This window comes from Polypterus senegalus, chromosome 2 (genome assembly GCF_016835505.1).
Source record: "Polypterus senegalus isolate Bchr_013 chromosome 2, ASM1683550v1, whole genome shotgun sequence".
Lineage (NCBI taxonomy): Eukaryota > Metazoa > Chordata > Cladistia > Polypteriformes > Polypteridae > Polypterus > Polypterus senegalus.
The window spans coordinates 302536211-302608299 of NC_053155.1; positions in this window are offsets into that span (position 1 = coordinate 302536211).

Below are 72089 nucleotides of genomic sequence, written 5' to 3' on the forward strand. Positions count from 1 at the left end.
TTCAGTTTCTGCCACAGCTTTGACATTTAAGAGAGGGCGAGCAGTTTCACTGTGGACTGTGGACTCAGGACTGGCCTCGGCCTGCTCATCCACCTTAGATGGCTCACAGGTAGCAGCGTCAGCATTCAGACTTTCAATGTCATCCACCTCAGTTGGTGTCGTTTCAATGACAGGCTGCATAACCTCGGTCTTAGCTTGGCCCTTTTCTTCAGTCTGATTTTTATTCATATTAGAGGACTTCAACTCGGCCTCGGCCGATCCATCCACTTCAGGCATTTTTATCTCAGCTTTCTTTATTTCACTCCTTTCAACTGTGGAGCTACAACTGGGTATCGGATTATCAGAACTTCTTACAGTCGAGCTAAGAGTACCAGTGGATACCTCACAGATAACAATCTGCTGATCTTCAGCATCGGAGTCGGAGTCTTCAGACTCATCCTCTACATCTGACTCGCTCACTGCATTTATGTTTCCACCCATCGCATGACTACCATCAGCTCTTTTACAGTCAACTGCTTTGTGCCCTGCACGGCCACATTTAAAACATTTCATTGAATCAGAAGATATAAACACAATATAATCACATCCATCTACTTTGAATTTCAAAGCAACATCTAACTCACTGTAACCTCTGTTGAGGAGCATAAAAACCTGTCTCCTAAATGAGACCACATGTTTTAATTCTGGCTGTTTACACCCCAAAGGAATCATAGTAATGTCAGAAATAATCTCGCCATACCTGCGCAATTCATTACGTAGCAGTTCATTCTTCAAGAAAGGAGGAACATTAGAGATTATAATCCTCTTTGCAGGGAGTTGAAAGCGGCAAAACAGAAATGAGGGTTCCATTAATGACTAGGCCTTCCTGAACCAGTTGGTGAACTAAGGCCTCTTCATTTAGAAATATCACGACAGCCTTATTCATTCTTGAAGCAGAAATAATGTTTTTACATCCAATTATTTTTCCAATTTCAGTAACACACTTCTCTACTGAAACTACTGGATCAACAATCAGCTTGATGCCATTTCTTCTGCTAAGTTTTTCAAAGCCATGTGGCAAAAGGCCTGGCTGTATCCCTCGGGACACAGCCATCCTAGCCACTTCTTTTAAAAAAAACACTAAATAAACTTGAAATAATGACTATATATAAATAACACAGCTAAGAATTAAGAGAAATGACTAGAAAAAAGAAATAAAAGAAAAAAATGGAAAAAAGAAAAAGCTAAACTCAACTCACTCTCCTGCTAGCACAAAGGCCACTTCCACTCCAGACCAAAGCAATCGACACACAGAGAAACAGCAAGACAAGATAGATAGATAGATAGATAGATAGATAGATAGATAGATAGATAGATAGATAGATAGATAGATAGATAGATAGATATGAGAGACACTATATAATAATATAGATAGATAGATAGATAGATAGATAGATAGATAGATAGATAGATAGATAGATAGATAGATAGATAGATAGATATGAGAGATAGATAGATAGATAGATAGATAGATAGATAGATAGATAGATAGATAGATAGATAGATAGATAGATAGATAGATATGAGAGACACTATATAATCAATAGATAGATAGATAGATAGATATGAGAGACACTATATAATAGATAGATAGATAGATAGATAGATAGATAGATAGATAGATAGATAGATAGATAGATAGATAGATAGATAGATAGATAGATAGATAGATAGAGAGAGAGAGAGAGAGAGCTTCATTTCGGGGAAATTTGGCTTTTTACAGAACCTCTTTAAATAAATAAAAACATAAATAGGTAGATATTTGAGTAAGTAAGTAAGTAAATTACTGTTGAAAGAAGAAGAACAAGTACTAAGTGTGTAGTGTTCCTTTAGTAGTCTGTACTTTGCACTAATCCAGTAAAGAAAAACATTTTTCCACCACCTGTTGTCACTCATGTTATTGAATAAATTAATACAATAACAGTATAACTCTTTTTTTAAATATTAATACTTCTAGGACAGAACACTCCCCTGATGCTGTTAGGACAGGCGTTGCTCAACCCGATACAAATCCTGTGTAGGAAAGAAAGCAAATACTGACCATGAGCAGAAGACATCTTAATGTTAGAACATTTTAACAATCTAGGCAAGAACAGGGCATTCAGCCCAACAAATCTCACAAGGTCCTATCTACAGTACTTAATTCTTCCAAAACAACATCAAGTCGATCAAGTCCCTAACTGTCTGCCACACTACTTTGTATCTTATTCCAAGTGTCTGTGGTTCTATGTGTTAAAAAAAACTTCCTGTTTGTCCAAAATGATCCTTAACTAGTTTCCTACTGTGTTCTTGATGAACTCATTTTAAAGTCACAGTCTTGATCTACTAGGCTAATTCTCTTCATAATATTAAACACTTTAATCATGTCTCCTATTAATCTTTTTTTGAACTGAAGGCTCAGCTCTTTTAATCTTTCTTCATAACTCATCGCTCTGGACTTTTTCTTGTGCTGCTATGTCCTTTTTGCAGCCTGAAGACCAAAACTGCACCCAGTACTCCAGATGAGGCCTCACCGTGTGTTATAAAGCTTGAGCAGAACCTCCTGTGACTTGTACTCCAAACATCTGGACTCTATATAACCTGACATTCTGTTAGCCTTCTTAATGGCTTCAGGACACGGTCTGGCAGTTGATAGTGTCAAGTCTACTACAACTCCTAAATTCTTCCCAAAAGGTGTACCTTTGATTTTCAGACCTCCCATTGTGTATATAAACCTCACATCTTTACTTCCTACATGTAATTAACATTTACTGACATTACATTTCATTTGCCACACATCTGCCCAAGCCTTTATGCTGCCCAAGACCCTCTTTGATGATTTAACAGATTCCAGATTATCTGCCAATCCACCTAGCTTGGTATCATCTGCAAACTTAACTAGCTGGTTACTTACATTCTTATCCAAAACGCAGCACATGATGGACTCAATAGCTGTCGTGAGTGTTCAATGAAAGCTTGTTGAACAAAGGGAATGGGGACCACCAGGAGTAATAAACCACAAATAAAACATGCAGAAATCAAATGCCTGGCTTCATCATTGGTCCTACCTAATAAGATTTGCACAACATTCCCAAACCTGCATTATTTCATTTAAAGTTGTAGTGGACAAGATCCTTTTCTGGAAGCACAGGGTGTAGAGCAGGAACCAGTCATGGAAAGAGGGTTTTTAGGGATGTGAGGACACTGGGAGATTATGCACACTCCACAAAGACCATGAATGGCCATGGGATTTGAACTGAGAATGTTGAATTCATGAGGTAGTATGCCGTAAGCACTTTTAAGCCATGTAGCTCATGATATTTTTATTATTGTTTCCACAGACATATTGATAATTTGCTTGCTGATTTCACCATAGTGCCAAGATACTAGCAATAAAACTATAAAAGATAAATACCTAAACAAGTAATACTCTAAAATTGAGGTGTAACGGATATACGAAAGGAGTGTTTTGATGCAAAGGCTAGAGTTTCAGCTTCAGTTTTATCAAATGCAGGAAAAAGAAACACTTCTGAGATACTATCATTTCTGCAGGATTTTTGTTACAACTGACACAGCCCCAAGGGGCAAAAATTGACTTTTGCATGCTTCAGACATGTTAGCTAATATTATATTTCAGTAACAGTTGATATGAATCAATAAAATGAAAGAATGCCTTTTGATTGTGTTCAATGAACACGAACTAAGCTTTCCTTTCCTATCTTATCATTAATCAATTGTTACATGTTATGTTAATTAAGCATTTACTCATACAAGGAATGCTTATTTTGTAGCTATTGTTCAAATCATGTCCAATTTGTATACTGTCGAGTGAAAATGCTTAATAAAATACATATTTACTGAAAGCCAGCTGCGCAGTGCATCACAAATTAGAAAAATTATTTAGCTAATGATAAATCCTAATATTAAATGAAAAGACTGAATTAAGGCTAAGCCCATGAAGGTATGAAAGAATAAGAAACCTCGCAGACACAAGATGTCTATGGATGCCACAAACCACAATGACTGTCAGGTTAAAGCAGTGGCATTTCTGCATTAAGGGCCAGTGGGGCTGTGCCTCACCAGATGTTGTGCAAAGTAATACATAAGCTTCCCACAGTAATTTAACTTACAATTAAAATTTTTAAAACAACGCCCAATATTTCCTTTCAGTTTTGCATCACATAATTCCTTATATTAAAAATAATTGTGTGAAATTACCTCTTTTACTGCAAGCCTTTGTCCTTGTTCGAGAGGTTGACTTACCTTGTCAGTGACATTCATGTCTCTGGTGACTGTCCTTATGAAGTCAGTACACGGATTGGGAGAGCATGGTGGGGTCATAAGGTCTCTGGAAAGAGGTGTGTGGTGCTCCCAATGTCTATGCAAAAGGCAGAAGGTCCAAGTCTTTAGAGTCCTGGTGCTCCCTGTTTTGCTATATGGTTGTGAGACATGGACGCTATCCAGTGACCTGAGATGAAGACTGGACTCCTTCAGTACTGTGTCTCTCCAGAAAATCCTTGGGTACTGCTGGTTTGACATTGAGTCGAATGAGAAGTTGCTCTTGGAATCCCGAATGAGATACATTACCTGCATTGTGAGGGAGCGTCAGTTATGGCACTATGGCCATGTGGCACGATTCCCTGAGGGTGATCCGGCTAGCTGGATACTCATTGCTGAGGACCCAAGTGGCTGGAGCAGGCCAAGGGGGCGCCCACGTAACACCTGGCTGCGGCAGATAGAAGGTCATTTCCTGAGGGTGAGACTGGACCGAGTGTCTGCATGGGGCATGGCCAACTGGGATCTGAGCTGTTTCACCATGTGGTGGGTACGACAACACGCTGTATCAGTCCATGCTCCCCAACTTGACTTTTTGCAGCCTAACTCTATTGGCCTTGCAGTGTTCTAGGTTAACTCATGAGTGCGCATGTGAAACAAGAACGTTACAGTTTAGTGATATGGCTTGGCGGCTAGAGTCTCTTATTCTTGGCATTAAAAAAAGATTGCATATATATATATATATATATTTTTTTTTTATTTATTTTTTTCTTAATTGCATGTTTGAATTTCTAGTTTCCAGTCAAAGCAGTGCAATCAAGCTAAATATGGTATGAAAACTCAAATATTATTTGCTCACTCAAAGGTAGTCACAGTAATATGAAGAAAAAAAAATTTTTTCAAAAGTTTTGCCTCCTGAAAATGTTTTGGTGATTATGATTAATGGCTTCAAGCTAAGCACAAATACAATTTCAAATTGACTGTAACGCAAATGCATTTGAGAATAATTGGTTAATGATGCTTCTTTTTCTTCTTCTTCCCCTTCATCTTTTTCCATTTCTATGTGGGATCGAATTACTTGTTCATCCTTCTCCATACAGTTCAGTCCTGCACCTCCTCCCCAGTCAGACCCTTTTCCTTCAAATCTTTTTTTACTTTATCCATCCACATTCTTTTTGGCCTTTTCTTCCGATGTACTACCATATCCACCACTCTTATGTCCATATAATCATTGTCTCTCCTTGTCACATGTCCATTCTACATCAACCTGCTTACTTGTATTTTCTTAGATATTTTTGTTGTATCTCTGTCTCATTTCTTATTCTGTCCTTTGTTTGTAACTCCACACTTCCATCTCAACATTCTCATTACTTACACATCCAACTTCTTCTCCTGAGCTGCTCCCTTTACTGCCCATGTTTCATCTCCATACGCCATTGCTGGTCTTACCTCTGTCTTAAAACCTTTACCTTTACCTTTCACCGTCTTTGATCACACAATGCCCCCGATAACTTCTTCCAATTGTTCCATCCAAATTGCAGTTTATGGCTTATCTCTATATCTAATTTTCCCTCTTGATCTACCACTGATCCTATGTGATATCCCGTGTAGTGGGAAAGTGGCCCGCAGCCTACAATCTGGAAATCTGATAGTTCATGAACCGAACAGGATCAGCGAAGAGAAGAGACACAGACAAAAATTGAAGGGTGAAAGGTGCAAGTTTATTTGCAAGAATGCTGTACAATAAAAAGACAGTAGTGTCAGGTGGACTTTGATTCACAGTTCTTCAGCACTGACACTCCTTGAAAAATTAATAAAATAAAAAAAGGAAAAATATGGTGTATTTACAAAAACAATGCACTCCTACAAAAACCACACACACACACTCCAACAATGAAGGTAGTCCTCATTTATCTCAGGCTCAAGAGGCTCCTCCAACAGGAAAAAATAAAGAGAAAGAAAAAATGCGCAATAGAAATACAGTGGACCAGCTCTTCATCCTGGAGGGTGCATGGGAGTTTGCCCAACCGGTCTACATTTGTTTTGTGGACTTGGAAAAGGCATTCGACCGTGTCCCTCGGGGAATCCTGTGGGGGGTGCTCCGGGAGTATGGGGTACCGGACCCCCTGATAAGAGCTGTTCGGTCTCTGTACTACCGTGTCAGAGCTTGGTCCGCATTTCCAGTGAGAGTTGGACTCCGCCAGGGCTGCCCTTTGTCACCGATTCTGTTCATAACTTTTATGGACAGATTTCTAGGCGCAGCCAGGGTGTTGAAGGGGTCCGGTTTGGTGGACTCAGGATTGGGTCACTGCTTTTTGCAGATGATGTTGTCCTGTTTGCTTCATCAGGCCGTGATCTTCAGCTCTCTCTGGATCGGTTCGCAGCTGAGTGTGAAGCGGCTGGGATGAGAATCAGCACCTCCAAATCCGAGAGCATGGTCCTCAGCCGGAAAAGGGTGGAGTGCCCTCTCAGGGTTGGGGGAGAGATCCTGCCCCAAGTGGAGAAGTTCAAGTATCTCGGGGTCTTGTTCACGAGTGAGGGAAGAATGGAGCGTGAGATCGACAGGCGAATCGATGCGGCGTCCGCAGTGATGCGGGCTCTGCATCGGTCTGTCGTGGTGAAAAAGGAGCTGAGCCGTAAGGCAAAGCTCTCAATTTACCAGTCGATCTACGCACCTACCCTCACCTATGGTCATGAGCTATGGGTAGTGACGAAGAACGAGATCGCAAATACAAGCGGCTGAAATGAGTTTCCTCCGCAGGGTGTCTGGGCTTTCCCTTAAAGACAGGGTGAGAAGCTCAGTCATCCGGGAGGGGCTCAGTGTAGAGCCGCTGCTCCTCCGCATCGAGAGGAGTCAGATGAAGTGGCTCGGGCATCTGATCAGGATGCCTCCTGGACGCCTCCTTGGTGAGGTGTTCCGGGCACGTCCAACCGGGATGAGGCCCCGGGAAAGACCCAGGACACGCTGGAGGGACTATGTCTCCCGGCTGGCCTGGGAACACCTTGGGATTCTCCCGGAAGAGCTGGAAGAAGTGGCCGGGGAAAGGGAAGTCTGGGCATCTCTGCTTAAGCTGCTGCCCCCGCGACCCAACCTCAGATAAGCAGAAGAGGATGGATGGATGGATTTACAATAGAAAAAAAAATCATGTGTGTGCATATACAAAAAGAAAACAACATTTGGACCAATCTTGAAATCAAAAATATCTCAACACCAAATAAACATACATACCTCCACCAAAAGTATCACTCGGAGATATTTAAATATATGTACAAAAAGAATATATATAAAGCCATCAGAATCACAACTGCTCCTTCGATTTGCTCAGCAGTGCTTAATCCTACCTCATTTTTAGGTCCACTGATGACCCCTGTTGGCCGGCAACTCCTTAAATATAACCAGCAAGATTATCCAGCCAATCTGGCACCCCAAGCACCTATCCAGGTAGACGCTAGCACGTTCTCGCCACAACGCACCCTGAGTAACTTTCTATTTAAAATCGAACCCCTGTCGGTTGTGTGCGTGTAAGGCCCCCTGGATGGCCAACAGCTATGCTGAGCTCAAGCACACCAGTTGCCGACTCACCAGTAAGTAAATTAATTTATTTACAATATGGAATCCCAATCTCAGACTCGACCTTGATTACAAAAGCAAATGCCGGCATGCAAAACTGAACACGTGCAGAGGAGTCCATACTGGCCATTATACTGACTTCACGTGTGCCCAGACTCATCGCGCCTCACAGCACTCACCTGCTAGACGGCCCCTTGTTCAACACACAAACAGTAAGCGCACTTCCTTTATGCTGACATACTTTTAACCTTATAAATAACGCTGCTCGGTTTAAGGTTTCTTTAACTTAAATTTGGTAATGAACGGGGTTGCACATTACCATATCCTAAATATTAAAATTTATCCACACTTTTCAATGGCTATCCCTGCAGGTTAACTTCTGAATGCTTATCACCATTAAACCTCAGACATTCTTTCTTCTTATTCCTATTTATCTTCAATCCTCTGTCTTCCAAAGCTCTTCTCCATTCTTCCAACTTTCTCTCCACTTCCTCTTTTCTGGTGCTACACAACACAATGTCATCAGCAAAAAGCCTGCACCAGGGGGTTTGGAAGAAGGTTCAAAGTACCAGGACTCTTTCTAGAGTTGGCCTTCTAGTCAAACAGAGTAACCAGGCACTAAGGGTCTTGGTCAGGGCAGTGAACAAGAGTGCAATGTTCAGTCTAACAGAGCTTCAGCAGGCCTTTGCTGAGATTGGAGGACCTGTGGGAAGTATGGCCATCTCAGCAGGACACCATTAATCAGACTAGATAGAAGTCACTGCAGTAAAGGGTATATGGCAGCATTGAGAAGATTCTGAGAGTATGAGGAACAAGATTTACTGATCTGTTGTGACAAAAACTGAACTCTCTGGGCAGAACTCCAAGCACTATGTCTTTCAAAGTTGAGGCACTGCTCATCATGTGCCTAATACTAATCAATATGGTGAGGCATGGTGGTGTCAGCATCATGCTGTGGGGGTGCTTCTCAGTGGCTGGTCAAATTGGAGGAAAGGGTGAATGCAGCCAAATACTGGGAGGTCCCTAAAGAAAACCTTTTCTGGAGCGCACACGATCTCAGACTGGATTGATGGTTCACCTTATGGCATGACATTGGCCTGAAACATACACCCAAGAAAATGCTGGAGTGGCTTCAGGAAATGTTTCTTACCATCCTTGAGTGGTCTGGCCATAATATAGACTTGAACCCCATAGACTGTCTGTGTAGAGACCTCTTGATACAGTTACAAATGCTTCTCATCTAATCTAACGGAGCTTGGCAGGATCTACCACAATGCATGGAATAATCTTCCAAACTCCAGGGGTGGAAAAACTGAAATGACTTACCTAAGAAGTCTTGAAGATTGCAGCCAAAGGGGCTTCTACAAAGTATTAAAATCAGGGGTCTAAATACTTACATGAATAATCTTTCTAAACTTTCACTATAGCACGCGCCCCTATTAAATCCTTTTAATCTAAATTTTCTGCTTGTTATTTTTCAATGAAGATCATAGCCAAGCGATTCAGTCTCTTTTGAGTCATACTTGTTCTTATAAAAAATTAAACAAAGAAATCCCTTTTTGTTGAAGACCCATGAAAATAAATTTGTTTTAACCATATAGAATGCCTGCTAAACAACATAGCTTATCTTGTCCAGTACAAAAGATGTGAGGGTCTGTCAAGTTTGCTGCCAAATGTGACAGGAAAAGGTCAAATGAAATTAAAATGAGGAACTATATCCTTTGAGTTACAGAGCCTGTAATTATCAAGCATTTCAAAGTAGGAAAAAGGCCCTAATTGGCTCAAAAATGTCAGAGTAGCAGCAACAGTGTTTATCAGTTATCCTAATTTAGGAAACTACTCCTAAATTAACTAGGATTTAGGAGAGCTCATGAGCTGTGCTTACTCACCAGGGGTGTCAAACTCCGATCCTGGTGGGCAAGAGTGGCTTCAAGTTTTCATTCTTCATTCAGTGACCAGTTTTCACTGCTAATTAAATTCTTTTTCCCTTCATTTTAATAACCCTGTTTTGAAGGATTCAGTGCTCTAAATTGATTGTTTTCTTCATTAACACTAGGATCCCTGAAGCCTACAATTAATCTCGTAATCCCGGCCTACCTTATATCCCTTCACACCTCTCCATCAGCGACTTTTTTTTTGTAAATGTGTCGATCAGCACAAGCAGCAAGCAGCCTGCTGTCCCATTCTCTGCCTTGATGGAGCTTAACTCGGGCAAAAAGTTCTCCCAGCTCAAGCCAAGGCTCCTTATCTGTGTGTGAAGTGAGGTTCCTGGAGTTATATAGGGTAAATTATACAGTATGTCATTTTTTGGAATACATGCATATCATGTGTGTTCTGTGTATACAAAGATCTGGGTAAGTGTAGGATGACAAGAAATGTGAGAAATACAAGAAATGCTGAACACATACCTAAAGCAGAAACTTTCTCCATGTTATACTAATAATGTTGTTAAGTATATAATGTGTGAAGAATTAGTCCAAATATCAAATAAACACGTAAAAAAACCCAAATTTTATTTATTTTAGTTTCTGATTTAGTTTCTGCATTCTCGCATTTCTTTTCATCCCACATTTATCCAGATCTCAGGAAATGCATGTACAGTCAACCCTCGTTTATCGCGGTTAATCCGTTCCAGACTCTGCCGCGATAAATGAATTTCCGCGAAGTAGAAACCATATGTTTGTATGGTTATTTTTATATATTTTAAGCCCTTATAAACTCTCCCACACTGTTAACATTATTAGAGCCCTCTAGACATGAAATAACACCCTTTAGTCAAACGTTTAAACTGTGCTTCATTACAAGACAGAGATGGCAGTTCTTTCTCACAATTTAAAAGAATGCAAACATATCTTATCTTCAAAGGAGCACCGTGAAGAGCAGATAATGTCAGAGAGAGCTCTCGCTAAGAAAAGCAAACAATCAAAAAATCAATACGTACTTTTAAGTATACAGAAGCACCGCGATAAAGCGGCATTTTGTAGAGGAGCGTCCTATCTTCTAGGCAAACAGCAACTGTGTAAACAGCCCCCTCTGCTCACACCCCCTCCGTCAGGCAGAGAGAGTGAGAGAAGCAAACAAAACAAGCGCCACGCGGGAAGCATATCTTTTAGCATTGAGGAGTTTTAGTTAATATGTAATACATGCTCTGATTGGGTAGCTTCTAAGCCATCCGCCAATAGCGTCCCTTGTATGAAATCAACTGGGCAATCAAACTGAGGAAGCATGTAACCTAAATTAAAAGACCCATTGTCCAGAAAGCGCGAACCAATGAAAAATCCGTGATATATATTTAGATGTGCTTACATTTAAAATCCGCGATAGAGTGAAGCCGCGAAAGTCGAAGCGATATAGCGAGGGATTACTGTATTCAAAATAATGATATATTGTATTATTTACCCTATGCAACTCCAGGTACATCACACGCAGATATGGAGCCTTGGCTTGAGCTGGGAGAATTTTTTGTTCGAACTGAGCTCTGTCATGGGTGTAGCAGGCTGTTTTCTGCTTGTGCTGATCAACAGATTTACAAAACAAAAGATGCTGATGGAGAGGTGCGAAGGAATTTAAGGTGGGCCAGGATTCTAAGTTTTTTCGTAGGCTTCACGGATTCTAGTGTTAAATGACAGCCAAACAGAAATGAGACAAACAGATGACCAACTAAATTGAGGTTTTAAACTCCAACTGATTTCACTCCAATCACTTTCTTAATGAGAAGCCGATTCTTGCTGTTAATTAAACCCGTTATTTAATTCCACAGCATGTTGCTGCTCTCAATCTGCCACAGCAGACATTTCCAAAACTGTTGATTTTCTCTTTTTCCCAAGAACACTGTCAAAATGTATTAGTGACCTGAAAGATCAACCTTACTGAGACATTCACCTTTCTTTATTTTTAGATATTGTGTGACGGGCACAGGTGAGCTGGTGATGTGGCAGCTTGTTTTGTGTCTCACTATTATTTGGCTGCTAATTAAGCAAAAAGCAACAACAAAGGGGCCTGAGAAATTAAATAAAATTAAGGCAAAAGAAGTTAATTAGCAACACAAACAGGTCACTAATTAAGAAGATGGTTAGAATGAAAGCCTGCAGCCACTGCGGCACTTCAGGACTGGAGTTCGACACCCATGCACTAGGAGTTTCTGTTGAGATTAGTGCGCACATTCTGGGTAAGGTGGAATGATTTGGAAAAGCTTGACAACAATGAACTTATAAAAAGATATCGATCTGACAGAGATGGAATAATATTCATAACAAATACGGATACTGATTTCCTGGAAAATACACCTAATTTCACCAGTATTTAGGAGAGCTTGTGAGCTGCCCTGACTCACTAGTATCTGCCAGAAGATGGCGCTTTGACGGAGATTGGCAAACATACCCCAGGATAGTTGGATTGCTTTGGAAAATGCTCAACAACAATGAACTTGTAAACAGAGATGGAATAAATTTTGTAACAAATTTTGTATATTATGTGGTCAATCCATCTACGTGGAGAAGTCTTGTACTGTCAAATGAAAGAAAAGTGTTTGTACTCGTATGCTTTTTGGCCACAGGTAAAATTGAGCTTTGTAACAACAATGATTTGAGTATGTCACATCTAACTATTTCTTGAATTTTGCACCAAACCTTGAATGTCCTTACAATACATAAGATAAAACAAACATTTATAAATTTACCCACCACTCCATGTGAGGTAAGGATAAAGCAATACTGAATTCATGCAAATCGGAATGCACATATAGATTATTGCCCCAAATGTGGACAATAAAAAGCAATATCAGAGTAACAATACACATGTGGTCATGGATTCAAACTCTGTTGTAGCAGCCATCTTATTACCCTAACGATAGACATGGATAGGTGGGTGATTGACAGCAACATGTCACACAGGTACACTGAGCTCTTCCTTCCATGAATCCATAGAATATTCATGAAGATTCACAAATTTAGTTGGAAATACCCGTGACATTAGATAAATAGATTCTCACAGAATATGGGAGGATAACGGAGAGAACAGTGGCAAGTGAGTCTGGAACATGATCAGGAACAGTGGAAGAATGAATGCCAATTCAGAAACAACACCATGGCTAGTTTCAGTATAACTTACTTTTACGAAGCATTTCATACGACCATGACAGAGAAGGTAATTCCTCTGAACGCAGTGCTGTGGATTATTCATTGTTAAATAAACGTGTTTATTATGTTTCTCAACTCTAATTGTCTTCCTTTTTCCATCTCAGTGTTAGCTGTTGTATTATTCTTGATGTTGTTGCAAAGTGGCAACAATTACTGTATATGTAGATTAACACAATATTCTAACTAATGTTCTTCTTCTTATTCTTCTTCTCTTACTATTTTGAATATTATTTTTATTATTATTTTTTTGATGAAACCTTAGCGTTAGTATTTGAAGACTAGAACACATCATCATTAGCGCTAGTTTGGAGTGCTGTAAAACTGTTACGTCATTCAGTCATGTTCAAGCTTTATAACACACTGGTGAGGTCTCATCTGGAGTACTGTGTGCAGTTTTGGTCTACAGGCTACAAAAAAGACATAGCAGCGCTAGAGAAAGTCCAGAGAAGAGCGACTAGGCTGATTCCAGGGCTACAAGGGATGAATTATGAGGAAACATTAAAAGAGCTGAGTAAAAGAAGATTAAGACGAGACATGAATGAAGTATTTAAAATGATGAAAGGAATAAGTCCATTGGATCGAGACTGCGACTTTAAAATGAGTTCATCAAGAACACTGAGACACAGTTGGAGACTTAAGGGTAACTATTAGGAAGTTTTTCTTAACACAGAGAACCACAGACACTTTGAATAAGTGACCAAGTAGTGTGGTAGAAAGTAGGACTTTAGGGGCTTTCAAATCTCGACCTCATGTTATTTCAGAAGAATTAAGTGGATAGGACCGGCAAGCTTTGTTGCTGAATGGCCTGTTCTCGCCCAGATTGTTCTAATGATGTAATGTTATAATGTTCAGTCTTACTCCTAGGTGGGAGTTAGTGAAGAATGTTTCTTAACTACTTCTCATGTTCTACTCTGAGGTAGGACAGATTCTTATTCTTACCCTAGTCCGACTTTTAGTGCAAGTCCTAGGAGTAATTCTGTGATGCCTGATACAGACACTGCTTTCCTGGCATATATTAGTATATACCTTTTTTTTAAAACATTGGGTTTTCATGTTACCACAGTGGCAGATAAGCAGCTCACTTCAATCTCATCAGGGACCAGCTTATCAAAACAGACAGCCCATTGACAAAGAAGGAGGGAACAAAAAAAAAACAAGTTAACAGCATTCTTTTAAAGAACTTAATTTTATATTTACATTCTTAGTCCCTGCGGTGGACTGGCACCCTGCCCAGGGTTTGTTTCCTGCCTTGCGCCCTGTGTTGGCTGGGATTGGCTCCAGCAGACCCTGTGACCTTGTAGTTAGGATATAGTGGGTTGGATAATGCATGGATGGATGGATGGATTCTTAGTCCATGTTTTTTATGGTAATAGTGCTGATTCTAGCAGCATTAGACACAGGCTGGGGATGCCTGGATTAGGTGAATTAAGCTTGAGGCCCAGGACTCAAAGAGGAACATCAAATTTATCTGAAAATGAGCTTTTGAAAGTTTCTTTTCCCAGGAAATACATAAACCAACCCCATGCAGAGCGCACTGTCACCGCTGTATCAAGGTCTGTGGCGTGAGGCTTACACTTCTCAGCTATTTAAGATCCTGCATACTTATGCAATTAGCTATTTTGTGTTTTACTCCTGTAGTTAATTTAGACCACTTGTAGAGATCTGTTTTCACTCTGACATTAAAGGGTCTTTTTGAATGGCTAATGAAATCCATTAACAATAAAGCAATACAATAACATTAACAATAAGATGTGAAACTTCCAAAGGGGTGAATACTTTTTATAGTTACTATATATCCTTGACTGACATCATTTTTGTTTCAAATGACTGGCAAAAGAGAATAAGAGAGTGAGCGGTTAAACCAATTTGTAGTAGAATACCATTGTCAGGCTCTCGGGTCCTTAACAGATAAAACTGGCAGACTGCAAGTCCTAGATAGAGGGACTGAGGTCAGTTAAACAGTAAGAGATACCAACACAGAAATGTAATTTGAAAAAAAGCGCAATTTATTGTGCAGTAAATAGCGCAAACAATCACAAAAGTTGTGCATTGCAAAAAGGCAAAGAAATAAAAAAAATCCTGTAAAAATTGCACCCATCCAATTGTTCCCTCAGGGTCCTTCTCTCAAATATAGATTCATTTTATTGACCTACTCCTGTTCTGAAGCAACACCATATGTCCTCCTGCTCACCTAGCTACCTTTTAAACATCCTAGATAAGCTTTTGTAAGTTCTCCTAGCAATCAGCTGACAAGGGACCTGGACACCTATCCCCCTGTCATGCGTCTCATGCACCTTTAAACCTGGGAGCTATCCATGTGCGCAGGCTCACCTGGGGCCTCATGCATAACGCCGTGTGTAGAATTCGCACTACAACATGACGTAAGCACAAAAGCCGAAATGTGCTTACGCACAGAAAAATCCCGATGCAGGACATAAATCCCGGTCAACGTGAAAAGTAACGCTTGTGCGCGCGCTTACTGTCCCGACCCGTCTCCTCCTAGAATTTGAATATGCAAATCAATATAAATAGCCATTAAGATCAGTGTTCTGTGAAAAGACAATGGAAAAAGCAAGAGGGAAAGGAAAAGGAAGCTGATCGACTGACATAGTGTGTCGGAGAATCTCGAAAGCTCAAGTTCACAAAGTTGCACAGTGCCCAAAATAAAAAAGTCGCCATGATGAGTGTCATATGAAAGCTTATTAGGGTAGAGAGAAAAAAAAGGCACACAGTAGGAAAAAAGCATGAAATGTCAACTTCAATTTCGAAATTTCCACTTTAATTATGTAGTTTATTTTGTCATTAAAGTAGAACATCATAAACTTCATCTTAAATTCATTTAATTAACCAGTTTCTCAAATCACATCGTAATTAAAGTAGCACGTTAAATGCTTTTGTTTGTATTTGATCTTTTGCCCTATGTGTGTGAATCACTACGTGCTTCCGCTTTCTCTTTCTCTGACAGGACACAGAATCCATTACATTCGTGATATTACAGCTCTCTGAATAATTAAAATACTGAGATGTATATGTGATATCTTTTTCATGATGAAAGGAGTTAAAGCACGTTATTAAATAGGAGAACACGGTGTGTGATTGTGTGCGACCTTCAATGAAATTATTGTAGCAGTACTGTCTCTTTCAAACCTACTAACCTCCAATTCCTGTCCTTACTTTTCTTTCTCCAAATACCCAATCACCACACAATCAGCTCTGTAATAGACGTTAAGCCATCTGTAAGCTTACAATGATGATTCTTGAAAACTTGTAAGGAACATTGAAATATCTTTGTAGTACATGTTTAATTATTCTATCCATCTATCCTTCCAGTGTCGCGTCAGCCCCAGAAAGAATACAGCACAAGGTAGGATCAATCCGTGAACTAGCTAGCGCTGCGGCACCATGTCCTCACATGTTTAATTATTAACAATACAGATTATTTAAATGTAGTTAAAGTTTTATCTATATAATATAATCAACATATTTTGCTGCATTTCATCTTAAAAATTATATTGTCATTATATGTAAATACGCGCTTTATAAAGTGGCGCAGGTTGTGCAATATTACAACTGTAATGCAAGTTTACAGTGAGGTGATTGTACTTATAAGTACAAACAGTTCTACAAGGAGCACTTGATGGACTGATTGACTGTTTAAAGTTCTTGGGATGAAACTGTTTCTGAACCGCGAGGTCTGTACAGGAAAGTCTCTGAAGCGTTTGGCCGTGGCTGAGGCAGTGTGCGCTTGATGCTGTATACCGATAATTCTCTTTCCGATCAGCTGCTGCTGTGATTCCCCATTCAGATACAGTGATATAAATACTCCGAGTAATATGGAAAAAAATGATCCGCTGTGGCAACTCTAACGGGAGCAGCTGAAAGAAGAAAAAAAAGGTGCAGTGAGAGTAACAACCCTAATGCAGTTATGGTATTTGGAATATTATGGCTATTCCCTGGACCATTATATTGTTACTGGTTAATTACAATCAGATGCATTAAACTAATAAACAATATGTGGTTAGTTTCAGTGTATTTATAAAGCTGCGTCAGGAATGTGGATGTAAGAAATAAAGAGTAACCACAAAGGAACAGTAGCACTGCTTTGATGCTGGGTGCCACCAGTCTGTAAAACCGAGCGAAAAACTTACGTACGACAGGGTATGAGGTACCGTGGAAAAGTGTATGGCTTTACACCAAATGTAGGTTTTATACATCGCGATTTGAACGTGGGAAAGTTCTTACGCAACATTTCTTTGCGTACGCACCATTTACGCATGAGGCCCCTGATCACCAGATGGCGTTAGCTCTTGCCTACACACACCTCCCGACACCCGCACTGGTCCTCCTCAGCGAACAACAAAAGCAACAAAACAAAACCCATCCAAAAACAAATACAGCCTTCCAAGACCCATTGCTGGCTGTGCCCTATCTTGCTGCCTTGAAGCCCCAGGCTGCAAGCAAGCGTCTCCCAAGGACATGGACAAGCAGCCGCCTACTCAACTCCCGGAAAGCCCGCCAAGGAGAAACGCCACCAACACCATCCAAAATCTCCCCAAGATGCACCATCCAGCGAGCGCTGACACCGCCCTACACCCCCTCACAAGCACTGGAAAGGACGCAGGTATGTGCCATTTCTCCAACTTTCATTTATAATACCGCAGATAAACCAGAAACTGCCCTGCCTGAAGCTGATAAGGCTTTCTATATACCTACATTGTGCTGAAGGGAGTTGCATCTTCACAAATATCTGCAATCCCTCTTCTATTCCATACTCAATTAGCCTGTCTAATTGATGGCTTTACATTAGGGTTGCCAGATTAGAAAATTAGAAATACGGGACACTCTTAAAATCTCTTCCTACTGTATATTACTATATATATAATTTTATACATGCCCCCTACACACCCAGACCAATATATTATAAAAAAGTAGTGACATACTGTAAGTTAAAAACATAAAGCAAGGATTTTAATGGGTTATGAGGAAAACAAAAAGTAAAACCATTTGAAAATTATTTAATACAAGCTAAAACAAATTCTGTAAAAGTGAAATCATTTAAAAATATTTATTTAATACAAACAACAGAGAAATATTATTATTATTTAATACAAGCAGTTAGAAAAAAAGTGGGCTGTGGCAAGTAGTAACAACACACTACGTTGATGCTGTATGTTGCAATGCTGATTCAGAACTGCACAGCAGCGCGGCTGGAGAGCAAAACGGTAAGAGTGTCGCTGTCCTCAGCCAACCAGAGCAACTGAACAAGTTGCAAACAGGCAGCAAACACGAGTTTCCTTGTTATATTTGGGTTATTTTCATCAAGAGAATCTGAGAAAAGAAAGTATGATTACTTATAAAGTTACAACTATGTACCGTAAAAAGGTAGTAAAAATATATTTTTATTACGAAATTTGAAAATGAAGTAAATACGGGATAGTTAGGTATCCCTGAAAGGTCAGTACGGGACAGGGGACAAAATGATCAAATCTGGGACATGTCCCATATATAAGGCACGTCTGCCAACCCTATTTTACACCTACTATATTATTCTCATCCGTATGTCTCAGTTATTTGTGTTACATGTACTAGGATTAAATTGTCACACTTTAAGTTAGCACCACATTACAAAGAAGCTTCTTTATAAATATTTTAATAACTGTGTGTGTTGTTCTATGACACACACTCTTGAGGAAGCAACTTGGGCTTAAAAGAAACATAATGCCTGAACAAACTTATCAGGACAGCCTGCTCCTTTACAGGGCCAACCCCGGACACACTGGAAGCTGTTGTAGAAAAGGGGATGTGGCAAAATTAAATGCCATTAGGAAAAATCCACTTCATCCCTTCCAGGAGGCGCTCTCATGGAGCTCTTTTAGCCACCAGCTCATTCCACCATGGTGTGCTGAGAAGCGCCTCAGGGGGTGTTTTGTGCCTTCTGCTATCAGGCAATACAGTTCTTCCTCCCAACATACTATTAAGAACATTTTGAAATTTCCACACAATAAACATTTATTTACTGATTGATTGATTGAGTGATTGATCGAGTGATTAATTGATTGATTGGCTGAATTATCTGTCCTGTTAGTCAGTATCCTTATTTTTAAATTTTTTATTAAAAATGTATGTGAATTTCCACATGGGATGAATAAAATTGATCTAATTTAATCTATTCTAATCTAAGACATTGTGAAACAATCAAATCTAATCTAATCTAATCTAATGTGGTATAACCTAATGTAATCTAATCTAGTGTAATCTAATCTAATCTAATTACCAATAATATCTTATCATTTAAGATAAGACTCTTCAAATATATTATCTTTTTAATGTTTAATATCATTTTTTTAAAGCTTTTATTGTTTAATTTCATGTTGAAAAGCCAATAGATGTTTTATGACCTCATTTATCTGCTTTGATTGGTTACCTACAGTAAATTGTATCTGATTAAACTGTGCACTGTTAAGCACAAACTCCACCTCAGCATAAGATGTGCACAATTAAAGGTCTGTCTGTCCATTAAATGCCAATCTGTAGCTTGAAATGCCAATCCACTGCAGCAGAATAATGCAACGAAAAGTAGGCATGCAATTATAAGATTAAACTAGCATCTTTAAAGTATTGCTTCCTTCTGCAGTTTCAGTTAGAAAATAAGAAACCATAGATGGTGCTGTCATTTTTGAACAAAACCAAACATCTTAACAGAAAAAAAAACTTGGCAAATTAAGGTCCTAAGGTGTCATTTTCCTAATCAGTTACAGGTACACAACAGACCAGTCCAGTAACTCACATTAACATTCTCAGTAACTCTCCAGTAAACATTCATTTCCCAAATAAATGATAATGATTCTCAACCTGAGGATGACCTCCCCGGGGATGTTATTCACATAGCATGTCCTTTTTGAAAAGAATTGCAATGACCATAGGAAACACTGGAAGACTTCCATCAGCTAAAATGTGCTGGTGGGTAGAAATATAATGGCTTTCTGTCTCATTATAAGTTATGATGACGGATAGAACAGTGATGTTCACAAAACATCAGCTGCACTGGGACACTGCATCATTCACAAACCACTGACAAGCCACAGGAATGGCTACAGATGAGCAGTCTCGCCATCATGTGCTTCATAAGTGTCCTGCCTTTAAAAAACACATTAAACCTGGCGGGAGGAAGGAGCCGCTTAGACAAGCATCTGCGGTCTTTAACACACAACAGCCATTGCTTATCATGTAATGTTACTTTCAAAATTAACTCATGTGGTTGATATTGAATCTTGTCCTGCCCTGTAGATGGTTTTTCAATTTTCCACCAAATATAATAATAGTTATTATATTAATAACATAAAAAGCAGTTGCATATCATTTTTATTTATTGTATGAATATTTGTAAAGAGCTGCTTTTGATAAACCTTTCTGTGGAAACTGTCATCATAAGGCTTATTCAGAGTACATAAAACTAACAAAAAAAAAATAAATGATCAACCCTTTGATTCAGATGTCTTCTTTCAAATACCATAATATATATATATATATATATATATATATATATATATATATATATATATATATATATATATATATATATATATATAAATATATGTATGCATAATAATAATAATAATTATTTATAATAATCTGTAACATTCAGTAATACTGATGGTTTCCTCATTGTGATTATGTAAAATTACTTCTGTTTATTATTTATTTTATTTATGTTCATTTATTTTATTTCTATTTATGTTATTCATGTTAATTGTATGTTTTTCTTTAATTCTATTATTGCAAAGCACTTTGGCCACAGTATTCCTATGTTGTTTTAAATGTGCTATATAAATTAAGTTGACATTGACATTGATATATTATAAAAAAAATCTTAGAAGGGAGACTAGGGAGGCGAGGCGTGATCTTCTCGGATCTTCTCGGAAGATGATTTGACGTCCCCCGAGAGACACTTTAACGTCACATGAGACAAGGCAGTGAGACAACATTTAAAACAAGCTCACTGAGATCTAATCTAGCAGTTGTTGTAATGCTACTGGCAGATACGCTTCATGTGCTCCCAGCTCTTAAAACAATGACAAGAACCAAGCAGAATCCGCAGCTCGCCAGCAGCAGCAAGCCAGCAGATGATCTGACTGCTATTCCTTAGAATGCGTTCAGCCAAATCACCCGACCCCCCACCCTTCACAATGCGAGCGGCAGAGACGCGAAGTGGCAAAAGGACAGCTGCTGTACAGGCTTTTAAATGATCACTCGCGGGGCGAAAGTAGTAGCATATGTTTAGCTGCCCCCCCTTCACAATGAGAGCAGCGTTATATGTCCTGCGAGAAAGAGATTTAACCATGCCCGTGGCCGGAAATAAAGGACAACTACAGTATTGTTTTTACAGAAGTTTCACAGCAAAAGTGAAAATAATGCGTATGTAACAATTCTCATGAAAATAACAATCTCCTAAAATTTTATATCCGGTAAACCAAACCTTGGGGTGGGCAAGCAAAGCGAGCAGGGGGTGGAGCACCCTAGCAATATATATATATATATACAGTAATCCCTCCTCGAAAAATCCGCGAAGTAGAAACCATATGTTTGTATGGTTATTTTTTATATATTTTAAGCCCTTATAAACTCTCCCACCCTGTTAACATTATTAGAGCCCTCTAGATATGAAATAACACCCTTTAGTCAAATGTTTAAACTGTGCTCCATTACAAGACAGAGATGACAGTTCTTTCTCATAATTAAAAGAAAGCAAACATATCATCTTCAAAGGAGCACCGTCATAAAGGAGCGCCGTCAGGAGCAGAGAATGCCAGAGAGAGCGCTCGCAAAGAAAAGCAAACAATCAAAAAATCAATACGTGCTTTTAAGTATACAGAAGCACCGCAATAAAGCGGCATTTTGTAGAGGAGCGTCCGTGTCGTCTGTGCAAACAGCCCCTCTGCTCACACCCCCTCCGTCAGGCAGAGAGAGTAAGAAAGATAGAGAGAAGCAAACAAGCACCGCGCGGGAAGCATATCTTATAGCATTGAGGAGTTTTAGTTAATATGTAATACATGCTCTGATTGGGTAGCTTCTAAGCCAACCGCCAATAGCGTCCGTTGTATGAAATCAACTGGGCAAACAAACTGAGGAAGCATGTACCGTAATTTAAAAGACCAATTGTCCATGAAAGCGTGAACCAGAAAAATCTGTGATATATATTTAGATGTGCTTACATTTAAAATCAGCGATAGAGTGAAGCCTTGAAAGTCGAGCCTTGATATAGCGAGGGATTACTGTATATATAAATATATATATATATACAGTACATAAGATTTTCGGATTGTTCTAGTGTCTTATCTTTTATGTCTGTTACTAGTTTTATCTTTATTGTTATCTAATTTTATCATTCTTTTTGTTTTTATTACTGTTGTTTCATTTTTTGGTAAGGTGACCCTGAGTGCTAAGAAAGTGAAGGTTGGGCTCATGCACTGATACAGCATATATGCCGCACCCACCACACGATGAACCACCTCGGGATCCCAAATTAGGACCTCAGTAAAGCCCTCAGCACCACACTAGTTCAAATGGAATGGACCAGTGTGAATTTTTTTTACAGTGGATGGAGTGCCAATTCTGCCACCAAACCCCCAGTTTTCCCTGCAAGCTAGAGGACCTGCTTGCAGGGCTGGATGCAGATTAACGTCATACCCAGAATGGAGCAATTGCAGGTTAAGTAAGTAGCTCAAGAGCCCAACAGAGTTTAATTACTTCTGGCATTTATGGGATTCGAACCAGCTGCCTTCCAATTGCCACCATTCTGCCTCACTAAGTTATAACAATATCATTATTGTTATTTTGTTGGCACCCAAATAATTTTTATGCCTTAGCCATCTTTTGGTTCGGTTATATATATATAGTCACACAATTACGCATGCCAGGCAGCTAACAGGCTCAAATGGTTTTAATTACATGCCATACCAAGCTGTGGCAGTGTACACTAACCCTTTTGTATTTTTCCTCTGCAGACCAACTGAAAGAAAGCCTGCCTGAGTGTAAAGATGTCACTTCCAGTTCCAGTCTTAATGACATCACTTCCTTCAGCCCTTCTATATAAATGCCATCTTGACTCTGATATCTCAGTTCTGTTGTGAACTCAAGTTTGTAAAGACCTGCATTTTTTGATGATTTATTGCTTGATTTCAAGTATATAAGGGTGGCAACCCCAAACCTTTTTGTGTTTTCTCTGTCTTTATTCTGCTATATATATATATATATATATATATATATATATATATATATATATATATATATATATATATATATATATGTGTGTGTGTGTGTGTGTGTGTGTGTGTTTGTGTATTTTGGAGATCAGCCTGGAACCCAGACAGACATAGGACACACAAGTTCCAAAATACACGTTTATTTTCCTTTTTCTTTAGCACAGCACACAGTGCACAATCACTAGCAATTATTGCTCAGTCTTTTCTTCTTTTCTCTCTCTCTCTGTTTCTCTTTTCTATTCTTCTTCTTCTGTCCTTCTATCACCTCCACTCCTCTCCTGCAAGCTTCGTCTTTTACCTCCTGACACTGGCTTCTCGAATGGAGTGAGGCGGCCTCTTTTATGCCACACCCAGAAGTGCTCCAGGTGCTCCCCTATCATCTTCCAGCAGCACTTCCAGGTGTGGCAGAAGTGCTGCATGGAAACTCAGATCCTCTTCTAGCAGCACTTCTGGGTTTGGAAGAAGTGCTGCAATCCCAGGCTCCGGAGCTGTCCAGGTGTCCCTTGTCAGTGGCTGTGGGCCACAGCAGGGTTGACCTTCCAACAACAACATTTATTTATATAGCACATTTTCATACAAACAGTAGCTAAAAGTGCTTTACATAATAAAGAACAGAAAAATAAAAGACACAATAAGAAAACAAAATAAGTCAACATTAATTAACATAGAATAAGAGTAAGGTCCAATGGCCAGGGGACAGAAAAAAAAAAAACTCCAGATGGCTGGAGAAAAAAATAAAATCTGTAGGGATTCCAGACCATGAGAGCGCCCAGTCCCCTCTGGGCATTCTACCTAACATAAATGAAACAGTCCTCTTTGGATTTAGGGTTCTGACGGAAGGACTTGAAGATGATGGTCACGTAGACTTCTGCCTTTTAATCAATCCATCATTGTTGGAGCATCATGATGCTTTGAGTAGGTAGTGGTGGCACAGGTCGCCACCATAAAGAAACCGGAAAAAGAAACAGAAAAGAGAGTAGGGGTCAGTATGGATTTTAGAGCCACCATGAGTAGTTATTATGATGAATTGAACATACAGAGTATCAGGATTAAATTAAAGTGAAGTTATAGAAGGCCATGTTAAAGTAATGTGTTTTCAGCAGTGTTTTAAAGTGCTCTACTGTATCAGCCTGGTGAATTCCTATTGGCAGGCTATTCCAGATTTTAGGTGCATAACAGCAGAAGGCCGCCTCACCACTTCTTTTAAGTTTTGTTCTTGGAATTCTAAGGAGACACTCATTTGAGGATCTGAGGTTACGATTTGGAATATAAGGTGTCAGACATTCCGATATATAAGATGGGGCGAGATTATTTAAGGCTTTATAAACCATAAGCAGAATTTTAAAGTCAATCCTGAATGACACAGGTAACCAGTGTAGTGACATTAAAACTGGAGAGATGTGCTGGGATTTTCTTTTCCTAGTTAGGATTCTAGCAGCTGCATTCTGCACTAGTTGCAAACGATGTCTTTTTTGGGTAGTCCTGAGAGGAGTGCGTTACAGTAATCTAGTCGACTGAAAACAAGCGCGTGAACTAATTTCTCAGCATCTTTCAGATATAAGAGGTCTAACTTTACTTATGTTTCTTAAGTGAAAAAATGCTGTCCTAATGATCTGATTAATATTGTGATTTAAAATTCAGATTACAGTCAACAATTCACCCTAAGCTTTATACCTCCGTCTTGACTTTTAATCCTAATGTATCCAGTTTATTTCTAATAGCCTCATTGTATCCATTATTGCTAATCACTAAGATTTCAGTTTTCTCTTTATTTAACTTGAGAAAGTTACTATTCAACCATTCTGAGATACAAGTCAGACATTGTGTTAGTGAATCAAGAGAATCAGATCAGAATCATCAGATAAATACAGCTGTGTGTCATCAGCATAACTGTGGTAGCTCATGTTGTGCCCTGAGATAATCTGACCTAACGGAAGCATGTAGATTGAGAAGAGCAGCGGACCCAGGATAGAGCCTTGTGGAACACCATATTGGATATCATGTGTCTTGAGTTGTAATTCCACAACTAACAAAAATTTTCTCCCTGTCAGGTAGGATTCAAACCAATTTAAGACACTGCCAGAGAGGCCCACCCATTGACTAAGGCGATTTCTAAGAATATTGTGATCAATGGTGTCAAATGCAGCACTCAGATCTAAGAGGATGAGAACAGATAAATGGCCTCTGTCTGCATTCACCGCAAATCATTTACTACTTTAACGAGTGCAGTTTCTGTGCTGTGATTTGTTCTAAAACCTGACTGAAATTTATCAAGAATAGCATGTTTATTGAGGTGGTCATTTAACTGCATAATGACTGCCTTCTCCAGAACTTTACTTAAGAAAGGCAGGTTAGAGATGGGTCTAAAATTTTCAAGAGCCGAGGGGTCAAGATTATGTTTTTTAACTACAGCAGTCTTAAGACAGTCTGGGAAGACCCCCGTATCTAATGATGAATTTACTATGTCAAGAACATTATCAATTAGCACGCCTGATACTTCTTTGAAAAACCTTGTTGGTATCGGGTCAAGGATGCAGGTGGAGGGTTTTAATTGAGATATTATTTTTGTAAATCAGGTAAATCTATCCTAGTGAAAGAGTTTAATTTGTTTATAACAGGATGCTGGGGTTTAGGAGGATCCTTAGTGTTGGGGAGATATACTATGTTATTTCTAATATCATAAATTTTTTGATTGAAAAATACAGCGATAGCCTCACAGGTTTTACTGGAAGAACTTAGGAGGCATTCCTTTGAGCTACCTGGGTTTAGTAGGTGATCAATTGTAGAAAATAAGACTCTGGGATTACTAGCATTGTTATTTATAATCTTGGAGAAATAGCAGCGTCTCTCAAGACGGACAGTGTTATTGTATTCTGTTATTTTGACTTTTAATATTTCATGGTGGATAGTAAGTTTAGTCTTCCTCCATTGACGCTCAGCTCTACGGCATGTTCTCTTTAAATCAGACACTCTTTGGGTCTTCCATGGTATAACAATGCTAGAAGATTTTTTCACTGTCTTTTCAGGTGCAACTATGTCAACAGCAGCTCTCACTTTAGAATTAAATCTTTCCACCTTACTATTTACATTATCCTCACTATTATAGTTGGCACTATAAATGGACTGATTGCTTAGAATGTTTGTAAGTTTTAAAGCTGCTCCAAGCCCTTGGCCCTGATGCCATCCAGGGGGGCTGTCCTCTTGGGGAGATACTGCTGTTGACATATCCTCTCCCCATGTCCTCTTATCAGAAGGGCGTCTCGAACGGGCAATGCCCCAGGCCATCTGACACAATATATATAAGTGTAAATATATATAAGACAGAAATACTGCATAGAGAAATGTATAAAAAAAAGGATACAGGCAGGAGCTGAACTACAGTGGTGTTGATTTGCAGTCAGACATGCGACCATCTGTGCTATTCTACAGCCTCCACAGACCAGCACTAAGGATGCCCATTCTGACTATTAAATGAGAAACCCCATCATATTTTTCTCGAATTTCTATGCTATTAAATTAACTTTGCGGTCAGAATAGATTTTTCTGGGCCCCACTGCTATAGAATTGATCCAGTGGTGAAAACCATTCTTCTCCTTTTGTTGCCTGTCAATAGCCTAGAATTTCTTGTCAATTCGGGTCATGTGGATTCTTTTTTAGTATATATACAATATATAATATGTGTTTATATTGTAACAAATAGAAAGGTAAACAGTTAAAGAATTGAGGAACAAGATTGTCTGGTCTGATGAAACAGACACTGCTCATTACCTGCCTATTACTGTCCCTACAATCAAGCATGGTGGTGGCAGCATTGTGCTATGGGTGTGTATCTTAGTGGCAGGGACAGGGAGACTGGTCAGAGTCGAGGGAAGGATGAATGCAGCCAAATAAGAAAGGTTCTTGAGGAAAACCTGCTCCAGAGGGCATCTGACCTCAGACTGGGGTAATGGTTCATTTTTCAGCCTGACAACAATCAGAAGCATACAGCAAAGACAACACTGAGGTGGCTTTTGGACAAGTCTCTGATTGTCTCTTCGTGGCTCAGCCAAAGCCCAGCGAAATCCCATAAAAGATGTGTGGAGAGACCTGAAGATGGCAGTGTACAGATGCTTGTCATCCAGTCTAACAGATCTTCATAGGATCTACCAGAATGAATGGTGCCCTGAAATATGGAAGACCATGAAGAAAAAGTGTTGTTATTTTTACATGGTGTGAGTGAAATATACACACTCTTAAATAAAAGTTCGGAATGTGCACTTTAATCATCTCTGACCTGTTTGAATTGTAATTTTAAACTGATTTGTGTAAAAGAGGTGTTTTAGTCCCAAACATTATGGAGGTGAATATATATATATATAAATACAGTATTTATATATATACAGTATATATATATATATATATATATATATATATATATATATATATATAGTATAGTATAGCTAGGTGGACACCGTTTTATCCATCACACCACGTTTATTCACAATATTTACAAAAGTGCACCGACACCAACCCCCCAGTTCCCCAAAGTTTAGGCTCTCAGTAGCCACTGTCTTTCAAGCATAACACACTTGGGCCTCTCCTCACCTCCACTGCCACGACCTCGTCCTCCTCCTCACCCGACTCCAGCCTTGATTGCAGGGCGGCGGCTCCTTAAGTAGGTGGCTGATTGGTGACTACACCCAGCCACCTGCCACAATACATATATATATATATATATATATATATATATATATATATATATATATATATATATATATATATATAGTGACAGATTAAAGGGTTTTCTCGCACCCTTGTACCCTCGGACCACACGTCAGACACCAGATAAAAGTCCAAATAATTATTTATTATAATAATTATGTGCACAAAGCACACTCCTCTCAACAATACTCAATAACAAACAATAAACCAATCCTCCACTCCCAGACGCTTAGCCACCCTGCCTCCCAACTCAGCTCGCCGTCTGGGAGCTCACACAGTCCTTCTATATTCCCTGACCCGGAGGTGTTTCTGCCCAACAGTCCACAAGTCTTTATTCCTTCCGGGTCAGGGTAAATAGTTCTTTTCTTCAACCCGGAAGTCCGTCGCTCTTCCTATGACGAACCTCCGGGTCACATGGCACGAAGAAGCCCTCGGTCCTCCCTGCAGCTCCCTCCTGTGGCCCCCATGGCATCCAGCAGGGCTGTGCATAAAAACCACATTGTCCATGATGCCCTGCTGGTCTTCTGGGGACCTCCATGCTGCAAGGAGGGCTCCACCTGGCGGCTTGGGGGTATTGGCTGGGATGAATGGCCGGCCATATCTTACAATATATATATATATATACAATCCAATGTCTGTCTGTCTGTCTGTCCGCTTTTCACAAGTGAACTACTTACATTTAGATTGTTTTTTTTCTATCATTTGCTTGAACATTCTGGTTGATTTTGTGACTTCTCTCATTGCACTATGTATCATAGTTCGCTTGTGGTACTGATTTATTTGCACAAATCCAAGAGACACGCAGCGGGCTGAGGGGAGGGAGAAGGAGGCCTCCTCACTCACGCATCAGACTCGGGGTAACCTTACCTTCGATTAATTAGCAAACTTAACTGATTTAGATTGGGTTTTTTCTAGAATTTGCTTGAACATTCCAGTTGATTTTGCAACTTTTCTCATTGCACTAAGAATCCTTATTCGCTTGCAGAAGCAGTATATTTGTGCTAATCCGAGACAGAGGCTGCGGGCCGAGGGAGGGAAGTGTTACGTCAAGAGTAGGGAGCCGGGCAGGGCAATCCTCACTGTGCTGTTTTACTGCTACTCACGGGGAACGGCTAGTGTATTTATATATATATATATATATATATATACCTGTATATATATACAGCACATATACATACAGTAGTACTTTGAGATACGAGCCGTCACTAGGTCGATTTTTTGCCTTGAGTTACGAGCCAAAATTCAAAATACGAGCCATCAAAGAGCTTGTCGCCACACATTCAGAGGAACTGACGACGGAGGAGTTGACGGAACTACAGACGCGGCAACGTACGGAGGTTCTGCAGGAGATCGGTATCATGGAGGATGCAGAGGTGGAGGAGGTTACCTCATAAAGTGAGATAAAGGAAGTGTTAGCAATTTGGGAAAAAGTTTCAAACTTTAAAGAAAAGAAACATCTTGAAAAAGTTACAACTTATCGCGCAGTGGCTCTATTTAAAGACACTTGCCTAATGCTTGACTTTATTGAAAAGAAACCCTAAAAAAAATTGCAACTGATAGTGCAGCGGAGCTATTTAATGACACTTGCCTAACGCGATTTAGAAACATTCTGAAAGAGAGGATGAAACAGACCTCATTGGACAGGTTTTTATCGAAAACCCCTCAAGGTGAAAGTGAGGAAGGTGCGGTGAAAAGGGCAAAAATCAGTGAATAACATTCAGTTATTCAGTTCAGCCTTTCTCCATCACCTCTGTCAGCATCTTCAACTCATCTGATCTCCAAGGTAAATGCTATACATTATACTATACTAAAATCAGTTTATTGCAGTACATGCTATTGTATTGTGTTTTTATACAATATTCATTATTTATAAGTACACTTTTGTTATTTAAAAACATGTAACAAAAAAAATTGCAGTGTTTTTTTTCGGGATCCGTAACGGATTAATGGCATTTCAATTCATTCAATGTGGAAAACTGATTTGAGATAAGAGCATTTTGACTGAAGAGCTCGGTCACGGAATGAATTAAACTCGTATCTCAAGGTATCACTGTATATATATATATATATATATATATATATATATATATATATATATATATATATATATATATATATTCATATATTTGTAGCTGGAAATCCACAAAGAGAGAAGTAGTTTTTATTCCTGAGCTTTCAGCCCCTGCCAGGGGCCTTCATCAGAGGATAATGCTTAGACATTGTAAAAGGAATTCACTCGACACACTTAAAAAAAGGTTTGGGGTAGCCACCCGTATATTATTCCTGGCTGCAAAGAGTCTTTGTATCATACAGAGATGTTCTCTATATTGAGTTCAAAACAGAACTGAGGAAGGGTTGACAAGATGGAGGCTTTAAGGGATGGGACCGGAAGTGATGTCAGGGGACCGGAAGCGATGTTTCTTCATTAGTCAGCCGTAACAGGAAGTGATGTTCTTCTAGGCACCGGATGTGACGTCCTCTGTTTTATATCAGACAGGTTTTCCCGCGGCTGGTCTGCAGAGGCAACAAGAGAAGGTTTAGTGCACTCCGCCACCCCCTGGCCTGGCGTGGAATTACCCTTGCTTGGACCATACAACATCTCCCTAGTTGCACATGTGTGACAATACAAGAATCAAAGGCAATATATAGCAAAATTAGGTGGGGGGGGGATAGGTCAGTGTTTGGGGGGGTAATGAGGTGGTATTGATCGTAAAGTTTTATTTATTATGAACATGTTCTTATTAAGTTTGCATATGCTGGGTTTATGTCCAAATATCTTTTAATGGCATTTTTCTTTGATAGCCAAGATTCAGCCAGCTCTCTGGCACTTTTAGTACTGGCCTTAAATCTTACTTGTACATTGTACCAGTTGAATGTGTGTCCAGTTGATTTTCTATGCGTATAGATCAATGATCCTGAGTCCTTCCTTCTGAGGGCGTTGCGATGTTCCTGTATATATAACACACACAGTTATTACACACAACCACTAAACTATGAAGGCACAACCTCAGTAGGAGAGACTTCAGAGGTGGTGCAGTATCTTCAGCAGGTGCATTGTTGTCTTCTTCCGCTGAAGGAGTACTAAGAGTAGGCAGTGGGTGTCTGGGTGCGCGGCTGAAGAACATCTTGATAGGCAGTTGCTGGCGCTGTCTTTTCATATGCGTGAGGAGGCTTTTGTAGGGTATTGCCATTTTTAATCATATTTAATAGTTTCACCTTCTCCTGGATAGTAAGCATCTTCCTCCGGCGCTTAGTTTTATTGTCAGAAGGCTTAGAAAAAGCAACACGTTTAGGAGCCATCGTAGGGCTTAGATAAAAGTTCTCAGAAAGCGCATACGTAGTGACGTAAGCGTGTATGAGAAAAAAATCGCAATAGAGTGAAGCCGCGAAAGTTGAAGCAAGGGATCACTGTAGTCCCGTTTTGGACTCAGTCCTTTGTGATAGCTTTGTTGCAGCTCACTCTTGCTTATTTGTTGTGTGAATATACAGGGTGGATCCCCAAACCTTTTTCTGCTTTTGTCTCCCTTATTACATTAGATTGGCCCTCTAGCTTTGCGAAGATTACTTGTGTTCTGTTTTGTGTGTTGTATTTGCACCATTTTTCCGACACCCATTACACACCCAACCTACCTGGTGGGGGTCTCTTTCTGAATTGCCCTTCCCAAGAAATCCTCCATTATTTTTTTCTTTTTCCTACAAGCTTTCTTTGGGAGTTTTATCTTGTCTTCTTTGAGAGTTGAGACTTGGGAGACTGTCGAAAACACAGGGTCTGTTAAAGCATATTGAGTAATTCCTTCTGTGTTTTTGGGGATTACAAAAAATACATTGGTGTTGTTGTAGAGCAGAGTTACTGGTTGATGTTAAGAGAGGAAAGAAACACCTGGGCATGGAATTTTACCAAGAACACAGTGGTAACCACCACACCACTTGGCTGCCTGGGTGAAATATGGAGATTCTCCATGTCTCTGTAAGGTATTTTCTCTATGTTTCTTTCCCTCACATTGCCATTGGTCTCGATTGAATGAGTGTGCACAGATATCTCCTCTGATAGACTGTTGCCTCATCCACAGCCCTGACATGGATGAGCGGGTTAGAAAATGAATGGATTTTACACAGACTCATTCTTCTGGTTCAACTGCTTTGTGGAATAATACACATCCTAGGTGAACGGTGGCATCATTTACAACCTGAACTCAATGATGTTAACTGATTTGAAAAGTCTTATTTTTTTCAAATACTCTACTACCAATTTTTTTTTTGTACTCCATCTCTCTCATTTATGCGAAGAGTCTCCAACTCATACCTTCAAGAGAAATAGAAATCGATTCCTCCTCTGGCAGGAAGGCTCTTAACACAGCTCGAAGAGTAATGACTTTCCACTTAAATGGATATTTCTTGAAATCACTTGTTTGTCAATTTTGTAGGGAACAAGAACACTTTTAATGTTTGAGTTTGTTCCAGCGTCTTCAGAAGAAAAATTAAAAGCATTTTTCCATATGAAACCTATGAATGGCATGATTTATATTTTTAAGTGATATGTCCTCATCAGTATGTAGCTGACACTTAAGAGGGCCAATGGTAGCCCTTGACAAAGAGGTGTTAGAATGTCATTTATTTACATATATACTCAGCAAAAAAAGAAACGTCCTCTGACTTTCAACTGTTTTTACTTTCAGTAAACTTAATGTGTAAATATTTGTATGAACACTAAAAGAGTCCACACCATAAGACATAAACTAAAAATGTTTCACAATGTGTCCCTGAATGAAGGGAGGCTCAAAATCAAAAGTACCAGTCAGTATGTGGTGTGGCCACCAGCTGCTTGAAGTACTGCAGTGCATCTCCTCCTCATGGACTGGACCAGATTTGTCAGTTCTTGCTGTGAGATGTTACCCAATTCTTCCACCAAGGCACCTGCAAGTTCCTGGACATTTCTGGTGGGAATGGCCCTAGCCCTCACCCTGCGATCCAACAGGTTCCAGACGTGCTCAATTCCTTCGACGATAAACACAAATCCGTCCATCACCCCTGGTGAGACAAAACTGTGACTCATCAGTGAAGAGCACTTTTTGCCACTCCTGTCTGGTCCAGCGAAGGTGGGTTTGTGCCCATAGGCGTTGTTGCTGGTGATGTCTGGTAAGGACCTGCCTTACAACAGGCCTACAAGCCCTCAGTCCAGCCTCTCTCAGCCTATTGCGGACAGTCTGAGCACTGATGGAGGGATTGTGTGTTCCTGGTGTGACTCGGGTAGTTGTTGTGGCCATCCTGTACCTGTCACGCAGGTGTGATATTCGGATGTACCGATCCTGTGCAGGTGTTGTTACACGTGGTCTTCCACTGCGAGGATGATCAGCTGTCCTTCCTGTCTCCCTGTAGCGCTGTCTTAGGCGTCTCACAGTGTGGACATGGCAATTTATTGCCCTAGCCACATCAGCAGTCCTCATGCCTCCCTGCAGCATGCCTAATGCACGTTCACGCAAATGAGCAAGGACCCTGGGCATCTTTCTTTGGGTGTTTTTCACAGTCGGTAGACAAGTCTCTTTAGTGTCCTGCGTTTTTAGAACTGTGACCTTAAATGCCTACTTTCTGTAAGCTGTTAAGGTCTTAACGACCATTCCACAGGTGCATGTTAATTAATTGATTATGGTTAATTGAACTTGCAATGAAGATCTGTAAAGTTATTTGGATTTTTAAAACATTATTGTTGAAATACACAGTCCTGAAAAAGGGACATTTCTTTTTTTACTGAGTATAGTTTTAAAACACAAATGTTTGTGTTAGAATATTTGTATGCCTGCCTATGCATATACAGTAATTAACAGAGCTACCCGTGTCTCTAATTAACATTCAAAATGATGACACAATGCTTTGAATGAGCTTGATTCTTTAGGCGAGTTAGGACAACTTTAAAAATTAAAATAAATTAACAAACAATGAAGACTCACTAATGTGGCTGTATTGTTTATTGAAGTGTCTTGTTATATACAATGTTTTTAGTTTTTCAATCTTTTGCCAATATATAAAGGATCTTAGGACTTCCTTACCATTAAATTTGTCACATAAAGTTGTCCATGTGAGAAACAAGTTGTGTTCAAATTGATTCCAGCAATTTTCAATGATTGTCCAAATGTTCTGAGCGTCAAGTGGATGATAACAGACATACAAGACTGAATCTGCAATTAGTCTCTTCTATTTGAAATTCTTTTACAATCATTTAAAGGTTAAATATTTCACCTATTGTGACAGATAGGGGGCGCTATCGCTCCCTTGAACCTCTGTCCACGTCTCCAGACACCAGGTAAAAGTCCAATAGTTGACTTTATTAAATTGCCACAGTGCACAAAGCACCCTCTCCTCCACTATACTCGTATAAATCACAATAACAATTACAAATACAATCCTCCACACTCCCAGACGCGTTGCCCTCCTACCACCCAGCTCAGCTCACCGTCTGGGAGCTCCCACAATCCTTTTATATTCCCTGACCCAATGGTGTGTTCCCATTCCCCAGTCCATGTGATCTTGTATCACTTTCGGGTCAGGTAAAAAGTCCTTTTCTTCACCTGGGAGGGCTCCACCTGGTGGCTTGGGGGCATTGGCCGGGATAAACGGCTGGCCATACACCACACTATATAAATACATCTTATAAGTTAAATATCACAGCTATATTTGGTCTATACTTTAACTTTGATTTTGATATCTTAATTAAATTAGTTTTTTGATTATGAACATGTTAAAAAAAATCCTATTACTTTTTATGAAAAAATTGTAACACCAACACGTTAGCTACGATGTTGCGAAAGACATTTAGCTTATTAATGAATAAAGAAAAATTGCAATGAGAGCCGTTGAACCCACAAAATAAATATACAATGTTTATGGTAGATAAAAATAAAACTGCTTACTTATCTTATATATAATATAATAGATAGCCTGTTTTAATCAAAATATAATTGAAGAGTACATTGAAATTTGTGTAAAAACGATGGGAAAAGTGAAGCCTTTTTTAAGGTTTTTTGACAGATTAATTTATGTTTTGTGGTGTGGTAATAATTTTTTACATGCAGAATTTCTGATGATGTTAAAAAAATCAATTAAATTAATATTATTATTAGGTTGATTTAATGTATTACCACTACAACATTGTTAAAATAAGAATAATGCAAGATGAAAATATAAAACAAACATTTAATGACAAACACATAATACTCCAGATTTTTTCATGATAAAACGATAACGTCCAGTGAAAACACTTGACTTGAGCATTCCTAGTTTTCATCCTCTTTTAGCTCTACATTTTGCACTCATTTGCTCAGAGGTTGATCCGCTTTCTGCTTCCTGAGTAGCTTGTCTTTTCTCCACCCTAGCGTTTACGCTTCTTCTCTTCTTTCGTTGGCATCTTTTCGCGTTAAAACTGATTAAGCCAGTTGTTGTTTTGCAATTACTTAGTATGCTTTCTTTAATTTTTCAGTTAAGCTGGCACTTAAGTCTTCAATCTGCCTCAAGAATAATTTAAGATATGAAGAGGTAGAAGAATTGATGGCGAAGGGGGTAGGGAATGAGAATGGCGCCCATATGCATGCACCGCACGGCCGCCCTGCTGACTGCTGCCGAGAGTTGATTCTACAATAAGGTAAAATAAAAAAATATAAAGAGGAATAATGTTGGAAGTCAACCATCACCCTGAAAGTGAATAGTACATGTCACATAGTATATGTGTACCAAATTTCAGGTCAATAGGTCAAATGGTTTACCAGCTACAGGTGAATTAAAATCCTGGACAGACAAATGAACAGCCATGGTAACATGTGTATATATATATATATATATATATATATATATATATATATATATATATATATATATATATATATATATATGGTGACTCGAGTCACAAAGAGAAAATGAGTCCCAAAAATAGTTGGGATGCCAACTGTATTTAATTTCAAAAGCAACAGGCAGGCGGTGGTGCTCAAACATAAAGAATACTGGCAGTCAGTTTGCCCTCTGGTGGTCATTCTGAATGTCAACTGGATGATAATATGCATACAAGCTGCCAGATCACCCCCCACCCTACCCCAAAGGGGGTGGGTTTGGGTTGATTTAACCCTACACTATTTTTAGCTAACCAATGAGAAACATGTGTACCAAGTTTCATGAAAATCGCTCTAGCCATTCAGAAGTGATGCTGGAACATACATACATACACACACACATACATTGACTTTTATATATTGTGAGCAGGGAGAATGAACACACTCATAGAAGGCATGGACGCTCCTCAAAAAACCCTCTTAAAAACGCTGATAGACTACCTTCACATTGCTCCCTTACTTGCTAGACTTACTTGCTGCTCATACTTAAAAGCCAGAACAGCACCTGTCCTTTTTGGCTGATTGCTTGTCTCTCTCTCTCCCCCTCCAGACATCCTCTGCTCCTGTTGGGGGTCCCGCTCCTGACATGCACTCCTTTTGAAACAGAGAAATGTTTGTTTGAATTGTTTGAATAAAGTTCCTGTCTCTAGAATCTCCTGTGTTTCTGTAAAAAATCTGTGACCCAAGCGCAACAATATATAGATTAAATCACCTGTGGCATGCACATAACACAAAACGTTCCGATATAACCTCTAAGGATCTTTTCTTAATTGGGGATATGAAGAAATGTCAAAGCCTGCTATGTAACCTCTTACCTGTCTCACTATCCATATTGTACCCCACATATTCATCCCTCGGGACCTGCCTATCTTTTATTTTCATTCCTTTACTTCAACCCTGTTTTCCACTAATAGAGGAATTTATAAATCATCCTTTGCATCTTTAAGTAACTTCAGCTAGAAAAGGAGTGAAATATAGCCTATCAGCAATGCTAGTAATCAAAAATTGGACATAATAACAAATAGCTGCAAATATAGGCAACCTGGGTGTGTTAATGAAGTCTTCATTCAGTATCAGATGACATTTCTCAGCTGGTCCAATTTCATATTTGTTGTGATATAAGATTTTGCATATAACTTTATGAATGTTTTGTATGTCTTTATTTATAATTTAAGCAAAGCAATGTAATTTAGTGTTACTTTGGTGAGAGGCATTCGTGTTTGCCAACCTCAATCCTCCCTCCCAGCCCTTTTACGACTAAGTCTCTTTGTAATTTTGTACTACAGGATTTGGGGGAATGTGCCTTAAACCAGTTTGGCGAGTCTTTACTAAAGTCTTTCAACATCCGCAAGTAGAGTAATGTGTACTTTAACATATGGTTTGGGGGCAGGTGTTAAGATGTTCTATTTCCCCCATTGTTCTGAGGTATGGCTGTTTGGAATTGGCTTGTCTCAGAGGCCTTTAAGTACCATGATGTCCTATTGGCTGTAGGGGTTGCACAGAAAACCTATAAGTTTGCTTGCTCAACCACATTCTCTCTCTCTCTCTCTTACTAACATCTAAAAGAAGCATCTGTCTTACTAACAACTGATGAAGACCATCATACCATGAACTGACAGGAACAGCACAATGAAGAGCACAGCTTCAGCCATATTGACTAGGCTTAAGGCCTGTTCTAAAGAAAGTTGAGCAGCAATGATGCCTTAACTAGAGACATTCAGTAACTAACAAGTCTGTGTGCCACCTGAAACTACTCATCACCATTTATTTAATCAGGTTGTATGGTTGCCAATATTCAAATGTACTTTCATTTTGTTATTTTTTATGAATATTATCAGTAATACATTATTTTATGTGTAACTTAACTCCTGCTTGTCTTTTTATTACATCCAATTGTCTGAGGTTATAGATATAGAAAGGAAGGTGGGGATACGTTATATACAGTAATACCTTATAAACAGTGGTAAGCCTGTGAGATTAGGCATTCTAAGGCTACATATTAATAATACAATAGGGGAAAGTAGAGCAATACATATATTACTCTACCAAGATAAAACAATATTTACAGATTACTTATCCTTAATTGAAAAGTGAAAAGAAAGATTTCTTACTTGAGACAGAGCTCCTTGGAAAGTGTCCAGCAGTGAAGCAGACAACACATCTCCATTTAAATGTCTGCAGCTCCTCTCAAAGTGTCAGATATACAGCAACTCAAGCAAACACTCCATTATTGCAACAAAGCATCAAATGAACTAGGCTAAAAACTGAACCAAAAAAAAAGTAACAAAAGGTAGCCACTCTCTTCCTCAAATGCCTAAAGGGAGCAACTGGTTTTCCTCCACTAGATGAAGAGCAGTAAGATTCTCATTATGTAACAAGGGGTATCAAAAACTGTAAACAGAACAGCTATACAAAACATTCTAAAGTCTTGCATTGTCTTTCAGCTTTCTTAGAATACTCCTCACTCTTATTCAGGTTAACACTTCTTTCAAGCCTCCATTTTTTTTACCTGAAATCTATAATTGGAAAAAGTTAAAGCATCTACAGATGTTTGTATTAGATTAATTGGCCAGTCTAAATTAGTCTCATCTGAGTGTGGTTGTGTGAGTAAAAGGTTCCTGTCTTGCCCGTGATGGTATCAAGATAAATTATGATCTGCTGTAATTCTAAGGCTGCATTTACTCTGCCAGGTCTTGATACCTGAATTGGAATTGGTATCAGATACACAACTTGATATTTGTAGTATTTACATTGCATGGTCTAGATATAGCCTGAGCATTTACATATACATTCAGTTAATGTGAAATGTATGTACTGCACATGTGTTGTGTCTTACAATGCAGATTAGGTATAAACATGGATCATCATATATTTTTCCCGCGGACGCATTTCAATATCTTATGTGTTAGAAGTTAATTTTCTAAATATGAATGTAATGATTTGAGGTCTCAAGACAGCAAAAATGGTGGAAGGCTTCTAAAATAACCCAGGACCAGGCCTTGTCCTTTTCTAGCCTATCTAGAATAGGACTCACCCTATGCAGCCTTTACCCAAACTCCACAGGTAGGTTTTATCCTACACAGGCCCAACAAGGGAATTTGACTTCAAAAGTTAAACATATATCTTTAAATGTCCCAAATTATGCACAAATACACACAAGTGCCCCACAGTGTAGTGGAACCTATAAACCATATTTTTTACTTGTATGGGCTTTTCTCTGGATAGTGCAAGTTTCCTCTCACATCCTAAAGACATGTGTTAGATGAAGTGGTTTATAGTTAGCATTTTTTATTACACTAGTACTTAACAATACAACTGCTGAATAACTACTTGTATAACTACAGTGCAACTACTGTTGGCTCTGTAAACATTTAGATGACGTGTGTCTTGATTAATACTTGAGTAACATAACATCTAGATGGTAATAATGCCTATTCATATTGTAAAACTGACATTTAATGTCAGGTGACGTCTCTTTTACTTTGTTATAAGCCTTATTAGATAGGAGATTTTTGATGTTCCTTTTCAAGATAACATGGGATACAAATGCACTCCCAACCCCCCCTACCCATTAAGCATAATGTTAGTATCGAGTTAATATGTATAACTGTCATTATCACACCAAAACATTTCATTAATTTCAAAGACTTTTATTGACAATGACATTACATTTTTTCGGAAAGAGTCAATATGTGCAGTGTTGGCCCTTCTTTCTTTTTGAAGACCTCTACAATTCACCCTGGCATGCTCTTCATCAACTTCTGGGTGAAATCCTGACTGATGGCAGACCATTCTTGCATCATCAATGCTTGGAGTTTGTCAGAATTGGTGGGGTTTTGTTGGTCCGCCTGCCTCTTATCCACATTTTCTCAATGGGATTAAGGTCTAGGGAGTTTTCTGGCCATGGACCCTGTTAAGGCCTATCAAAAAGTCTAGGGATATATAAATAGGCCGCACACAAGTGGGAGAGAGAGGGAGACAAAACGCACAAAAACTACACCAGCTAAATAAAAATAGGCTCCATTTATTGTCAAAAAAACACAAAATATGGAGAAAATTACACAAAACAAGCAAGGCAGGAGAACCACAGTAACATAGCAATTATATTTCTTTAATAAGCAACCAAAAATGAGACCATCCAACTCTAACTCTTTATACCTGTCTCTGTCTCTGTCTCTGTCTCTGTCTCTGTCTCTGTTCTTCTCCCATCTCATACACCCACTCTCTGACCTAAAACCCAAAGTAGCTTAATTTATAAATGTACATACCCCCACCTAGCCCAGGTGAGTTAATTAATAAGCAACTTAAGTAGGTAATTAGGGCAGGACTCAATTAAGGTAAACACCAAATTAGAGTATAAAAACAAAAGTCTAGAGTAGGTCGTAACAGACCCCAATGTTTTGTTTCCTGAGCCATTTAGTTATCACTTTTGCAATATGGCACGTGCTCCGTCATGCTGGTAAAGGCATTGTTGGACACCAAACTGTTCTTGAATAGTTGGGAGAAGTTGCTCTCGGAGGACACCTACCCTTCCTTCACCTCAGACATGTTAATTGTTGCTAGGGGAGTCCTTACCATTACACCACAACCAACTCCAGGCCCATCTGGTCTGTTGTTAGGAGTTTCTGTTAAGCCCCATACCTGAAGAACATCTGGTTCAGTCACATAGTCATTTCCTGGGCTAGGCTTGAACTTCTCTTGAACATCTGTTGTTTCCCCAGACCTCCTTTTTAGTTGATCCTTTGTCCTTAATTAGTAGCCAAACAATAATAGGACACAAAACGAGCCGCCACATGACCAGCTAAACACAGTATCTAAAAATAAAGCAAGGTGAAGGTCTTATTAAGGTTAATCTGCTCAGGTCACCAAAACATTTTGATGGTGTTCTTAGAAAAATAGAAAATCAACAGTTTTGTAAATGTCTGATATGGTGGAATGAGAGCAGCAACAAGCCATGGAATTAAATAATGGGTTTAATTAACAGCAAGAATCAGCTTCTCATTAAGAAACTGGTTGGAGTGAAATTGATTGGAGTTCCCAGTTTAGCTCATTTCACATCTCATTTCTGTTTGACTGCCATTTATTGAAGAAAAGAATCAATTCAGAGGACTGAATCATTAAAAACAGGTATATTAAAATGAAGAGAAAAGGAGTTAATTAGTAGTGAAAACTTGTCAATGACTCGGTAAAGGGTTAGAATGAAAACATGCAGCCAATGCGGCCCACCAGGACAGGAGCTGGCCCCCTGGTTTCTGGGATCCTCAGAAGACCTTATAAATTAATCTGGTCTCATTTCAGCTCTCTCTGCACAATGTCCTTTCATGCATTACCTATGAAACTATTTATATTATATTGATTTTTTTTATTATTTTAGCCTCTTTCATTTAAAAATTATATTTACTGTCCTTTCTATTTCTCTTTTAAAAAATATTTTTACAAGATGTTAGTAAACGATCTACAGTGAAATGAGAAAGGACATCAAAGGGAACAGAAGGCAATGGAAGGCAGTTATTAGATGTCTGACATATATTTGTGAGCATTCAGATTTTATTTAGATTTATATAAGCATGACAGTGTAGCTAAGCAAACCTATTAAGGCCCTACCATTTATCTATATAAAGTAATCAAGCTTAACCAACAAACAAAATAAATGACCGCAGTCAGGAGGACAGGTTTTCCAAAGAACCTGTCATATTGTCCTGCAGCAATTCTCAAAAGGATTCTACCCTCGTAAGAATTACATCTGGGTGGCCCCAAGCAAGCGATGCGCCTGAGGTAAGTACACTCACTAGAGGCCAATTACTCTTTCTTGTGTATAAAGCTATCAAGTCAGAGCCATGAAGACGATCAGAGAGCAGCTTGAAGGCACAAGTGAATGGAAGAGAGCCAGTTGGAACAGGACGAGTTGATACCTTTGTCTCAACCAGCAACATTACATTATTGTCTACTTTATCCTTCTTGAACTGCTGCCATCTTTTTATTTTCTATTCCTTTGAGTATTTTCCTGCTATTGTGTGCCCCCAATTCCAGTGCTGCCTAATGATCTGCATTTAATTTTTTTCTGTATTTAAACCACTTGTCTCTTTTGGTCTACTTATTTAGCTGAGAACAAAATCTACATTTTTTTATACTTTCATACAAAAAGACAAAATGTATTTTGAAATTGTGAACAGTAAGTAACATAAATATAAAAATATATAAAGCCTAGCTAGTTTAACAAATGAACACTATATACAGACTGCAATGGTACTGGTAAAGTTACATCAATGCATTACAATAACAATACAATTTATTTTTGTATAGCCCAAAATCACATAAGGAGTGCTGCAGTGGGCTTTAACAGGCCCTGCCTTTTGAGAGCCCCCAGTCTTGACTCTCTAAGAAGACAAGAAAAATCTCCCAAAAAAACCAGATGAAACCTCAGGTAAGGCAGTTCAAAGAGAGACTCGTTTCCAGGTAGGTTGGATGTACATAGGATGTCAAAAAAAGGGGGGTAAATACAATACGCAGAGCAAAACATAAAAACACAAGAGGCAGGGATGAGTTACCAGAAGAATAGGCTGCCATTATATCATCAAATCAGGAGTGCCTATAAAAATGGCAACTCTGCACAACTGCACATGCTTTTCCAAGTAGTGTAGTGTGGCGGACCTCAGCTGGGACACCTAGAAGATGTTAGGACTGGGAGAGAAGCAATACCTCCCCTGGGACACAAGAGGGCAGCCCCTGGTTTGCATCAGGGTCATGGGTTTGGAGCTTGGAAGCTCAGTCCTGCTGGGGCCTGTGGCCACCAACAGGGGGCACCTGGACAGCTCCAGAGCCTTGATCTGCAGCACTTCCACCATACAGGGAGACCCTGGAGCACATCTTGGTGTACTATAAAATGGGTTGCCTCACTCGATTCAAGGAGCCAGAGTCGGTAGGCAGAGGACAGAGCTTGCGAGAGAGGAGTGGAGGCGGCAGAGAAGATTAGAAGAGGAAAAGGAGAAGGAAGAAAAAGAAGGACTGTACTGTCGGGGATTTGTGCATTGTGCAGAAGAAAATTAAATGTGTGTGTTTATGGGACTTCTGTGTGTCCTGTGTCTGTCTGTAGTTGGGCTGATCTCCACAGGGTCTTCATAACACCTATACAACATCAATAAAGGGCCAATTCATCTGTGCAATGTGGCCTTTGGAATGCTCTAAGGTAGCTGAAGTGAAACATGTGTCTCTTGGTATTGCATACTTAGGTATGAGACCTGTGAATCTTTCATAATAAGTAGTTTTATCAGTATATTAAAAATGATACTGCACAGAGAGTAATAACTTATTTATTGATGCCTTATAACTGTAATTATGAGTAAAATAAGTGTTTGTTTGGGTCTCGTTACATAACAGTAAATGAGAAATAAATGTATTTCTGCAGCACCTAAACTAAAGTGTTACCCAAATCTTTCCTTTGAACCCCGGACTCTCTCAGTGCCATTATCATTGGGAATTTGGAGTTCAGCGGCACAAATTATACAGGGTGGCACAACCTGAATGCAAACGTGAATATCGGCAGAGTTTCTTTGTAGCCTTTGTCGATTTTCGCAAAGTGTGATCGAGCTGCCCTGTGGGACATTCTGAGGGTTCGTGGGATTCCCTCGAGGTTGCTGGATATCATGGCTGGCCTGTACACTGGAACTGTGAGTGCTGTGCAGAGTGGAGGCAGGACCTCTGAGTTTTACCCAGTTGATTCTGAGGTTCATCAGGGGTGTGTTCTGCTCCTACTCTGTTCAATGCTTGTATGGACTGGGTGTTGGGCAAGGTTGTGGGGTCCAACGGCTGTGGGGCATCTGTTGGTGAAGAAAGATTCACGGATCTTGACTTTGCTGATGATGCTGTGATCTTCGCGGGGTCAATGGAAGCTCTGATCGGGGCACTCGAGAGATTGAGTGAGGAGTCTGAGTATCTGGGCTTGCGAGTGTCCTTGATAAAAACCAAGATCCAGGCCTTTAATGACCTCTTGGGCATGGCCATCAGCAGTGTGTCTGTTTGTGGAGAGAGTGTCGACCTTGTTGAGAGGTTTACATTCCTTGGCAGTGACATTCATGTCTTTGGTGACTCTTCCTATTAAGTCAGTAGACGGATTGGGAGAGCAACGGGGGTCGTGAAGTCACTGGAAAGGGGTATGTGGTGTTCCCGATAGCTATACAAAGGGACGAAGGTCCAAGTCTTTAGAGTCCTGGTGCTTCATGTCTTGCTATGTGGTTGCGAGAAATGGACGCTATCCAGTGACCTGAGATGAAGACTGGACTCCTTTGGTACTGTGTCTCTCTGGAAAATCCTTGGGTACCATTGTTTTGACTTTGTGTCAAATGAGCGGTTGCTCATGGAATCCTGAATGACGCACATTACCTGCATTGTGAAGGAGCGTCAATTACAGCACTACGGCCATGTGGCGCCTTTCCTCAAGGGTGATCCGGCTCATGGGATCCTCATTGTTGGGGACCCAATTGGCTGAACCAGGCAAAGGGGTCACCCACGTAACGCCTAGCTGCAGCAGATGGTAGGTCATTTCTGGAGGGTAGGACTGGACTGCGTGTCTGCCTGAGGGGTTGCCAACCGAGATCCCGAGTTGTTTCACTGTGTAGTGGGTGCAAGCAGCACACTGTACCACTACATGCTCCCCAACTTGACTTGACTTGCACATGTGAAAGCAGCCCTTCTAACAGTAAGGTGGTGAAGCTGGTGAGAAGCCCTCATGAACCATGTTTTCTTTTATTAATTCTCTTATTTGCATGCTTGTTGGAGAGAAGCCATGCAGTATTCATTGGAATGGCATGGAGCTGTGGGTTAGTGCAGGGTCTTTCTAGCTGACACATGAGGGATTTGTGGTACAAAATCGTATTGTAAGTGCATCTGTGAAATGCACAATTGTTCAATTGGCTAAAAAGTGGCCACTGCTGTTCCACTGGTGGACTGGACTACAACAGTCAGGACCAGACATGGAGCAGCAGTGACACCAGACATCTTGTTTTATTCAAACTAGTAAGTGAAACAGACACTCTTTTAATATATGTTCCACACTGTCACCATCACACCTGGTGTTGCCTTAAAATGGCCCCCATAACAGATTCACCATGCTTGTAAAAGAATCCTAAGAACATCGGAAATCTGGAATCTAACAAGAGGAGACTATTCAGTCCCAGAGGTGTAAAATAACAAAGTACAACTACTTTATTACTTTACTAAAGTACATTTTTCAGGTATTTGTACTTTACTTGAGTAAATTTCATTCACAGCTACTTTTAGTTTTACCCATTTTATTTTAAGGTCTAATAGTATACTTTTTGCTTTGCTATATTTTCCGGCAATTCCTTCCTTGTTAGTCATTGTACATATCAAACTATTATAAATTCATAAAAAGGTTTGTTGTCTACTTATGTTTCAGTTCAGAATTGCACAGACATAGCCAAAAGAATGCCATATATCATTCAAAAATAAAAAGTGCCATAGCACACCTTCCGCTGCTCATGCTCCCATGCTTCCCGCTCACTATTAAGACATTGAAACTGAATGTACATTTTCTCCATGGTCATATTTGAACACTGTGTTTAAATCTAAAAATCAAGGAGCTGTACATGTTGCAATGCCAGCACCTACAAAAATTGCTTCAAATTTAAAGAAGCATGTTGAATTTTTTTTTTTCCTTTCTGGAGCCCCTGAAGTCTCAAAAACAGTATCTTTTTAATCTTGAGCAAACAAGACTTTATAGGCACAAAAAATATCTTGAGGCCACAACTTACAGTATACTTTGTGTGAACAAAATCCGTATGTTGTACGCACAAGATGTTGTGGTGTATTCTTATGAGCTGGATTACTGAAATGCTAGAGTGAACCTGGCCATTAAAGTAACTGGTGAATGTGAAAAGACAGACTCAGGGTTCAAACGAGATCTTGTGGTCTGCTAAAGAGAGTCCCTGTTATGTCTCTTGATATTTGTGTGCTAATAAAAATAGGTGTTGGCTTCAGGAATAACAAAATAGGTTAAAGCACATGACCAGGTACCAGGATCCCTGCATCTGGAGCTATAGGATGTGTCTTATATCTCTCACCTATGCCTGGGAAAAGAAAACAAATAACCTGCATACACCAGTGATGCTAGATGGAAAATAAAGTGTGACATATGGGAAGTAAAACTATTAGATATCATTATATTTAGAAGTTGGTTAAGGGTAATATATGCACCAATGATATGATCAGTGATCATCAGGGGCAAAACAGATAAAGATACAGCTTTAAGACACTAAAATTCATTTAACAAGCAATTAAGGGAATAGATAGATAGATAGATAGATAGATAGATAGATAGATAGATAGATAGATAGATAGATAGATAGATAGATAGATAAAGTCACTATATGATAGATAGATAGATAGATAACAACAACAACAACATTTATTTATATAGCACATTTTCATACAAACAGTAGCTCAAAGTGCTTTACATATTAAAGAATAGAAAAATGAAAGACACAATTATAAAACAAAACAAATCAACATTAACATCAAATAAGAGTAAGGTTCAATGGCCAGGGGGGACAGAAAAAACAAAAAAACTCCAGACGGCTGGTGAAAAAATAAAATAGATAGATAGATAGAACATCGCCTGGACACAGAAAGGCAGACGTGGTTTTAAATCACCCAACAGATGTTTATTTACAATCACTATTTACAAGGTGCACACACAACCCCAAAGCTCCCCCAAAGTCCAGGCCCCACAATGCCTCTCTTTTCTTCAGGCCGCCTCCACCGCTCTCCTTCTTGACTTCATCCTCTGCACTCCTGACTAAACCCATCCAATGGAGGGAGGCGGCCCCTTTTATTCTCACCCGGACGTGCTCCAGGTGCTTCCCAATCACCTTCCGCCGGCCCTCCCAGGTGCAGTGGAAGTGCCGGCTTTGTACCCGGAAGCACTCCGGGTGTCCCTGGTCTTCTTCCCCCCAGCACTTCCAGACGTGGCAGAAGTGCTGAAGGCCAGAGCTCCTGAGACATCCGGGCGCCCCTGGCGGTGACCACATGCCCCTATAGGGTTGAGCTTCTAACCTCTGTTCCCAAGGTCCCCAAAGCCACCAGGGCAGTCGCCCCCTCGTGATCTGGAGGAGGCGTAAGTCCTCCTCTGGTCCTTCTGGGCCTCCCGGCAGGGTACCACCCCCAGCCACTCGCCACAATAGATAAATAGATAGACTATATTACCAAAAGTATTGGGATGCCTGCCGTTACACACATGAACTTTAATAATGTTCCATTCTTAATACATAGACTTTAATATGGAGTTGGCCCATCCTTTGCAGCTCTAACAGCTTCAACTCTTCTGGGATGGCTGTCCACAAGGTGTAGGCCTGTGTTTATGGAAATTTGTGACCATTCTTCTAGGAGAGCATTTGTGAGATCAGGCACTGATGTTGGATGAGAAGGCCTCGCTTGCCACGTAAGTCTCCACTCTAATTCATTCCAAAGGTGTCCTATCAGGGTTGAGGTCAGGACTCTGTGCAGGCCAGTCAAGTTCCTCCACACCAAACTTGCTCATCCATTTCTTTATAGACCTTGCTTTGTGCACTGGTGCATGTGTAGTCATGTTGGAACAGGAAAGGGCCATCCCCAAACTGTTCCCACAAAGTTGGGAGCATAAAATTGTATGCTGAAGCATTAAGAGTTCCTTTCACTGGAGCTAAGGTACCAAGTCCAATCCCTAGAAAAACAACAACACACCATAATCCCCCCTCCACCAATCTTTACATTTGGCACAATGCTGTCAGGCAAGTACCATTCTCCTGGCCACCACCAAACTCAGACGCGTCCATTGGATTACGTGATTAGTCACTCCAGAGGACAATTCTCCACTGCTCTAGAGTCCAGTGGTGGTGGGCTTTACACAACTGCATCCGACGCTTTGCATTGCACTTGGTGATGTAAGGCTAAGATGCAGCTGCTCGGCCATGGAATCCCATTCTATGAAGCTCTCTACGCACTGTTCTTGAGCTTTTGGAGGTCTGTAGCTTTTGTCTCTGCAGAAAGTTGGCTACTTCTGCACACTGTGCGCCCCTGCATTCGCTGTACCTGCTCTGTGATTTTACGTGGCCTACCACTTCGGGGCTAAGTTGCTGTTGTTCCCAATTGCTTCCACTTGTTATAATGCCACTAACAGCTGATCGTGGAATATTTAGTAGCGAGGAAATTTCATGAATGGACATATTGTACACCATGCTTGAATTCACTGAGAACGACCCATTCTTTCACAAATGTTTGTAGAAGTCATCTGCATGCCTAGGTGCTTGAGTTTTTACATCTGTGGCCATGAAAGTGATTGGAACACCTGAATTCAATGATTCGGAGGGGGGTCCCAATACTATTGGCAATATAGATAGATAGATAGATAGATAGATAGATAGATAGATAGATAGATAGATAGATAGATAGATAGATAGATAGATAGATTATCCCCAAGGATAAATTAAAACTTTTTATATAAATATTACAACAAAGAAACGACAAACACACATAAGATCTTCTGGCTTGAATATCACAGCTGCTGCCGTAGATGCGAGGCTTGTAGGTGAGAGTATGACATGGTCAGATCTGCTCAGATGAACTGCAGGTTTTCATTTAATGGCACTGACTTAAAAACGTAGAACATCCAGCTTGCTATGAGGAATAATGTGCCATTCATCAAAATGTTTGTGTTTTTAAACCCTTTCCTTTTTTCTATGCAGTTTGATGTTCCAAGGTGAAATACCTCAAGCTGTTAATTAGATACATTTATCTATTATCAAACCTGCTTAATTCAGTTCAGGGTCAGCACACTGGCCACAAAGCAAGAATTAAACCTGAATAAGTCATCCATCTTGGAGCACACAGCCATACTCACTAAGATGAAGTCAATTTAAAGTCACCAGTTAGCCCAAAGTGCACATCTTTGAGATGACTGAAAAGAACTGATTACTGGCAAATGTCTTTAAAAACCAACTACACGCACACAGTTTGTAATTCTTTCTCTAAATATGATTCATCATGTTTCTACATACTTTATTAATACTAAAGGTTTTTGTGAAGGCTTTTACACTTTACATTTTTCCAAATTGTTCATTCATTACATGTTTTTGCAGTTCTAGTCTAACAGTGAAACTACTCACCCACTGTGATGGTTTCTTAATAAAGGTTATTGTGAAGTTTTACTGACTGAGCTTGCATTTTAATCCAGGAGGCAGTGGTAAACTCTCATCAAAAATCATTTTCAGAAGTGGTTCTGAAAATGTGGGGTCCTGCTTGGCATCACTAGGCACAAAGCTGAAGCAATCTTGGGACTAGACACTAAACACACGCTCAGTCAGTCACACACCATCTCTCTTGGGGTAGATTTACCCTTGTGCTGCTTGTCAGCCAATAGTGAAATAATAATAATACTACAAAATATCTTAAAAACCAGTAGCGACGCACTGCATGTTATACTTGACTTGAGCATTCATAATTTTCATCCTCTTTCTCTGTACATTTATCTTTTATTTGCTCAGAGGTTGATGCGCTTGCTGTTTCCTGAGCAGCTTTTCTTTTCTCCACCCTAGCGGCCCGCTTCTTCTCTTCTTCCGCCGGCATCTTTTCGCATTAAAACTGATTAAGTCAGTGTTTGTGTTGCAATTACTTAGTACGTTTTCTTTATTTTTTTACTTAAGCTGGCACTTAAGTCTTCAACCTGCCTGAAGAATGATTTAAGATTTGAAGAGGTAGGGGAAGTGACGGCAAAGGTGGCAGGGATGAGAATGGCGCTGTACGCATGCGCCACACGGCCGCTCTCGAGAGTTGATTCTACAATAAAATAAAATAAAAATAAAAGGAGGAATAACCTTGGAGGTCAATTATCGCCATGAAAGTGGATAGTAGACATCATGCAGTATATGTGTACCAAATTTCAGGTCAATAGGTCAAATGATTTGCAAGCTACAGGTGATTTAAAATCCTGGACAGACAAACGAACAGCCACGGTAGTGTATTTTATATAAAGTTAAACAGACAGTGCATGACATCGTGGCACAGTGATAGAGAAACTAGGGTTCACATCCCAGGTCCCCCCTCTGAAAAATGAATTCATTCTTGTATTTCTAATAGAACTGATCCTGCTTTTACTCATAAAGCCTTACATGGCCAAGGTCCTGCTCAATCAACTGAGTTGAACGCTTTGTGAAAACTGACAAAGGCTGCAAAGAAACACTGCCGTTATTCGCATTTGTGCTCCATGAGAACACTCAGTGCCAGGATGTGGTCGATGGTAGACTTCTTAGGCGTAAAACCAGACTGTTCCAGTCGCTGGTAGGTGAGCAAGTGATCACGGATCCTATTGATGACGACCCTAGCAAGGACCTTACCCAGCACCGAGAGCAGTGTTATCCCCCTATAGTTGCTGCAATCCAGGCGATCACCCATCCCTTTCCAGATAGGGACAACAAGTCCCATTTTCCAGTCAGTTGGGATGATGCCAGTCTCCCAAATGGAAGAAAAGGATTGCTTGCAATGCCAGGAGGACAGCCTTACCACCAGCATGCAGAAGTTCACCCCGGATACCACAGATCCCTGCAGCCTTTCCCCCCTCAGTTGGTTCACCACCTGTGCAATCTCAGTGAGACTGGGTGGTTCAATGATAATTGGAGGATCAACCTCAAGAACCGTGGACCCAGAGATATCCATCGCCCTAGCCGGAGGATCAGCTTTGAGCATCTGCTCAAAATAGCCAGCCCAGCCGGTCACAACTGCAGTGTTATCCGTAAGGAACGTTCCATCAGCCGCCCTGACTGTGACTTTCCAAGGAACAGATTCAGATGTGCGTAATGCTTCGATTCCTCTGTAAGCAGGACATGGGTTGCTAGACCACAGATGGTGTGTCACTTGCTCACAGATTCCTCTAACAAATGTCTGTTTATCTGCCCTCAGAGCCCTCGCAGCCGTCCTTCTCAGTTCCCGGTACAGACCAGTGTTGCCATTGAGCCGTGCGCTGCGACTCCTCTCGATGATATTTAGGATGCCCTGTTAGATGAAACACCTTCTTTTGGGAACACCGGAAACACCAACACAACCCTTAGCAACCTTTAGGGGCTTGTCATGGAAGGTATCCCACATCACATTAGGATCGGCAGTCGTATCCAAATCTGAAAGTTCCCCACACAAACTGTGTGCAAACTCATTAGAAACAGTCTGGCCAAGTCCAGGCTCATTTTCCTAGTAGGTGGTAACCTACTGGACCTAAGCTGGATCCTAAGAGTAGCAACAACAAGTCTATGGTCAGAATTCACAAACTGGGCACTTCTGTAGACCCTGCAGTTTTGCAAGAGCCTCCAGCGTCTGCCCACGAGGATGTGATTGATCTCCTTCACCGCACCACCAGTATTGGAGTACCAAGTCCAAAAATGCGGTTCAGGGTGCTGGAACAAGGATTGAGCGATTGTCAGCCCCTGACCTTTTTCAAAATCAAGGAACATGGAGCCACTTTCACCACGGTCACCAGACCCATGGGGACCGAGACAATCCTCATAGCCAGCCCTGTCAGTGCCAGTGGTTGCATTGAAGTCACCCATGACCAGAGGAGTGTCACCTTCTGGGCACCCATCAACTACAGAGTGAAGTTGCGAATAAAATGTCTCCCTCGCTGAGACATCACTGACCGCAGTCGGAGCATACAGTGAGACAACAGACAAGACACCCAGGGAGTGCCGTAACCTGTGACCCATAATACGCTCGTAGAAAGGAGTGACATCAGACACAATCCGCTAGAGCAACATCTACTCCCCAAGTATGACAGCCATCAGACCAACCAGACCAATAAAAAATACAGAGATCTGGCCAGTCCCAGGTCTGCGCACCACAGGGAGTGCCTCCACTGAAATGCGGAGTTTATGCAGCTCCTCCGACAGCAGAGGAAGATGATCTTCTTGCCTGAGAGACAAGACTTTCCATGCACCCACCTGGATGGGCCACCTCAAATTGGAACCTGAGTGCTGCCGTGCAGCGGGCAACGCCTCAGCCCCACACCAGTTCAGATCCCCAACAGACCCGATCCTGTTGGCTCTCCAACGGTTTCGACTCTTCCGGGAATGGGGCTCCCGAGGGCTTCCCCCATCCCCTTCATGATGTGAGCAGCCTTCCTTTGGGCGCAAAAAGGGGTCCTTTCTGTAGTCTCTGAGCTTTGTGAAGTTTTTTTACAGTGGCTAGAGTGCCAATCTTGCCACCAACCCCCATGATTTCCCTTCAAGTTGGAGAACTGCTTGCAGGGCCGAATGCAGTTTAACATCATACCCAGGACAAAGTTAGGACACCATAACAAATTTAAGGTGCAAAGAAAATGCAAAAGTGCCTGTTCATTATAGTAAGAAGTGTTAAAGTGCAGTCATTTAAAAAGGTCTTCAATACATTCATTATCTTCAATAAGTAAGTCAATAAGAACAGTGGGGTTAATCCAATAAACAGTTAAAGCACAAAGTTAAAAACCCACTAGGGAATCTTTTGTCTCTTCTGTTCTCCCTTGCTCAGTTAGTCAGCAAACACTGGATGGCACTGAACTTTGGTCACCTTGTCTCTCCCTCCCAGACACCTCCAATGGTGACTGAAGACAATCTACACAAACTCCTCTCTCTCTCTTCCTGTCACCTCCATTGGTCACTGCTCGAGGCTCTTCTGTTCTCTTCTTTATTCATGTGTTTCTTCCTTCATTCTTCTACTCAGACCTTTTATTCTGTAGTGCAGATGCTGCGTTAATAGCCGCCCAATGCTGCTAATGAGGGATAGCTGCAATGATCTCCCTAAATGCATGTGCATTCCTAATTAGCCGCTTCCCTCTATTAGTGCCACCTGGTCACAGGTTTTTCTTTTGCTTGCACACCTACACAACAGTTCAAAGTCCCACCTGTTTTTTCTGTGTATAATCTCTAGAGCAGCAGACTATGCTAATGTTAGTAAAATGATGTTGCTCATGTCAAAATAAAATGCCATCATGGAATAATGTATTTATGTGTTTTATATTTTTTCTTGTCTTTTAATTAGTATTTTTTATATTTTTATGTTATTTCTGTCAATTTTATTTAGAATAAGTTAATTGTGTACTGTCTCTTTAAGTTTACCTATATTTCTTGTTCTTTGTGGGTGGAGCCTAAGGAGGCAGGGACACCTTTACATCACCACTCCTGAGCCCTCCCTCTGGCTGTTTAAGTGAACTGAGAAGACTCAGGAGTAGATTAGGATAGAATAGAATAGAATAGAATAGAATAGAATAGAAAACAGATCAAACAAGTGGTGACCAGGGTGTGATGGATCCTTAATGATATTTGTAGCTCTGGTGAGATAGCGAGTACAGGCAATGTCTTCCAAAGAGGGCAGACAGCAGCCTGTGATTTCTTTGTGTTGAGTTTATGACTTTCTGAAGAGTTTTCTTGTCTTTTGCCGTGCATCCGGCGTACCATACAGTATGTTGGAATGTTCTCAATGGTTGAACGATAAAAAGCCACCAATAGTTTTTGCTCCAGGTTGTTTTTCCTGAGCACTCTCAGAAAGTTCAGTCTCTGTTTTGCTTTTTGACCATTGCTGTGGTGTTCTCAGACCACCAAAGGTTCTCTTAGATGTGGGTTCCCAGGAGTTTGAAGGTCTGAACCCTTTCCACATGGTCTCCGTTAACGTAGAGAGGAACCAGTTCTGTGCTGTGCAGAATGAGTTCCTTGGTTTTTGTGGCATTCAGTGTTAAGTTATTCACTAAACAAAATTTTCTTAGTCTTTGGACTTTGTATCTGAAGATAGTGGTCTCATCTGCAAACTTAATGATAGTATTTGTGGGATGGGTAGGGGTGCAGTCATATCTGTACAAAGAGTGAAGTAGTTGGCTCAGTACACAACCTTGTGGAGATCTTGTACTGAGCAGAAGGGAAGAGGAGAGATGAGTGCTGAGTTTAAGCCTTTGTGTGAAAGTCCTTTATCCAGGTGCAGGTGTAGGAGTTGAGGGCTAAGTCTCTCAGATTGCTTACCAGTATACAGTGCATCCGGAAAGTATTTACAGCGCATCACTTTTTCCACATATATTCCAAAATGGATTAAATTCATTTTTTTCCTCAGAATTCTACACACAACATCCCATAATGACAACATGAAAAATGTTTACTTGAGGTTTTTGCAAATTTATTAAAAATAAAAAAATTGAGAAAGCACATGTACATAAGTATTCACAGCCTTTGCCATGAAGCTCAAAATTGAGCTGAGGTGCATCCTGTTTCCCCTGATCATCCTTGAGATGTTTCTGCAGCTTCATTGGAGTCCACCTGTGGTAAATTCAGTTGATGGCACATGATTTGGAAAGGCACACACCTGTCTATATAAGGTCCCACAGTTGACAGTTCATGTCAGAGCACAAACCAAGCATGAAGTCAAAGGAATTGTCTGTAGACCTCCAAGACAGGATTGTCTTGAGGCACAAATTTGGGGAAGGTTACAGAAAAATTTCTGCTGCTTTGAAGGTCCCAATGAGCACAGTGGCCTCCATCATCCATAAGTGGAGGAAGTTTGAAACCAGCAGGACTCTTCCTAGAGCTGGCCGGCCATCTAAACTGAGCAATCAGGAACCCAATGGTTACTCTGTCAGAACTCCAGGAGTCCACTGTGGAGAGAGGAGAACCTTCCAGAAGGACAACCATCTCTGCAGCAATCCACCAATCAGACCTGTATGGTAGAGTGCCCAGACGGAAGCCACTCCTTAGTAAAAGGCACATGGCAGCCTGCCTGGAGTTTGCCAAAAGGCACCTGAAGGACTCCCAGACCATGAGAAACAAAATTCTCTGGTCTGATGAGACAAAGATTGAACTCTTTGGTGTGAATGCCAGACGTCACGTTTGGAGGAAACCAGGCACCGCTCATCACCAGGCCAATACCATCCCTACAGTGAAGCATGGTGGTGGCAGCATTATGCTGTGGGGATGTTTTTCAGCGGCAGGAACTGGGAGACTAGTCAGGATAAAGGGAAAGATGACTGCAGCAATGTACAGAGACATCCTGGATGAAAACCTGCTCCAGAGCGCTCTTGACCTCAGACTGGGGTGACGGTTCATCTTTCAGCAGGACAACAACCCTAAGCACACAGCCAAGATATCAAAGGAGTGGCTTCAGGACAACTCTGTGAATGTCCTTGAATGGCCCAGCCAGAGCCCAGACTTGAATCCGATTGAACATCTCTGGAGAGATCTTAAAATGGCTGTGCACCGACGCTTCCCATCTAACCTGATGGAGCTTAAGAGGTGCTGCAAAGAGTAATGGGCGAAACTGGCCAAGGATAGGTGTGCCAAGCTTGTGGCATCATATTCAAAAAGACTTGAGGCTGTAATTGCTGCCAAAGGTGCATCGACAAAGTATTGAGCAAAGGCTGTGAATACTTATGTACATGTGATTTCTCAGTTTTTTTATTTTTAATAAATTTGCAAAAACCTCAAGTAAACTTTTTTCATGTTGTCATTAAGGGGTGTTGTGTGTAGAATTCTGAGGGAAAAAACAAATTTAATCCATTTTGGAGTAAGGCTGTGACATAACAAAATGTGGAAAAAGTGATACGCTGTGAATACTTTCCAGATGCACTGTATCAGGTATTATTGTATTAAATGCTGAACTGTAGTCTACAAAGAACAGCCTTACATGGCTCCCTCTTTGATCTACATGGCTTGGTGCAGTATGTAGAGTGGTAGCAATGGCAACCTCTGTGGACCTGTATGATCTGTAAGCAAACTGGGCATGCTTTGAGTATCTTCCCAGATCTTCCTGGGTTCACATTCCTGAGCACTCGTTTCACCTCATATTCTTGCAGAGTGAATGTTGGATGCTGGGAGATGTTGTTGTCAATATGGTCACGTTGGACCTCCTCATCTCAAACCTGGCAAAGAAATGGTTCAATTCTTCTGCAAGCGAGGTATTTAAGCCAATAGACCTGTGGTTGCTGCCCTTGTGATTTGTAATGTGTTGAATTCCTTGCCACTCCCGCCATATGTTGTCCTTTGTGAGGTGGTCTTGTAGTTTCCTCTTATAGGCCTCTTTGGCTTCCTTGATACCTCTCCTCAGGTCAGCTCTGGCTGTATTGTGTAGTAGGAAATCATTGTGTTTGTGTAGATTGATTGGAAGTATTGATATTTTATTGGTTCTCTGGTTTTGTATTTCGCTTTCGGATTGCGTTTTTTGGAGACTTGTTAATGTAGGGTTGCCTTTTAGGCAACTTGTTTTCTTTTTTGCTTTTTTGAACATTTTGCTGTATTCTTCTGTTTGGTTTAAAAACCCTTTGTTAATTAAGATTGTTTGCACTTTTCGGAAAAGCTAGGGGTTTTATGGTTCATCCTACTCCTTGTGAGTTTTTTTGCTGAATTTTGAAACTTTTTTTATATTTTGAACTATTAAGCTATTTTTCCCCACTTTAGACTTAGCCAGGTTGAAGCCTGCATGTAAAGTTCTGTTGCTAGCTGGTTCTGAGTGAGTCTCTTCTAGGCAGACCAGTAAAGAACCTGGTCTCCTTTTTAGTCATTTCTGGAGGCCTCACACCATTTTTGTTATACAGTATATGTGACTCATAACAATGTGCAACGTCTCCAAGACCTTTTATCATAGAAAATAAACATTAGAATCAGATTCCTTCAGGTAAAAAAAAATAAATAAAACTGATTAAACACATAGCTTTTTGTAAATAAAATACTATAAAGCCACAAAAAATTAAGGAAAAACATCATTCAAAAACAAAAAGAGATCAGGGGTAACAGAGGCCTGTCTGTGTTCTTGAAGAGGATAGATAGATAGATAGATAGATAGATAGATAGATAGATAGATAGATAGATAGATAGATAGATAGATAGATAGATAGATAGATAGATAGATAGATAGATAGATAGACAGATACTTTATTAATCCCAAGGGGAAATTTACATAATCCAGCAGCGCATACTGATACAAAAAACAATATTAAAATTAAAGAGTAATAAAAATGCAGGTAAGAACAGACAATAACTTTGAATAATGTTAGCGTTTACCCCAGGGTGGAATTGAAGAGTCGCATAGTGTGGGGTCTCCTCAGTCTGTCAGTGGAGCAGGACGGTGACAGCAGTCTGTCGCTGAAGCTACTCCTCTGCCTGGAGATGATCCTGTTCAATGGATGCAGTGGATTCTCCATGACTGACAGGAGCCTGCTCAGCGCCCGCCACTCTGCCATGGATGTCAAACTGTCCAGTGCCTACTATAGATCCTGCCTTCCTCACAAGTTTGTCCAGGTGTGAGGTGTCCTTCTTCTTTATCCTGCAATTAAATATGTTAATTATGTTTTTTTATTGATTAATTTCTGCTTAGGTTTCACATTTACAATGAATTTTGCATTTATGTTGTACTTCTTTTTATTTCTTATATTTCTATAGTGTACATATTATATATTATATTATAATTGTATGGCATGCTGGTCTCATCAGCAGAAGTGCACTTAATAAGAATAAATTGAATTTAAACAGGAAAGCTCCAAAAGAGAAAAATGAAAGAATCTCATCAATGAAGGCTGTAAGGTTATGCTCTCTGGATGCCTTTTATTTAATTGCTTTTAGCACATACATAAAAAAGAAAAGATTTTTGTTAAAAAGTATCAGGAAAATGAACAGACAATGGCAGGTGATAGAATAAATTAAAACTTGTAGGAGAAACTGTATAGTTGTAGCAATAACACATTCTGAAACCCAAAACCCACCTAATCCGGTTTAGGGCTGTGGCGGGTGGTAGTCTATCCTGTCAGCTTCGGCCAGTTCATGTCAGGGGCACACACACAGAGTGAAACAAGATTACCTGGATGAAAACCCACACAGACACATTGATAGGTGTAGGATTTGAACTCAGGGCAATGTGCCTGTGAAACAGTTCTACTCGCTTTCTGTTGAGGAGATTCCATTTAGTAGGAGCTGAGATGACCATTACAGTGTTTTCAAGATCAAAGTTCTTTATTAGAACAAGCCCAAGGGAGCCCAATCATGTGCACAACTCAGTTCATTATTACTACATTGTAGGCTGATAAAGTATAGTAGAACTGTTACTTAACAAAGGTAGGATAATTTGCATAACACAGTTAATAAATACATTACCTTTTACCAATCAGCATACAGATAAATGGTATAATCCATAAAACATCCTATATTGTGATGTGTGGGTCACTGTCTTGCATCTTAAAACACAAGGCTGAGTCTCTGTACTTCAGCTTGAAACAGGAACAGCACAGTTATTTATTGTAGCGGGATCTACCACTCTCCTATACACCGACACAGACGTCAGGCAGGGTTGTGGCCAGGTTAGTGGCCAAGTAATATTGTTTCCTGCATTTCTAATGTTCCTTGCTTCACCCATCTACGACACCCATTTATAGTGTGACTGCGATCAACTCGATTTGCTTTGGTGGGAAGCCGCTGCAGTGCTCCGAGCCTGTGGTTGCCCCGGGAACAGATAAACAGTCTTCCACAGACACTTTGGGATGCTCTTCAGCGTGTTGTCCCATTGAGGGGGAATCCCAAAAGAGTTTAGAAACACAAAATATAAATATCTTTATTTTAGTCTTTGTTTCAAACAATCGCAGGCTTCATTGCCTGACAATTTTTCTCAGAATCCATTAGGGTCTGCGCTACGCGTAGTGCCAGCTATGAAACCGTATAAAGGTCCATGCAAGTGCTTACAACTTATCTGAAACTGAATAAAAGAAAACAAAAACATGCATTATTAAGGATCTTTTCTTATGTGGGTTTCTGGTTATCGACTTTCCCTTTCTGAATGTTTTGCTTAAATTTCTGATATGTCCCTTTTTTAAATGAAACAGACTTATATGATTTCAGTACATACCTGAAATGTGCGTCAGCAAGTTTCCACGCAAAAGTCAGGATTTATACAAGAAAATTTGACAGGAGAACTTGTGTATAAATTCACAACCTCTGGCCCATTTCGGAGCAACTGGGAAATGGCAACACTCTTGATCAAGTAGGGAAATGCAATCAATCCAGGAAAATGACGACTAACTTGCATAGTAAATCAGATCACCAAGCCGTTATTAGAATGTGTGTTGACATGACAAACATAGTAAAACTCAAAAGTGATGAATATGATGTGCAGACTGTATTTTTGATCTCTTTTAAGAGGGTCAGATCTGCAGATTTGCTCTGAAGAACAGTTTTGATTTTTCGTCAGTTTATGTAGGCTACCTACTGCAACTGGCTGACAGGTCAGGAATATCTCATCCAAACTACAGCTCCATAATGCTGACTGTGCTGGAAGCCATTAAATGACTGATTTCAAGTTTTCGTATGGTTTGGGTATACACACATGAAACATAATATTTTTGCCAACATAAAAAGCCAATTTTTCCATTGTCTCGCTTTCCTAATTAATCCATTAATGCACAAGTCTTTTGTGATGCCAAGATGAGACGTCATGACTTGATGGCCTGGGCCAAACTGTGATTCATTTATTTTGAGGCAAAGCAGGTGCTGTACATGTGATGGCTAACTTGTTGGTTAAGTAACTGGCTGAACCCTCAGTGTTTCATATGCACCAACATATCATGATATGTGCCAGGTGAATGTGACTACCCACTCAGATACTGGCCCCTTACGCCTTTCCCCAACCCCAAGGATGTAGAGGAGCAGCACTAAAATGCAATGCATGCTCTTGCACACTCAGCTGCGGAACACAGCACAGGACTCAATGCGTCAGAATGGAGGCCAATGAAGTTCTGAAGCATCGTAACTGCATATGTATGAGGTTCATTAGCATAGTCCATATATGGTTGTTTCAGGGTGGCAATCAGATGGAGTTTGAGGTGTGTTCATGTACGTACATTTACAAGAGGATTGAGACTTATAAAGGTAAATTGTGTAGAAATGTATGTACGCCAGATTGTATAAATAAGATTTTGCATATTTTCACACTTTAATCCATGGAAAGTTTTATAAATGAGGCCACTGGTCCTTTGTAAAACTAGATTTCTGTCTCTTCAAGACAGAAAATATGCAAGATAGTGGATAACTCTAACTAATCTTTAATTAATAGTTTTCTGATTTTCTGGTTAACAAATTTTTGGTTCTTCCGTTTGATTTCGATTTTTGGCTCTTGAAGTTTTAAATGCACATATTTTTGACTTTGTTGGCCTCTCAGCTATGTCTTTTCTCCAAATTCTTCTTATTTTTTTTTACTCACTGCTATTTTCTATTTTTAGCAGAACATTTAGCTTTAGCTTGGACATTTAGCGTTGTATCAGAAGATTCAGCACAAAGGGGAATGATAAGCCATGAAATCCCTCATCATAACGTAAACAACAAATAAATACTTTATTGTTATAGTTCCTAGACAATTACTAAATAAACCATGGCTATTAATGAATAAGAAAAGAATACATTCAAGAAAACAATGAGAAAGTAAGTAGGACAAATAAAATAATGAAAACAGAACTAAAGCACTTAATATTTTGAACTAATAAGTAGAGTAAATTAAATAAAGAAAGCAAAACACAGATTTCAATAGTGTTATCCTTTAGACAGAATGAAAGTCAAAGCAGAAGATATCTAAATCTGATATTATATTATTTCAATAATCCTAATCCTGCTCTAAAATGGACTGGTGTCCGGTTTAAGACTGTTCAGGTCCAGCAGCGTACATTTAGCTGAAGGCCTCGTGCGGCTCCTTTAGTCACAGGATCCTGTGATGTCATTCAGAGCTTATAGTAATGTCTGCTAGAAATGGAAATGATGTTCAGGGCTCTTGAATGCAATTCATTTTTATTAGGTTTCTTTGCCTGATCTTTGGTAAAATGTGTGTACACCATTATTATTGCCATTGTGTGATTACACATACAACACACGCGTAAACACATACACATGCATATCGCGGCCAACTTAACACCACACTGGGACTTTTCCAAGGGGCACAAGGGCCAGCCTATAGAAAACCCTTTCTTAACTCCAGCTCTCAGAAATCAGACATATAAGAATCAATAGCATCTCTTTAAATGTCACATTGTATCTCTCTGTAAGTATTACACTGTTTTGTTTTGGGCCTGAATGGCCACCCAAAAATATTTTTATATGTTACTTACCTTGTTTAGGATGTAGTGATCGCTGAGAAACAAATGTAACCTCATGTTTTGATGTAGAACAGAAAGAGATGAAATGTATGGTACAATAGATGACAATGGTGACCAATTCTGTACAAAGGCAAAAAATGTGAAAAACATCCATGGAATAAAGAAAACAAAAAACTCATGTTGCAGAATCCACATATCATTTATCCAGTTGTATGCTCACAATGTGCAAAATGCTCACTTTTTTTGCTAAAATAATATTAAACTGTTAAATTTGGAACAATCAGCACATCATAAACAGGAAACTAAGGCTTCAATGTCCTGAAGACAGCACTCTTGACCAACAAATGAAAGGGAGAGGCAGGTCATTATCAGAGCAAGGCCAATCAGCACTGTCTACAAGTACCAAATGACTAATGTAGTTTTTTTTTTTTTTAAATGTCTTTATTGTTTATTTCCCTGATTTTGTTACAATTAAAAAAATACTTAAAAACCCAACAAACAAACTAACATTGGGCCAGTGTAGGTCCAGTGTGTGCGAACATATTGGCCAGATGTGGGCAACCAACAGTGGCCTAATTGAGATTTCTCATTGGATCAGTGCAGGCAAACAGCCCAAATCTGGTCATCTGTCTGAAAAAAGTCTAAACCATACTAGATTATCCATCCATTTTATGTATCTGTTTATCCATGATGGGACTGCAGAGCACCAGGAGCCAATCCCATTAAGAAATGGGTGCATGCAAAAACAACCTTGTCACAGGATGAATACACTCAAACACAAAACATGGAGCCAATTTAGCACCACCAGTCCACCTAATGACTATGATTAAGGACATTGAAAGGAAACCAGAGCACCTAGAGAAACCAAAATGGACACAGACTCCATTCAGGATGTAAAACCCGGTCAGCTTATTTTGAGACAACAGCTCAACCGCTGCACCATCCCTTTACATCCATCCATCCATTATCCAACCCACTATATCCTAACACAGGGTCACGGGTGTCTGCTAGAGCCAATCCCAGCCAACACAGGGCACAAGGCAGGAAACAAACCCCAGGCAGGTCGCCAGCCCACCACAGGACCCACACCAAGCACACACAAGGGACAATTGGGAATCGTCCCTAAATACACCTAACCTGCATGTCTTTGGACTGTGGGAGGAAACCCATGCAGACACGGGGAGAACATGCGAATGCGAGTCTCCTAACTGCGAGGTATCAACGCTACCACTGCGCCACCGTGCCACCCCATACCTTTCCCTGAAGATTTACAATGTATTACGTAATAAGAAAAGGAATTAAAAAAATTGCTACAATAGCTTTAAACTATTTATTCTTACAAAACTCAAAATGCCTTTGCATTTATTGGTGCTAGTCCAGCTTTTTTTTTTTTTTTGCGGTGTTAAGGCCATGAACATTACCAATAATATATAAAAAATTGTGCAATTTTTGCCACTATGAAAATGATACTTTCTGAAGTTCTTCAAATTGTCATTTATACTTCTACAATCACTACCTAAATTCCACTGGAAAAATTACTTTGCTGTGGTCCTTACTATACGAGAACATTAAAACATCAGAAACTATAGGGGTAGTGAATACAATTACCAGCATTACTAAACCATCATTGGGCCAATGAGGGACTTACTGAACTTGTACTTCCAGCAATTAACCCGTTTTGGGCCACAAGGGAAACTTTGTTAAGCGGCCCCTAGCAGTTGCTCCCACATTGGGCCAGTGAAGTATTTAATTGGGCTTTTCCAAGCCCTCACTGCCACGGTGTGCATGTTAGGAGGGAAGTTAAACTTTAAAATGACACCAATACACAGAAGTCCATCATTAAGCTATGCAGCCATTTTTATTCTTGAAACATACATGCTTTGGGCCTTAGCAGCTGTGGATGTTTTGATTCTTTCCTCCATATCTAGAACAAATTTAATATCATGATCAGTCAGTAAGGCTGCCAAACCATCCAAGCAGTTTTTTTTTTTTTTTTCTTCATTCTTTTGATTAATTGTACCCTTGAAAAATTCATTTGTCTACTAGCCAAGAAAGTATGGTATGGTCATTATCAGAGCGAGACCAGTCAGCATTGTCTACGAATGTCAAATGATTAAAAGAGAGAAGTGTGGGAATTAGGAAATTAATTTGTTCTCCATTAAGCCACTGCATACTGCCAAGTTAGCCCTCCTTGACTGGTCTTGTTCATCAATGCCACACTTTTCTGATTAACATTATAAGGTAAATCCATTAAGACTATTACATCTTACCTCCAATCTTACTTAGTCCATACCACAAAATATTCAAAGTGCATTTGTGATTTTGAAACTCCTTGCTTTAGATTTTCCTCTGACCCTTCACCCATGACCCAACTGTGGCCAACAGACTATTTCTGAATTTAAAAGAAACTGACTCTTGAATCTGGCCATTTAAATTTCCCATCAATCAGTGAATCCATACATCCATCCATTTCTGCCCCTCATCTGAGTGCGGGTCACAATAGCAGCAGTTTAAGCAACGTCCCTTTTCCCCGCAAACTCCTCCAACACTTTCAGGGAGACACAGAAGTATTCCCAGGCCAGTTGAGAGATATAATCTCTCTGTACTGAGCCTACCACAAGTTCTCCTTCTAGATGGACTTGTCTGAAACACTTCTGCAGGGAAGTGTCCAGGAGTCATCTTAATCAGATGCCCAAACCACCTCAACAAGACCCTTTCAATGTTTGAAGGAACAGCAGCTCTATTTTGAGTTCTTCCCAAATGCCTGTGCTCCTCACTCTGTCTCTAAAGCTGAGTCCAGACCCCCTGTGAAGGAAACTCATTTCTGCTGCTTGTATCTGTGATGTGGTACCCAAAGCTTGTGACCACTTTTGCTTAATTTATTTGTAAGGAGCCCACTTATACCTATCCATCTATTTCCTAACCCACTTATCCAGTTTAGGGTCATTGGAAGCAGCTCCCCATTTTAGCACAACATTGCGTCAAAGGCAGGAAACAACTGTAGATGGGGAAGCACAGCACCCTGTCACGCTTGACCAGTTAATATTTGCCATCTAACTTAAATGTAGTTGTGTTTACCTCATATTACCAGAGTTCTACACCTTTAGTTTGCTTCATGGGATTCTGGCAATAGCTTGACACATTGAAATGATTCCACAGACAAAATAGTACAAATTTAAAGTAAAACCGTTCACACAAAAATAGAGAAAAAAATGATACAGTAAAGAAAAGAAAAGTTCTTGTTTAAGAATAGTTCTGTTCAAAGCTTATATATCTTGTTTCATTCTTTACATTTGCTCACACTGTTGAACCATTTCGAAACGGTCAGAAAACTGTATGACTGTGCATTTATAAACTGCAAATGAGCCTGTCAGTCCATGCTAGCAATGAGACTAATTCCAAACTGGCTTTATTAAAACATTGTATTATAGACAGAGCTAAGAAAGTTCTGACTCATGTTAGCTTACAGGGGTTGAAAGGCTATACCATAATCTAAAGCCATGAAAGAAAATTATATTTTACTCAAATTAAACAAACACTAATATGAGTTTAACCTAAAGCATTAACTTTCTAAGATTGGCTCTTACAATAACCTTCACCATTTGTCACCAGGAATGACACAGAGTGAAAAAAGTACAGAGAATAAGCTTGAAAGCCCAATTATAATTTGAAGAAATATTTCAGTAACCTTGCGGTGGGCTGGCACCCTGCCCGGGGTTTGTTTCCTGCCTTGCACACTGTGTTGGCTGGGATTGGCTTCAGCAGACCCCCGTGACCCTGTAGTTAGGATATAGCAGGTTAGATAATGGATGGATTTTAATAACCTTATTGAGCCTGATTGTTATACTGTAATTTAATGTGTTTCAGACTATTTGTTTTATTGAATACTTTTGTTAATTTTTTGCCTGCTTTTCTTACCTTTTATTTTGAGATCCAACACTCAATTCAGGATTCTTTTTAGCCCTCGATTTTTAATTCAAATCTATTTTTTTTTGTTCACAGCTCACTTTTGCTTTTGTTAATTTTTTTGTGCCATTATTTATTTAAAATCACTGCCATCTTGTCTCCCCGTCATCATGGCAGCTGCTGTGTTGTTTTGGGTGTGTCATCGTAGGTTGTGTTTGCTATATTTCAGCTCCTAAAAGGGGTTCAAAATCTTGTATTATGTCTTTTTTGTTCAGAGTCATTGAGGTATATTAAGTTTACTTTTTGTTTATTGTCTGCTTTGTTTTCCTTGACTGTGCTATATTTCATATGTTTTGTGGGTGGTCCTCCAATACGTGGTGTCACCTGGCAATCTCTGCTCTATAAATCTAAGGGGTTATTCACAATTCCTGTCCTTTCATTTCAAATATGCTAGGGAGTTGGTGACTGTTACTTGTGTCTTTGCTGTGCTTTTACTATTTTGATTCATTAGATTTTTGACCATTTTACTCTGGTTTTTGATTTTGCTATTGAATTGCGTATCGGGACTTGTTTTGCTTTGGATTGCCCTTGCTGGCAACTCTTTTTTACCTTGTGTGCTCTTGGTAGCTCCATGTACTTACAGAGCATTTTTGTAATAATAAATCTTTTACTTTATAAAAATTCTATGTGACCCTTTTTGTATCTTGCCTGAGTTTTTGATGGGATTTTCACCTTTACTGGGCATTCTTGGAAGTGTTCTTGGATCTCTTTATTGCTTTGGGACTCTCAGTCAGAAAAGTGAAATTTGGTTAACAACACAAAGGGTTAAGCTGTTGCCTTGGGGATTCAAAAAACTCATAGATAGATAGATAGATAGATAGATAGATAGATAGATAGATAGATAGATAGATAGATAGATAGATAGATAGATAGGCTGCTGTGGGGATTCTCACCAAAAAGACTAAAAAAACAGAAAACTTCTGACTTGGTGGTCATAGTCCCAGTGAGGCATTATACAGACGTATTGCCGTTGGTAAAAAGGAGCATCCCATTGTGTTTCTGAACACTTCTGCTGAATAATTTGTTGGATAAAACTTTTGACTTGACCGCCACAGTCACAGTTAGGCGGCATACAGGCATACTGCTGTTTGCTACGACACCAACCCTACTACATCAACAAGTCCTACTATGTCAACTTGACAATAAGTGTGGACTGTCCATTACTGAACACCAGGTAAGGAGACAACTGAGGAAGTTACACATAGGAGGAGCCGCAAGACCTGATTTAGTCAGTCCTCGAGTTCTTAAGGACTGTGATGACCATCTTTGTGGTGTCCTTTGTCACTTGCTCAGCCTGTCACCAAGTCTCCAGAAAGTTCTTCTGCTGTGGAAAACATCCTGTTCCAAAGAAGGCAGGTGCCTCCTCACGTAATGACTACAGACCAGTGGGACTAATCAGGTCTCCATTCATTCATAACATGAAGACCTTTGAGAGACTGCTCCTGGACTGTATGAGTCCTTATGTGGTAGACCACCTGGACCCACTACAGTTTGCCTACTGGACAAAGACTGTAGTGATATATACAATTATTTGTCTGCTCCAAAAGGCTTATTCTCACCTAGATAAAGATGGCAGCACTGTGAGGACTGCAGGTGGATAAGCATATGGTGTCCTGAATAAAGGACTATCTGTCTGGCAGAACTGTGTCTTTAATGTGGATGTGAGCAACACCAGAGCATCACCTGGAACAGTCCTTTCTCCTTTTCTCTTCACTCTGTACACCTCCCACTATACTGTAAATATAACACCAGTTCATGTCACTTGCAGAAATTCTCAGATAACTGTTTACTTATGGGGTGTATTGATAAGGGGTATGAGTCAGAGTATATGTATCAGATGGTCTTCAGCTTAACATCAGCCAAACCAATGACCTGGTTATTGGCTTTTGCCGCACCAAAGACCCTCTATGTCTGGTCACAATTGAAAGAGTGGATGTAGAGGTGGTGTGGGCTAATGCAGACATGATGTTGGGCATAACAGGAAGAAAACAGGATATTGCAGGAGGACTGAGCCTAGCAGGATCATTGACAGAAAGGGTTGTAAATCCTGAAATTTTCATATAGAAAAAAATAAAAACCTCAATAAACACATTCTGTGTTGATTGGCTTATTTAATTTAAATACAAGCTTAGAACGGGATACTGTATATAATTTTTTATTATAAATGTACAGATATGCAAGTAAATCTTTCAGTACCTTACACTGCATTTCATGGAGAGTCTGTAAATACCTGGGAGGCTCATATTTTCTATTTATTCATAAAAAAACCCAACAAAAATCCGTTAAAGTCTGCTCAGTGAAGGATTTACTATGCATTACACAAAACGTCTGGCAATAAAATCTTGGCCAGGTACAGTAGTGTTTATGAGAGCATTTACGGAAACTGCTGAGTAATTTATTTGAGCAATTCCAATCGCAAGAACTCTTTAAAATCATCTCAATGACTTGATGACACTACTAGAAACTGATTACCTTATTACTTGGAAATAAGAACTCATTTCAACCTGGGTCTGTGTCTGCTGTTTAAGACGGCCAAAGTAATTTGCTGTATTCAAGTACATACTCTAAAGAAGCAGATTTTTTTTTAGATAGTAGCAATACTGAAAAAATACAGTTTTGGACATGCTGTGGGTTTAAAATAATATTGTATACTGTATTAGCAGGTCATGCAGTAAGTAAAGAGTAGATGTAAAAATGTGAATGAAAATGTATGGTCAAAAGCCTCAAGTTACTTCAGTTTTCCATTGTATCAGTTGACTAGGATGCTCTTCTCAATAAGGACAACTCAAAGTTCACCTCCTGGGCATGAAGTGTTTTATCAAGTTATCAACTCACTTGTAACATGGACCTAACATGAAGGGTACCAACTAAACTATTGGCACCTTTTCTTAATGCAAGAATAGGAAGAAATGTCAATACCAGTTATATAACTGTTACCTGTAACCTCTTACCTGTCTCACTGTCCATATTCAGTGCTCTAATGGCAGGCTGCTTGCTGTCCGGGCTGTCTTTTACTGTCAATTCTTTACTTCAACCTAGTTTAGCACCAATAGATGGTTCCATAAAAGTGTCTTTTCAAGCCCATAAGGAACTACAGATAGACAAGAAATATGTTTTGTGAAAGAGATAGAGCTCCTTGTAAAGTATCCAGCAGCTAAACAAGAACAGATAGAAAACTCAATGAAAAGTGTCCATATATTTTCCCCAACTAGCAAATGAGCTGAGATCTTTCAAAAAAGTGTCAGAAAAGCAGCAGTTGAACTGAGTTCTCCATTTATGCAATAAATAGCAATTGTATTGAAACTGTCCATTTCAGAGTAAAACTATTTTTGAAAAAAAAAATACATTAAAATGTTTTTAAGTAAAACAATTTTATTTGCTTTAGTTATGAATGCACAAAAAAAAAAAATTTCTTTAACCACAATTTTCGTGGTTGTATGTGACTAAATAAAATTGTGAGGTGCACATAAATTAATTGATTCAAATAATTTTTGAAACTAGTTTATCATTTTTTTTATATATTTTAGGATGAAAGTAGCTATTCTATGAATTGCTTGAATTAATTAATTATTGTGAGCCCCATGATTTTATTTAGTCACATACAACCATGAAAATTGTGCTAAAAGAAAAAAATATTTTTTGCTTTTAAGTGCATTTATAACTAAAGTAAATAAAAACATTTTACTTAAAAAAAATTTATACATATTTTATTTTTTACTTATTACTTTTTGAGTATTTCGCAAATGATTTTTCTTTAATCGTTTTTCATGAACGGGAAGCTTCTTTAAAAGTATTACATAATATATCCTTTTTGCAGAATTATTTGAATACTAAAAAAAATTATATGTTGGTCTCTATTTTTCTCTTCAGGCTCTGATGGGATTAGCACTCAGTTGCTCTGATAAAAAAATATCGATGACAGAACGGCAAGCTTACGGCAATAATTCCTCACTGTGATCATTAAGGCTACAGCTTTGCAAGAGTAAAAAAGTAACGTCGGCATGCATATTTACCCACTCCACTCACTGGAAGAGGCAAATGGTGGCAATCCGATGCGATTCTCACTTGTATGCTCCTATATCACACTATATTCTCTCTCCATCATTGTTGTGTGTGCGTTAATTGGAATCGCATAACTATTAATTACGGCGAAATTTGTTACATAATTGCACCAGTTTTGGTGGATTATTGTATTGTCATCGATACTGACACTTCTCCATACTTCTCAATACCAAAACTGGGTTTAAAATCAGTCGTAAGATTTGACCCAGACAAACAAACATACAGAGGAGTCAAGTTAAATAAAATCATTTAAAAAGTCTATTATAAAGCAGTAACTCCCTTCCTCCCTTTGTGACCCAAAATGAGCACCTGGTTTACTTCTTGTCATCCACTTTAGCTGTGAGTTTACAGTTTTCTCAAAACACACAGGATGTTACTGACTCATTATCACAAGTTCAAGGTTATATTCCCATGGGACTCTGGTGGGTTGGCACCCTGCCCGAGATTGGTTCCTGCCTTGTGCCCTGTGTTGGCCGGGATTGGCTCCAGCAGACCCCTGTGATCCTGTGTTCGGATTCAGCGGGTTGGAAAATGGATGGATGGATGGATTCCCATAGGAATCAAAAGCTGTAATTTCAAATGAAACAAAACACTCTCCATCCTACTTTGCCTTTCAGCATTCACAGAATACACCACACTTTTGTTCATCTTTATAATACTTTCAAGATAAAGACCTATCCAATGAAATCTGTTATGCGAAAATGTGCAGGTATCTCCCATTCAGGAGGAAACCTTTCTCTGTTCACTAGCCAGTCAATATTCAGAGAGTGGAAGCAGAGTTTGTGAACTGCTACAAGTACTTGGGGGTCCACATCAGTGACAGGTTGGAAGGGTCTTGGAACACAGAGAAGCTATTTAAGAAAGGGCAGAGCAGGCAATTTTTTCTTAGAAGATTGCGTTCCTTTAAAGTGGGTAGTGATATCCATTACACCACACTCTGTAATGGCCAGTGCAATTTTCTACACTGTTGTATTCTGGGGTGATAACATCACTTCAAAAGAGACCCATCTAATAAACAAGCTAATCTGAAGGGCAGGCTCAGAAATGGGAAACACTATGGACCCATGGAGGTTGTAGCAAAGGAGGGAATAAAAAGAGAACAATGCTGCACATCCTTTCTCTGACACACTAACACTTAGAACTTTTATCCAACAAATTATTCAGCAGAAGTGTTCAGAAACACAATGGGATGCTCCTTTTTACCATCAGCAATACGTCTGTATAATGCCTCACTGGGACTATGACCGCCAAGTCAGAAGTTTTCTGTTTTTTTAGTCATTTTGATGAGAATCCCCACAACCGCCTATCTATCTATCTATCTATCTATCTATCTATCTATCTATCTATCTATCTATCTATCTATCTATCTATCTATCTATCTATCTATCTATCTATCTATCTATCTATCTATCTATCTATCTATCTATCTATCTATCTATCTATCTATCTATCTATCTATCTATCTATCTATCTATCAGTTTTTTGAATCCCCAAGGCAACTGTTTAACTCATTGTGTTCTTAACCAAATTTCATTGTTATGACTGAGACTCCCAAAGCAAAAGGGCCACATAGAATTTTTATAAAATAAAGGTCTGTTTATTACAAAAATGCTGTTTAAGTACATGAAGCTACAGTGAGCTCCGGAGGAACAAACAATAGTGTAAAAATAAAAGTATTTTTAAATAATTTTAACTGGGATGGCCTAGCAAATAGCAGACCATGAGGGCAGGAGTTTTTAGGAGTAATCAGTGACTGTTTTTTAACAAAGTATGTTAAAGCACCAATGCTGGGTGGAGCCTGTCTGGATTTAGTATTTTGTGATAATCAGGATAGAACTGAGAGTATAGAGGTGATTGAAGCACTAGGGTCAAGCGACCATAATATAACATAATTCTCCGTTTTTTGGAAGGGTGTAAATGCAAAGACTAAAACTGTTATGTTTATCTTTGGTAGGGCAAATTCTGAGCAGTTGCACAAAAGTCTAAGAAGGATAGACTGGCATAAGCTTTTAAGTGTGGAGACAGTCGAGGAGCAGTGGAACAGGTTTAAAAATGTTTTACATGTAATGCAGGACAGATACATACCAAAATTTGGAATAAGGAGGAAATTAAAAAAAAAAACCACAGTGGGTTAATAGGGTTGAAAAAGGAGCTGCAAAGGAAAAAGCATTTGAACAAGGTGTATAAGACTAATAGCTGCAATGTGAATTGTAGGGTGTATGACAACATGAGGTCAACTATTAACAAGGATAGTAGGGAGGTTTAAAGGCAGTTAGAGAGGAATATAGCAGATGAGGTTTAATATGACCTAAAGAGATTCCTTCAGTATTTTAGTAGTAAAAGAACAGACAAGGAGGAGGTGAAATGCATCAGGAATAGTAAAGGGGAATTGAAAGATACAGACAGTGAAATTGAGGATGCTCTAAACTTGCTTATTTCTGAGGCCTTTACCAGTGAGGAAGTAGATAACCTCCCAACAGTCAAAGGGACTTCTATCAATCAATCAACATTTATTTATATAGCACATATTCATACAAAAAAATGTAGCTCAAAGTGCTTTACAAAATGAATAGAGTAATAGAAGACACAATAAAAGATAAACATAAGTCAACATTAATTAACATAGAATAAGAGTAAGGTCCGATGGCCAGGGTGGACAGAAAAACAAAAAAAACTCCAAAAGCTGGAGAAAAAAATAAAATCTGTAGGGGTTCCAGACCAAGAGACCGCCCAGTCCCCTCTAAGACAACTTCTAAGGTGATACTGATTGATTTGGAAATTATAGAGGGAGAAGTGCTGCTCAGATTAAATAGGCTGAAATCAAACAAATCACCAGGACCAGATAATATTTACCATCATGTTCTTAAAGAGGTTAGCAAGTACATATATAAACCCTTGACACATAATTGTAGGAAGTCACTGTGCACTGGGAAAATTCCAAAGGACTAGAAAATGGCAAATATTATGTCATTATATAAAAAGTGTGACCAGGCAGATCCAAGCATCTATTGGCCAGTAAGCTTAATGTGTGTCACAGGAAAATGAATGGAAGGAATTATTAAGGATAAGATTGAGCAACACATGGCAAGTACAGGAGTTTTTTGAATAGTCAGC